Source organism: Oratosquilla oratoria, chromosome 8, assembly GCF_046742065.1.
Source record: "Oratosquilla oratoria isolate Oo_2021 chromosome 8, ASM4674206v1, whole genome shotgun sequence".
In the NCBI taxonomy this organism is placed as follows: Eukaryota; Metazoa; Arthropoda; class Malacostraca; order Stomatopoda; family Squillidae; genus Oratosquilla; species Oratosquilla oratoria.
This window is the reverse complement of record NC_134784.1, coordinates 52,791,902-52,850,755: the sequence shown is the minus strand read 5'-3', so window position 1 is coordinate 52,850,755 and position 58,854 is coordinate 52,791,902. Positions and strand designations below refer to the sequence as shown.

At 42.6% G+C, this 58,854-nt stretch overlaps 2 protein-coding genes across 3 annotated transcripts; both read right to left on the bottom strand.

Annotated features, from left to right (window-relative positions):
• Nucleotides 1-7,838: 7,838 nt before the first annotated feature.
• Nucleotides 7,839-45,295, bottom strand: gwl (serine/threonine-protein kinase greatwall). 2 transcript variants are annotated; one of them, XM_076189216.1, is made up of 15 exons: nucleotides 44,947-45,295; nucleotides 40,064-40,119; nucleotides 37,362-37,462; nucleotides 35,622-35,713; nucleotides 34,064-34,185; nucleotides 23,578-23,684; nucleotides 23,140-23,249; nucleotides 21,132-21,438; nucleotides 14,346-15,576; nucleotides 14,121-14,163; nucleotides 13,875-14,036; nucleotides 13,621-13,777; nucleotides 12,679-12,792; nucleotides 11,516-11,728; nucleotides 7,839-9,175 (listed from the first exon to the last, which is right to left on the bottom strand). In XM_076189216.1, the coding sequence occupies exons 1-15, from the start codon at nucleotides 45,040-45,042 to the stop codon at nucleotides 9,129-9,131; spliced, it is 2,958 nt and encodes a 985-aa protein (XP_076045331.1). In that variant the 5' UTR covers nucleotides 45,043-45,295; the 3' UTR covers nucleotides 7,839-9,128. The 2 variants fall into 2 exon arrangements, with proteins under 2 accessions (XP_076045331.1, XP_076045330.1); XM_076189215.1 differs by having other exon boundaries at nucleotides 14,346-15,639; nucleotides 44,947-45,294.
• An 889-nt stretch (nucleotides 45,296-46,184) lies between these two features.
• On the bottom strand, nucleotides 46,185-46,967 carry LOC143027382 (uncharacterized). Its single transcript, XM_076188665.1, has one exon. It carries the CDS (start codon nucleotides 46,965-46,967, stop codon nucleotides 46,185-46,187), a length of 783 nt encoding a protein of 260 aa, XP_076044780.1.
• Nucleotides 46,968-58,854: the final 11,887 nt, after the last annotated feature.

Here is a 58,854-nt window from a genome sequence, read left to right as displayed (position 1 = left end):
TTAGCAATTTCTTATGTGGCACCTTATCAAAAGCTTTTTTCAGGCCTAGAAAGGTACAATCAGCCCATCTATCTCTTTCCTGCATTATATCTATTAGTCTTGAATAGAAACACATTAAGTTTGTGACGCATGATCTTCCTCGTCTAAATCTAAACTGCATCGGATTTAGTACATTGTTTTTTGTTTTTCCAAATGCTTTACCCATCTAATTTTGACCATTCTTTCACAAAACTTAGCTACCGTACTTGTAAGAGACCGGTCTATAGTTTGTAGGGTCTTCTTTGTTTCCCTTTTTATATATTGGTACTATATTTGCTCTTTTCCAATCTTCTGGAACTTTTCCTTCCTTCAATGAACTGCTTATTAGACTATGTATTTTGTCTGTTAGTTCGTCCCTGAATTCTCTCAAAATCCAGTTTGCCATTTCATCTGGACCATGCGATTTTCTAACGTCGAGATTACTCAAATGATTCATTATTTCTTTCCTTGTTACTTCTATCCCTTTCATAGGGGGGACTTTCCCTTCCCACTCGACATCTCTAAGTTGTATGTTCTCCCTCGTAAATACTGATTTAAGATGTTTGTTGATCATTTCTGCCATTTCTATTTCCTCTGTGTATTCTATTTCTCCCTGTCGTAGTTTCACTAATTCTTGTTTGTTTTTCAGTTTGTTGTTTACAAATCTATAAAGTAGTTTTGGTTGATCTTTACATTTTTCTATGACATCCTTTTCGTATTTTCTCTGCTCACTTGTACATATTCATTTCTATATCATGAATGAGGGAGGGGAGAAAATTTTCAAATTCAAATTTATGTTCGTTTTCAACTTTTACTTACAAAACAAAACACTTTAACAACCACAATTGATCACAGACAGTAATTTAATTTTAATACAACTTAAAATCAGAGGACAAGAATCACATGAGATAAAATTAACCCTAAAAACACTGTTGTGTAAAAACTCGGTGGGAGAAAACAAAAGATCACGCTCGGGAATCTAAGCCTATATGACATACCAGCATAAAAAGGAAACCCAGAAGGTGACCTACAAATCTAAATCCAAACTCCGTAACAATACACGGAATGAGAAATAAAAAAGTGGAGGAAACAGAATTAAGAAGAAAAAAAATCACCCACGAGAATACAGAATTGACAAAAGCCCGAAGACACGCCAATTCAAGAATAACCAATCCCAAAAGGATAAAACCACGGACTAAGAACAGAATTGACAAAAGCCCGACGACACGCCAATTCAAGAATAACCAATCCCAAAAGGATGAAACCACGGGACTAAGAACAGAATCGACAAAAGCCCGAAGACACGACGCCAATTCAAGAATAACCAATCCCAAAAGGATGAAACCACAGGAATAGAAATTTGGCAAAAGCCTAATTTGACACACCAGATTCAAATAAATCTTAAAAGGGGATCCTACAATCCTACCAAAAACCTCGTACCAAACAGAGAATGTATTTCCTATAAAACCACACTTACGTGTTTTTAAAACCCCAGGTGATATTACATACCTTTATGGGCAAAACGTCTCTGCAAGGAGACAGAACGGCCGGGTCTCCACTCGTCGAGGTAAGGAAGAACCAAACGAGGGGGGGTCGACCCTCTCTTTTAAAGGGCTCGCCAATTGACCTGATAGGTCACTAGAGCCATTAAGGCCGAAAGGACAAATAGGTAGTTTTTTTCCTATCCCACTTTGAAAAATAGCATAGAAGCCTAACCCACTTACACAACCTTAACTTACACACACAAGAATATTATGCGCGTAATAATAAAAACCTTAATACTAACACAAAGAAAGTAAAAAGGACAATAAACCGGTAACTCGACATACGCGAGCACATGTCCAGCCAGTCCGCAGGCGATTGGAAATGTTACCACATGAAATACATTTTTCTACAATTACAATATTTTTTTAAAATACAAAGATTTGAGTACGACGTAGCGTACTGAAAAATTGTAACAGAGATACACAACAACCAGTTGTAAAACATCTGGTTACATTACATCAAACTAAAAAGAAACATAACCAAAACAACTTGGCAAATCTGCGCCCAGATGCTAACGTTCACGGCTACTTGACCTGAGGGCAAGGCATTAACAAAAGACGCCGCTGATCTGACCATATTTGACCTACTGGGTCTGTCAAACTTGTCCACAGCTGGGCGATAAAGTGTGTGGGGAGGGGGGGTGAAAAATGCGTGCTGATGTGATTATTAGGTTCTGATGTGATTATTAGGTCTAGTCTCAATGGCTCTTCCTCATTTCTATTCCTAGTATTCTCTTCTATCTATTGTAGCATTGTATGTTCTATAATCATATCAAGTAATACATTTCCCCATAGGTCGTCTACACCCTTCATTGTCATCTCTTCCCACCAGATTTCTTTACAATGAAAGTCACCCATTATAACTATATCTCCCATTATCTTATTTAGTGTTATCCTTGTGTCTTCTAACATAGTTTTGTGTTCTCTCTCTTCCCATGGAGCCGTTTTAGGAGACACATAATTTACCATAAACTTCCTGCTCTTCTTGCCCCTGGCCTCTATTTCCATCATAATCATCTCCACTCTATTCTTTCCATATGTAACATTCCTCACATTTATATCCTTCTTAGTCAGGAACAACTCCACCACCTTGTTTTACTTCTCTGTTTCTAATCTAATAATTATTTGCACCATGTCCTACACCGTTGGGTGGTAATGGACCTTTCAATTTTGTCTCTACAATCCCCATTATGTCCGGTTGTTTTTCCTTCAGGTAATCATTCAGTTCATTCAAGCCTGTTATTAAGTCATCTATATTTGTGTAAGACACTTAATTTTCTGTTACCTCCATCCCATTTTCTGTTTCCCTTCTGTTTTTTTCTGCTATGAACCATTTCCTCACATTCATATCCACTACTCTCCAATAGAATTTCTCTTTGACTCTGTTCTGTTCTCGTTTTTTTTTCTTAGCTTCTATTCTTTTTGTTTTCTCTTCCTCTTTCCTCTTTATTCATCTCTCTTTTTATCCATATCTGTTTATACTGATCACTATTTGCCAGTTTCCCTGTTTTTGATAAGACATTCTCTGTTGTTGTTTGTGACCTGAATTTAACCTTAATTGGTCTGATCTTTTCTACATTATATTTTCTCAATCTATACAGTATATCTCTTCAATTTCTTGTTCATCTTCTTGAACTATTTTCAATACCTTGTTTACTTTTTCTTTCTCCTCTACTCTTGTAGTCCTACTTGGATTATGCTTCTCTTCCATTCCTAATATAATTATACATTTCTTTTTATCTGCTAAGTCTCTTATTATATTTTCCTTCTCTCTCATCACTTTAATAACTGTGTCCTTAGTTTGTTCTTTCATCTGTTGTTTCACTATTTCTCTAAATTCAAATTTGTTATTCTCTTGGATTTTTTCCAATTACTTGCCTCTTTTGCTATGGACTCTTTATTCTCTTTATTGTTCCTCTTTAATTCTTCATTCTCATCTTTTACTTCCCTTAACTGTGTTTTTAATTCTTCTATTTGTTTAGTTAGGTTTTGGTTCTCCTTCTTTAGTTTGTCCAGTTTATCATCTCTTTGTATAACTAATGTTAGTTGGCTAAACCTAACCTTCATGCTTTGTTCATTTTTTTTAGTTTCTCCTCTAGACTTACTAGTCAGGGGAGGCTGTCATCTCCTCCCTCATTAAATCCATAGAAGTAATTATCACCTATTTCCATTGAGCTGCTTTTATCTATATTTCTACTTTTAATACCTCTGCTCACCTGTTCGACCTCGTCTGTCATCTGCACACCTTTTCTTGACACCCCTTCTGATGTCCAAGGCCCATTTGTCCCCTAAGAGGTCCAGATTTTCAGCAGCTGGATTTTAGATGTGTGTGTGTGTGTATACACACACACACATCTAAAATCCAGTTGCTGAAAATCTGGACCTCTTCCTGGCCAGCATTCAAGGTCAAAGGTAAGGGGGAGGGAAGGAGGGAAAGAAGATAGAAAACAAATACATTATTAAGTTAAAAGTAAGAAAAATGGAGACTAGTCCAGCCTTTCAGTTTATACTGTATATGCATGTATATGAATATATATATATATATATATATATATATATATATATATATATATATATATATATATATATATATATATATATATATATATATAAAGCGACCTTGGGTCACCCACTGAACGAGACTGAACACTTCAAACATTTTGTTCAAAAAGCTCACATCTGTGGCCAAAACTATCACCTTTGACCTGTGTTTGGATTGTTAGTGAAATCAGGTTATTCAGTCAGCTGCAACTCCAGCTCTTCCAATGACGTTATTGGCTGTCATAGTACGTATTCCTAATCACTTTGGTCTCTGGGAATCAATAAACAAATGATTCATTCCACTAAAATATATTTAACTTTCCGATCTCATTAAATATACAATTTTTTCTTCATAACAATGTATTTCAATGGAAAAAATTTTTTTTATAAAAATTGTAAATTCATTATCTGAATCGAATTTGAGTCACAGCATCACCTTTGATGACGAGGAAACTTTCAGAACCAAAGTTGGAGCAATTTGTCAAGGTCAAAGATTTACATAAATCTTCCACGCGGGTGTAAACGACACTAAATGAAGAAATATTAGGTAACATTTAATAGTTTTTCAGGTGTTGATGACAGCAGTTTCTTGTTCCTTTTAAATAAGGCCAGACAATTCTATCCAATTTTACTTCTTGGGACAAGTCACTATATAACAGATGCTTCTTTTATCTTATGTCATCCATTTGTTTCCCTCTCATCTTAGCTCCTTCTAGTGGATGAAGGTCATCCCTGTCTCCTGACCCACTGCCAAGATCATAAGCAAATCCACATCAAGGCCCTACCACATTTACATGGACAAGTAATCACCGATATACAGTAGATAGTTTTATTCTATACACGTAATTGGTCCATAAATAAAATCCATATAATGCCACCATATTCTTACTCATAAAACTACACTGAAAGCAACATCAACCAAAAAATTTGCCTAAAACACTGACTTAGCTACAGTACTACCTCTCATTAACGGACGTTAATTAGCTGTCTTTGTGGTGTTTTCGCTGTGTTTTCGGTGTTTTTGGTACTGTTGTTTAGTGCTGTACAATCACTATGCCACCCAAAAACCACTCCAAATCAATATTCACATCAACGGACACCGTTACCCCCCTTTTAGTCCGTTAATGAGAGGTAGTACTGTACAATTATCTAAACATATCTTATCTAATTATACCAGTTTTCATAGATGTGTTAATATAATGCTCTATATATGTACATATAGATATAGATACCCCAAAGTATACAGTATTATTTGGCACCACTGAAAATATAAAATAATTTGTTACTTTGGTAAAAATAAAATTTTATAAAATGGACTGAACATGAATACGAAATACCAAGCATTAAAGGAAAATTATATATCAAATTACTTCAGTGATAACAAATCAGTTTCACCAAAAGATAAACATGAAGGAGCTGCATGACTAAATACATGGTTCATTGCCTCTGAATCCAACTATGTTTAGGTTAGGAAGTTGTTTTAATGTTTAATCTTCTCTTTGGTCAGACATTTTTGTGTTTAGGCAAACTGAGTGGTGTGTGTTCATGTCACCCATCAATATGTGTCTTGTAAGCTTAGTGGTGGGATGTAGCCCTGGTTGGCTGATGTGGTGGGTGGTATACAAATGTGATACTGTATAAGTTGTTTTCATTATCTGTGTTTGTATTGTCATTATTTCATTTGTAGTGTCTGCTAGTACTTGTTTTTTTATTTACTTATTTATTCATTTTATTTTATTCATTTATTTATTATTTTATTTTATTTTATTTTTTTATCTTATTTTTTTAGAAGGGTATGCCGCTGCATATTAGCGTTATGAGCACACCTTGTGTTGAGTGTGGACTTCCCAATTTTTGTGTATTCAGTGAATATGGATAGAGTGGGTTGGGGCATTAGCTTTGTTTCAAGTATTAGTGTCATGTGTATGTTGTGTTTGTGCAGGAACTGAAGTACCTCCATCTGTTTGTCATACTGTTGATAATTATTTGTTGTACATTTTGAGTGCTTTTTGTGTTGGATTGCTTTTGGTTTTGTTGTGTGTTGGCTTCAAATCCAACTCTTAGTGTAATGATTTGTGTTAGCATATGTGATGCATGAGATGCATCCATGTGTAGCATATGTTGCCCTTGATAGACATGTGAGGTATGTACAGGTTTTGTGCGCATAGGACATGTGCATAAGCCTAAGTTAGTTTCTATGTCTCCAGCTAGAAGCAGGTGTGGCAAGGCAGGTGGCAGAGTATTGACCTTATATATAAAAAAAAAGAGAGAGAGAGAGAGAGAGAGAGAGAGAGAGAGAGAGAGAGAGAGAGAGAGAGAGAGAGAGAGAGAGAGAGAGAGAGAGAGAGAGAGAGAGAGAGAGAGAGAGAGAGAGAGAGAGAGAGAGAGAGAGAGAGAGAGAGAGAGAGAGAGAGAGAGAGAGAGAGAGAGAGAGAGAGAGAGAGAGAGAGAGAGAGAGAGAGAGAGAGAGAGAGAGAGAGAGAGAGAGAGAGAGAGAGATTCACCATTGTCTGGAGACAAAGAGCCAGCCCCTTCAAAGCCTCATCTCTTTGTGAAGGTGAGATTTCACAACACTTTGCAGATCAATGTCATTGGATCCTCTCCAAGGATACACTCCATGGATTCTTCATCTTCTCCCAGTAGGTAGTACATCCTCTTCCAGGCATGTTGTATTAGTTAGTAGGAATAACTTATGGATTAAAATTTTTCTAATAAAAACATTGGCCCAATAACAGGTACCTACACAAGATGGTCCTAAGATATGGGCATAATAAGGAATTGTCTTCTCACTGCTCACCTTCAAAACCCATGAACACCCTCACTTCTAGCCAGAGGTGCAGCCCCTAAAGGCTGACACTCAGTCTCAGGACCAAGAATTCTCTCTACCAGCTCTTGACTGTATTTCTTCCACTTCTTCACACATGGAGAGCTGACAACCAACAACTGCTCCCCTCCTCCTCCTACTTCTATATGCCAGTGACACAGAACCTGTATCATGGTAATAAAACATAAACCAGTTTTCTCACAGAGACATTTGTTGGAAGGCCTGAGGACCACTGCCAGCCACTGGAAGGCTACAGGTTTCCAGTCAGCGAAACTCGAGGCAACATTTATTATTATCTATTAAACCCGTTCAATCAAATTTGTATGGAGGGCTCCTTTTCCCCAAACCAGGGGACAGAACTTCCTCAAAACAATAATTTCCTTATTTCTCTCACAAACTACCACTACAAACTTGCATAAAAGATGGTATCATTCAGACACTCCTTGCTGAATACCATTCCCTTCTATCATCTCTCTAATCTGGCTTCTGTGCTGGTCATAGCACTATAGATACCCTTGTGCTAACATAAACAACAATTTATACCACCTTGACAGCCAACCAACACACACCATATTTTACTTAGAAAGGGCACATGACAACCTACAAATGATCAATTCAACACAAACTCTTCTCTCTATGCATCCCTGGAGCTTTACCCATTGTTATATCTCAATTCCTATTCCATTAAATTTTCTAAATACTAGTAGGAACATCCTTTTTCTCCTGCAAAGAACATCTTCAGCATCCTTCTCTTTACCATAGCCATGGACAGTATAACTAAACATATTCTGCTTGAAATGATCAAACATCTAAAAACACTCTTCCTGTAACACATTCATGTCCAGAACTCTTCCAATCACCCCTCTGGATACCACTACATAACCAGTATCTGCCCTTTCAAATATCCTCCCATCAACCACCCTGACTCATGCATACTTATGATTACCTTTCTTTGCAAACACTGCTCACAACCATTTCTCTTTCATTACACATCTCTGAAATTTTCTCTTTTTCATTCCTTCCTGACAAACAATATTTCTCTATTACTACATCATCTTGCTCATCTCCTACTCTAGTTTTTAGATCCCCAACATTGCTATACTCACATTCCTACTCTCCACACATTCATTATATACATACATATACCAAAGGCTTTTTTCCCCCTTACAAGGAAAGTAGCCAAAAAACAAAGGCATAAAAACCACTCCCACCCATTCTATCTCTATCACACTCCACTCCCCTCCACCCTCTTATCTTGGCACCTCCTGGATGATGGGTCATCCCTGCATCTTGTCCACTACCCTGTGTCAGAAGTAGTACCACAAAACAGCACATCCACAGCAAGGCCACTTCATTAATTCGGTGAGTCCCCCCTCTCCGTCCCCTCATACAGAAATGGAGATGGGGAGAAATCCCTTTGGGCTGCATCAAATTTTCCCACACATACTCCCTCACCCCCCATCCCCCACCCATTCCACCTCATGGATCACATCATCCATATACAACCATTCTCCATTCACCCGTCTTCTGTCCTCTCCTGTCCTTCCTCAACAGACATTCCCCTCTTCCCCAAAGCCCCTTTTACCCCATCCATGTGACATTAAACCATATAATCATATCATCCATCTCATCCTAGGTCGCTCCCTCATGTTTACTCCTTCCACATCTGGCTTCCACACCTCTTTTACTAGTCTTTCTTCACTCATTCTCTCCATGTGTCCAAACCATCCCAATACTCTTTCATCCACCCTATCTCCCAGCTCCCTTTCCATCCCCATTTTCCTCCTCACCTCCTCATTTTTCACTCTATCCAGCCTAGTAACCCTTATCATACTTCTTAGACACCATCTCAAAACACATTCAAACTCCTCTCTTCCTCTCTTATGTTCCATGTTTCTGCCCCATACAGTGCTGTCGGCACAATCACTCCTTCATACATTTATTACATAGGGTAAAAAATAAAATAAAACAATAAAATCATCTTTAATTGTGATGAATGAAATAATTTAAGTCTCCACTCTTTGCAGAGTAAATCTATCTGTGCAAATAAATATACAAATACATTCCTCCAGGAAAAATCTTACAAAATGAAGAAACAACTGCAGTCACACTGTCAGCTGTTCAAACAAATCATCTTCATAAGTATGAATTTTTTTTTTTCTAATATACAGTATAAACCAGTTGTAGCCCCTGCCATTCCATCAAAGATCGAAGTTCGATACAGTGAGGTGCTGTACATTGTTTCTCGCTGTTGAAAAAATAAAATAAAATAAAAATTCAGTTTAATCCAAGTTGCTGAAAAGAGGCTAAAATTAAGGAGACTTAAATTTGTCCCTAATGATTAAAAACAATAATAATAATAAAATAAAAGTTGTACTGCATCGTTTATTTTCAGTCCCATTTTGCAAACAAAAAGATCACCTGTCAAGGCCCAATGATATCCAGTGACTAATATTTGTGTAGATTGGCAAAGTGCATAGGGCAAGGGTGGTAGCTTTAGACAAATTTAGCCTTTTCATTTGTGCTCCTAACTTTTCACTATTTTGAGTCTTTACTCTAAAACCAAGGCACAATGTATCTGCTCCAAAATCAATGCAAGGAAATAAATGGAATTATAGTATCCTTTCTCTCCTTTGATGGATGGGGTGGTGCGAGAAGTAAATGCAAGCATAGTGAGTTGGGGATTGGAGACGGTTAAAGAAAATGGAGAAAAGTGGGAAATAAGCCAGTTGTTGTTTGCTGACGATGCTGCGCTTGTAGCAGGATCAGAGGAAGGACTGAGGAAATTAGTGATAGAGTTTGGAAAGGTGTGCAGAAGAAAGTTGAAGACAAATGTGGGTAAAAAGTAAGGTAATGAGATGTACAAGGGGAGAAAGTGGCAGCAGACTGGAAGTGAGTATTAAGGGAGAGAGACTGAAGAAAGTGGATAGTTCTAGATATTTGGGTATAAATGTGGTGGGAAAGGGAGTGGAGGTGGAGATAGAATGTAGATTGAGAGAAGCAAGTAAATGCCTTGGGGTTAAAATGTGTAATGAGAAATAGACATATAGGAATGGATGCTAAGGGGAGATTGTATGAGGGAGTGATTGTGCCAACAGCACTGTATGGGGCAGAAACATGGAACATAAGTGAGGAAGAGAGGAGTTTGAATGTGTTTGAGATGGGGTTACTAAGCTGGATAAAGTGAGAAATGAGGATATGAGGAAGAGAATGAGGGTGGAAAGGGAGTTGGGAGATAGGGTTGATGAAAGAGTATTAGGATGGTTTGGACACATGGAAAGAATGAGTGAAGAAAGATTAGTAAGATAGGTGTGGAAGGCAGAGGTAGGAAGAGTGAACATGAGGGGGCAACCAAGGATGAGATGGATGGATGGGGTAAAAGGGGCATTGGGAAAGAGGGGAATGTCTGTTGAGGAAGGATGGGAGAAAACAGAAGATGGGGGTGAATGGAAAATGGTTGTATATGGATGATGCTGTGATGCATGAAAGGGAGTGAGTGAGGGATGGGGGGGTGAGGGAGTATGTGTGAAAAAATAAACTGACGCAGCCCAAAGGGATTTTTCTCCGTCTTCTCCATTTCTGTATGAGGGGACAGAGAGTGGGGTTTGCCGATTTAATGAAGTAGCCTTGCTGTGGATGTGCTGTGTCTTGCAACACTGCTTTTGACCCAGGGCAGTGGGCGAGATGCAGGGATTACCTGTCATCCAGGAGGAGTCAAGATAAGAGGTCATAAGAGTACCAAAAGTGAGGAACTGAATTCCAGGGTTCTTTTCCAATGGGAGGTGTATGTATGTTTAATTTTACTATCTCAAACTTATTCGTGCTACCCACCTCTGCCTCCTTCAAGTTCCATGTCTCCACTCCAGAGCCATGAGCACACTCCATCATAAAATCTCCTCCCTGCATTCACCCCAAGATATCTACTTCTCATACAACTTTTTATCTCCTCAACTTACTTCCTCTTATGTGGGGATTAACCAAGTCAAACTACAGACTCACATCATACATGAACTTCATTAAATCATCTGTTTTGGTGATTCAGGAATTTGTGATGTCTGCAAAATTGGGTGTCTTGCCTAAGATGAGTACCTTCTCACATGTGTGTGGATCACGTGCATGGTTGGTGATAGGGTTACACCATCTCAGCACTTTGGGGATGAAGGGTTGCCCTCCATCACACTGCTCTTCTGCAGTAGGAACTCAGCAGCTTGAGCTGCTTTACCCTTACTAATTTATCATGGCCTTGCTGTGGATGTGCTGTGTCCTGCGACACTGCTTCTGACCCAGGGCGGTGGGCAGGGTGCAGGGATGACCCGTCATCCAGGAGGTGCTCAGATGAGAGGAAGGGTGGGAGGGGTGTGGAGTGTATTTAGGGATGAAATGGGTGGGAGTGTTTTTATGCCTTCCCCTTTTTGGCTACCTCCCTTGGAAGGGGGAAAAAGCCTTGGTATATGTATGTATGTATGTAATTTATCATATAGCTACAACCTCCCCTCATCAACTACTCAAAATAATTTTGAAACAAAACAGAAGAGAAAAAAGTTTGTCATTGTGAAAAAAGTACAATAATAATTTCACATTCACCTACCCTCAAAATATGTCGTGTCCATGGCATCCTCAGGCTGAGGAACAAAAGGGGCCTCCATTTCCAGCAGACACGACCAATCTATGTCTTTGAAGAGTTCCATTTTACGAAGGTCTTCTGCACTGGCTCGTATTTTGGGATCATATGCTAAAAGGCAATCAATGGTATGGGTGGCTTCAGCAGACAGGGCTTCAACTTCTTCTGGCCATGGAATATCTAATGTAAGAAAAAAAATATTATATACTTTTTAATAGTTTATGAAAGGACAGGTACAGATGGGTTTGGGAGACGGGAGCAGGCCAATCTGTGGTGGTTTGGTCATACTATAAGAATATATGATGGAGTGAGAGTAACAGGTCTACCAAGGAAAGGATGGTTGGATGAGATAAACAATAATATACACACTAAAGGCTCTTTCCCCCCAGTAAGGGGGGTAACTGAGGCACATCCACCTTGTCTTCTGTCACACTGCCTGGGTTGAAGACAAGACAGTTAGACACAGCACTTCCACAGAAGGGTCCAACAGCTGTAGATGGTTTACCCACACCGATTCATTATATGACAACTCCCACCTCCTCCTCATCAACTCAAAAATTGAATCCAGCACATGAGATGAAAATCCCTCTAGGCTACATCATTTTTCAGTCTTTCTCCAATCACTCTTATTCTCCATACCCTCTCTACTTTGTTTCATAGATATTCTTCACGCATCTAAGGCCCCTTAACCCAGCCCATTTACTTCATTCTTTGTCTTCCTCTCAAGTTCCCTCCACCCCATCTGCTTTCTACATTCTTTAGCCACTCTTCCCTCATTCATTCTTTCCATATACCCAAACCACCTCTGCATTATTTGATCTATCCTATCCGACAAGATATAGGTGTGAGTAGAAAGTGGCTGTAAATAAACGAGAAATTGCAGCCCAAAGAGTTCTTGTCTGCTCTGTAATTTCTCAAGTGAATAAAAGTGAAGGATATGTGTCTCGCCTCTGACCCAAGCAGTGAGTGAGGTCCTAAGATGACCCTTCATCCACAAGGAGCTATGGTAAAAGGGACAACAAATGGGTCTTGTATGGGTGAAGGTTGGGTGCATCCTCAGACTCAGTCACCCCTTTATATGGAGGAAAGAGTTTTTGATATATTTATGTACACACATGCAAAATTATTACCTCTTTGTAAGATATTCTGAAAGACTTTTTCTGGTGTCTCATCATTAAAAGGTGGAACTCCAGTCATAAATTCAAACAGGCAAACACCCAGTGCCCACCAATCAACTGATGGCCCTGAAAAAAAATGAAGATGGAAAAATAAAACAACAAATTTAACCAATTAATTGCATACATACATACATACATACATATACAGGCTTTTCCCCCTTACAAAGGAGGTAGCCAAAAAACAAAGGCATAAAAACCAAATCCCACCCATTCCATCCCCACATACTCCACTCCCATCCACCCCCTTCCCTCCCTCTTATCTTGGTTCCTCCTAGATGACAGGTCATCCCTGCATCTTGCCCACTGCCCTGAGTCAGAGGCACCATCACAAGACACAGCACATCCACAGCAAGGCTGCTTCATTAAATCAGCAACCCCCCTCTCCGTCCCCTTATGCATGAAAAAAATAAAGATGGAAAAATAAAACAACAATAAAATTAACCAATAAACTAATATACATATATACATGTGTGCATGCATATATATTGATGGTAATTTGGTTCAACATCATGAACTCCTCCCTATCAAGAGGACAGGACAATGCCCCATTACAGAGGACTTTGTAGCATGGAACTTAATGAACCATGCCCTTGGTCCCATTCATTGCGGTAGGGTTCAAACCGCTGTCACCTCAACTTCCATTGCAAGTAGTGACATTGACCTGCTTGGCCGCAAGTAGTGAACATGCACATATTAAAAAATAATAATAATAAAAATAAAAAAATAAAATAATAATAATAAAAAAAATCCTTTTTACAGAGTATAACTAAGTCCAATTTTACATTTTCTCATCCAAAAATCCTTTCTTTGTCCTTCCCATCTTAGCTCCTTATGTATCAAGGGTCATCCCTGTTCCCCGCCACATCCAATGTGAAAAGTAATAATGAAATATACCATGTCCAAGTCTAAGAAGCAACTCTGGAGCCAAGTAGTCTGGTGTTCCCAAGATGCGAGAATTGGATTTGTCTTTTTGTCTTCCTCTTCGCACGCTTTTTGGGGCTCGCAAAGGGGTCTGACCTTGCAACCTCTGAATTGGAGTACTCGGTACACTCTGTAGAAAGTAAAATGGGGGTAAATGTAGACCCAAGAAGTTCCAATAACAATGTGGACATGTTCACTCATAATAACTTCAAAATCGAGCAACTCACTGGTTTACGAGCTGGTGTGTGAAAGCTGAGAAAGTTGTGGGGCAAATGGTTTGATGCTGATATGTCGGAATGGGTGACAGCCACCTGTCCTGTACAATCTGGTGTGCAGTCAACTTTGCTGTCCCCTTCCAATACATCGCTCTCACTATACCACCGGACAAGCTGCAAAAGCAAAACCAGAAGTTTATCTATTATTATTTTTTATCATATACAGTGTAAAGAATGAGAAATTAAATTACAAATTACCTTCAATTTTCCATTAGGGTCTTCATTTGCATTACAGGCTTCTCTGAAAGGAAAAAAATGGTACTATTAAGTCTGCATCTGATATATATGTAAATCTGCTCAATTTTATGAGTAAGACAGAAACACTTAACAGCTAAGATAGCACTGAACTGAACTGCTATTAAAGACTGCAGTATTACTTGAGCAATGAAAGTGAAAAAAATGAAAACAAAGAATATGACTAACCTTTGAAATGCTGATCCAACATCTTCTCCCCTTGGTTGCAAAGGAAGCTGGGGGCTTTGAGCTACATTCCTTCGCTTTACATCTTGTTCGTGAATACAAAATTGTAAAACCTCTCCAGTCAAACCTGTGCTTTCCACTCTATGCCTTATAGGACTATGGTCCATTTGACCATGAGAACGTTTGATAGGTCTCGCTTTTGAGGCACTACCAGTACAACAGGCAAGCTTCAAAGGAGCTTTAAACCTTTCACCATGAAGGTCTTGGCTTTCCATGCATGCATTTTCCTTGTGGGGAACTGAAGCAGCACACAAACTCTTTGATGAAATGGAACAGTCCCTATCCTGCTGTGGCTTTCCAAGTTCCGATGTGATGAAACTTCCACTCATGTTCACTGGAGTCTCGCAGTCAGCAAGGAATATCGGTTTGGATGCTGGAAGCTGAATGCTCTCACCTGTGCTGTTGAGTTCAAATGACAAGGAAGGAGCCTTGCTACTTGCCAGTGCTTTGTTTTCGCATGCTTCTGGAATAGGCGAGCTTGTGGCAAATTCACTAGTTATGTGCAATGGCAATGAAGGATGTCCTGGGTTTAGCACAGGTGACACATTATGTGGGAGGGAAGACAGAGCCAAGATCCTATGAATTGCCTTCGGCACACATCTGAAGTGTACAGCATTACCTTCCTTGACAGTTTCGATGCTCATTTCTTCAGACTCACAGGTGACATCATCCATGAAAACATCTTCGTTACTGCATTCCAACAAATTTCCAGTATCTTCAGTACTCTGAGGATCAGTACTTTGCCGAGTCATTTCTTTATCTAAAGCTTCTGTAAGAGCCTTTTCATTAATTTTGGGAGTAGACACTAGGTCACTCTTGACTACCATCTTTTCAGGTAATAGTTGCTGTAACTGCAAAGGTTTAGCCATCTCTGGCAATGACACTGGAACATCATCTTCAAATACACTTTCCAAGCTGGTATCTTGCAATGGTGCTGCCAGGGGATGAATCCCACTCTCTGTACCACCATCACTCAAAACAGACAATTCTAATTCACTGGAAATGTCTCCTCTTGAAATAGGAGAGTGAGCCATAGGAGATTTTGGTGACATCAACAAGGCCTGTGTGGATGTAGAATGGTTTTCATCAGCTGACGAAAACATTGGCTGATCATGTGCAGGACTATTTCCGACAGGTTCTGCTTTGGTGTGCTGATCTTTTGTTGGCGTGTCATCTGCCGAGAACAAAAACTGTCGCTTGAGGTCTTCTAGACTGTTAGTATAATTGGGGGGTCTACCTGAAATTAGATAATATATATAGCTATCCATATTTATTTATGTTCAGCCACTAAAACAAATTATCTATGCACCAAATCTAAATCCTTCTTCAAGAGCACCACATGAGAATGATAAGCATAGTTCTCATAGTTCTATGGAAGAGCTTTTGGTCTCTCTCACCCCTCACACTATGTCACACAATCATATCTCATCGAAAGCAATATAAAAACAATCCCAGCTACTCAAACATCTACAATAATTTCCTATCAATATTCCATAATATACCTGCACAAAAACACACTTGCACAAAATAAAAACACAAAAACACATGTGTTCTGAGTGACCACAAAAAAAAAACACTCTACATAGACCACCAAATTCTATATTCAACCAAACTTCTCCAAAAATTACTCACAAGACAAGAGAGAATTACACTAACCCATCACCACCAAGCAGTAAAACAGTACTAGTAGAGAAGAAAAGGTAAAAGGTGCAGATGGAGAGACGATAATGGAAGAGAAGGCAGTAAGGGGATGATGGGCAGAATATTTTAGGGAGTTGCTAAATGTGAAGGAGGATAGGGAGGGAAAGATAGTTGCAGTGGGAAATGCTAAGAAAATGACCGTGATGAGTGAGGAAAATGGAGGAGAAATAGGGAAAGATGAAGTGAAGGCAGTTGTTAAGATGATGAAAGCAGGTAAGGCACCTGGTCTGGATGGATGCCATGCAGAATGTATAAAAAAAAGGAGGTACAGTGATGGTGGACTGGCTGGTGAGGTTATTTAATGTTTGCTGGAGAGAGGGTAGAGTGCCGGAGGACTGGAGGAGTGCCTGTATAGTTCCACTTTACAAGGGAAAAGGAGACAAGTGTGAATGTAGTAGTTTCAGAGGGATTAGCTTGTAAGTGTAGTTGGGAAGGCTTATGGGAGGATCTTGATTGAGAGGATTAGGAGAGGAACAGAGGGAGTAATTGGTGAGGAACAGTGTGGATTTAGGACGGGTAGAGGTTGTGTAGATAAGATCTTTGTGGTAAGACAAATATGTGAGAAAGCTATAAGAAAGGGGAAGGATGTTTTTTGGGCTTTTATGGATCTGGAAAAGGCTTACGACTGGGTAGACAGAAAGGCACTGTGGGAGGTTATGCAGATATATGGGATAGGAGGAAAGCTTCTAGGAGCTGTCACGAGTTTTTATGAGAGTAGTAGAGCTTGTGTCAGGATTAGAAATGGAGAGAGTGAATGGTTCGTGGTAAAGGTGGGACTTCGTCAAGGATGCATTATGTCGCCCTGGCTGTTCAACTTATACATGGATGGGGTAGTGCAAGAGGTAAATGCAAGGGTAGTGGGTCAGGGATTGGAGATGGTTAAAGAAAATGGAGAAAAGTGGGAGGTGAGCCAGCTGTTCTTTGCGGACGACACTGCACTTGTGGCAGGATCGGAGGAGGGATTGAGGAAGTTAGTGACAGAGTTTGGGAGAGTATGTGATAGAAGAAAACTGAAGATAAATGTGGGTAAAAGTAAAGTGATGAGATGTACAAGGGGTGAAAGTGGCAGTAGACTGGAAGTGAGCATTAAGGGAGAGTGACTGGAGGAAGTGGATAGTTTTAGATATTTGGGTGCAAATGTGGCAGGAAAAGGTGGAGTGAAGGTGGAGGTAGAATGTAGATTGAGAGAAGCGAGTAAATGCCTTGGTGGATTGAAGAGTGTAATGAGGAATAGACATTTGGTAATGGATGCTAAGAGGATACTGTATGAAGGAGTGATTGTGCCAACAGCACTGTATGGGGCAGAAACAAGGAACAGAAGAGAGGAAGAGAGAAGGAGTTTGAATGTGTTTGAGATGAGGTGTCTGAGAAGTATGATGGGGGTCACTAGGCTGGATAGAGTGAGAAATGAGGAGGTGAGGAGGAGAACAGGGGTGGAAAGGGGGTTGGGAGATAGGGTTGATGAAAGAGTATTAGGATGGTTTGGACACATGGAAAGAATGAGTGAAGAAAGACTAGTAAAAGAGGTATGGAAGGCAGATGTGGAGGGAGTGAACATGAGGGGACATCCTAAGATGAGGTAGATGGATGGGGTGAAGGGGGTTTTGGGGAAGAGGGGAATGTCTGTTGAGGAAGGATGGGAGAGAACAGAAGACAGGGGTGAATGAAGAATGGTTGTATATGGATGAGTTTGTGGTGCATGAGGTGGAATGGGCGGGGAGATGGGGGGTGAGGTAGTATGTGTGAGCAAAATTTGACGCAGCCTGAAGGGATTTCTCCCCGTCTTCTCCTTTTATGCATGGGGGGACGGAGAGGGGGGGTCGCCAATTTAAGGAAGCAGCCTTGCTGCGGATGTGCTGTGTCTTGCGACACTGCTTCTGACTCAGGGCAGTGGACAAGGTGCAGGGATGACCCGTCATCCGGGAGGTGCTAAGGTAAGAGGGAGGGTGGAGGGGTGTGGAGTGTATTCAGGGATGGAATGGGTGGGAATGATTTTATGCCTTTTCCTTTTTGGCTACCTCCCTTGTAAGGGGGAAAAACCCTTGGTATATGTATGTTCAGGTAGTTCTCGTTTTGTGCGAGATATGGGTTCCTACAGGCTTCGCACAAACTGAAATTGCACAAAAAAAACATATTTTCCCCATAAGAAACAATGGATAATAGGGGGGATGCGGGTTTTGGCCCAAAAAACTTCCATTTTTTGAGCGAAAAAAACATTTATTTGACTAATAAAGTGAACATGTTCTAAAAATGTATCGTTCTAAACCTATAAGTAACACTAATGTGTAAATAAAGTGTAAATAAAGCACCCATTAACACTCAACACGATGCTCCCTCACTTCTCACAGTCCCTCACAGTCACTCGCCATCTTCGTCTGTGCTGTCCACCTCCTCTGGCACATCCACTTCCACTTCCACTTCCTCTCCTATAGCTTCAGGGTCATCCACTTCCTCTTCCTCTTCTGTCACTGGTTGCACAGGCGGTTTATTGAAAAACTCCAGCATGGTGGTCTGGCGGTTTTTCTTTTGAAATTCAGTCTGCATTTGAGTGTAGCAGAAAAGTGTGTCCATACACTTTCTTGTGATTGTGGTGCTTCGTTCAACATTGGGGTCGTGTTCTTCCAGCATGGCAAAACCTTCTTTTATTTTTCCTAATGCTTCACTGATAACAGTGGCAGTGAGCGTTCGTCCTCCCTCAGCCTTGTCTGCCGCTGCCGTCGCTTCTGCTTCTTCTCTTTCCCTCTTGTTCTCTTCTTCGATGTCCAGCAGGTCTTCATTGCTCAATTCTTGTCTGTGTGACTGAAGCAGTTGATCAATGTCCTCTTCCTCCACTTCATCAAGGCCTAAATCCTGGGCATAGCTGATTGTGTCCTTGTTTGCCTTCGAAACGATGTCGTCCACATTGAAGTCTTCGAAGGAATGAACAAACTGAGGACACAGTTTTTTCCAAACACCATTCAGACATTTCGTTGGCACTTCATCCCAGGACTGCTTGATAAAGGTTACAGCATCTTTTATTGTAAAATTCTTCCAGAAATCTCGCAGCGTCTTGTTCATCTCGTTCGTTTTCTTTACTGCAGCAGCCATCGTAGACCTCAGGTAGTAGGACTTGAAGGTTTGAATCAGCCCCTGGTCACAGGGCTGCAGCGGAGAAGTCGTGTTGGGAGGCAGAAAGGCCAGCTTGATGTTGTTGCTGAGATTTTCAAGACTGGCTGGATGACTGGGAGCATTGTCTACCAGCAACAAGATCTTGAAGGGGATACCTTCCTTGTTGCAGTAGGCTTTCAGCTCGCTGTGCAACTTGTTCTTGTAGTAGTCACTGAATATTTTCCCAGTCATCCAGCCCTTCTTGTTGGCGTACCAATGGACTGGCAGGAAAGCCCGGTCATATCCCTGAAACACACAAATTATCCGAGAATTAAGGTGTGGCCACGCTCCTTTTTCTTAACAAAGAAAACGTATAAGCCAGTCGCTTGCATCACAAACCTAAGTATTTTTAATGTCACTTGTGTACACTTCACAAACCCTGATTAATTAACGGTATTAAATATTTTATTATTTAACACAATCAATAACAATAACAACATAAGAACTGTAGAATAAATAAATAAATATTAAATAAACCAATCTTACCTTAAGGGCTCTGGGGTTCTGAGAGTGATAGATGAGGACAGGCTTCAGCCTGCAGTCCCCCTCAGCGTTGGCCCCCAGCATCAGCGTCAGGCGGTCCTTGGACGCCTTAAAACCAGGCGCCGTCTTCTCCTCCTGTGCGATGTACGTCCTCGCTGGCATCTTCTTCCAGTAAAGGCCGGTCTCGTCTACATTGAACACTTGCTTGGATGAGTATTGTCCTTCTTCCAGGGTCTTCTTAAGCATCTCTGGGAATTTCCTGGCCGATTCTGTGTCTGCTGATGTTGCTTCCGGTCATTTTGATGTTATGAAACCCGTGTCTTAGCTTAAATTTTGCAAACCAACCAGAACTTGCTTGGAAGGATGTATTTGGCCCGTCATTTCCTTCGATGTCGTTAATGAGGCTTTTAGCTTTTTCCTGAATGATGGCCAAACTAACAGGAATGCTGTTCTTGTTCTGGTGTTGAATCCAATTCGCCAGCATTTTTTCCATCCTCTCCATGGCCGACGATCTGCTGTAGGCTACCCTCTGCAATATCCTAGACGAACCTGCTTCCACAGTTGCTCGTATTTTTGCACCATTGTCTCGGACGCGCCGCAGTGTGCTCTCCCCCAATCCCAAGGCATGGGATATGATCGAAGTTTTTTGTCCTTGGTCATACCGGCTCAAAATTTCCATTTTCTTAGCCAGAGTGAGTGACTTGCGCTGTATTTTCTTAGCTGGAGGGCCGCTGCTGGTTCCAGGAGAAGATGAAGGACGTTTTGGGGCCATTTTGACGAATGAGTAAACTGGCTGGACTGGCTGTGACTGCAAACACACGAGAGGGCTGTAAACATTGAACTGGGAGCGGGAGCGGCCGCCTGTCGGCAGGCAGCGGAACTACGTATCTGGCGCACTGTTTGAAATGCGGTTGGGGCAAATCGCATCTTAGCGAACAGATCGCACAATTTTAATTAATTATAATATTTTTAATGTCGCATCTTAGCGAATTCGCACAAACAGAACACGCACAAAACGAGAACTACCTGTATGTATGTATGTATGTATGTATGTATGTTGTTGTTGTTGTTCCCTAGACTGAGCAGTCCCGTCTCCCCAAGGAATGCCACGGCCGAAACGGGGTTTTCCCACAAATCGTATGTGGAGTGCCGCAGCATCTTCGCCGTGGGACCACCCCCCCAACCCCAAGAGTTGGGGCCAAACAGTGGCAAACATCCCTGGCCACAAGCACTATGTAGGTGGCACCTATACCCAGGAGGGGCTTTGGTCGCTTGGGCGAGTACCACAATCCTTTTACAACATGGACTGAATTGGTAGCCAGGACTGGCTTCCTGAGAGCTGTAGGTATCTTGTAAGAGAGAATTAGGAAAATGGATAAATAAAAAAAGGTACAATACCTCTAATCTTGGAAGAGTCCTTGATGGTTGGAGTATGGACCAAGGAATGACTCAACATGCTTCTTTTCTTATCACTATGCGATGGACTGATGTAGGAGCCGTATACATAGCAGGCCTGACTCGAACGGGCAGATCTGTCGGCATTCTGTCTCGAGGGCCTTTGTTCCAAATCTGCCTTCACACCCAACAACCTCTGGTTTCCACTGTTACAAGACTGTAGTGGAGCTCTCTGAACACTTGAAATACTGCTACTGCTGTGCTCAGAAGAAGTCTGGCTCCCTAGGGTCATGCTCCCTTCATCTGAACACTGACAAAAATTGAAAAGAAAAACCATAATGAATCTAATTTATCATGCTATGTATACATGGGTAATGGGCAAGATGCCAGGATGACCTGTCATTCAGGAGGAGCCAAGATGAGAGGGAGGGAGGGGTGGTGAATGGAAATGGAATGGGTGGGATAGAAATGAACAGGAATGGAATTATACCTTTTGACTTTGGCTACCTCCCTTGTATGGGGGAAAAAGCCCTTGGTATGTACAGGCATGATAGTGGGTAACCAAAAAAAAATCTACATTGTCTGGGGATCCAGGGGCAGAGCCCCTGGTGGGGGTCAGGGGGCTGCGGGCCTAGGCTGAGTCCCTGGGCTGAATTGCTAGTAAACAAATGCATGCAAGCCATTCCGTTGATGTTGCTATCAATATAATTCAGCCAAAATAAAATCTACCCCAGTCATCACCTTGCTATGCATACATGTGCGCACCACACCATGCAATGCTACACAAAACAAATCACTTGCAGGCAAGCACAAAATAAACCACTTACACACAGGTACAGCCAACATACAAATCGCCCAAAACTTCACATCAACCAAAAATTATTCAACCACATTTTTTTTTTTTTTTTTTTCTAACAGGATCATTTATTACAATCAGGAATTAAGGACAATCGGGAATTAATGACAAAAAATTGAGATCATTGTCAGGAAAAGAAAAATATCAGAATTATGATTTAAATCAGAAGAATACCATGCCTGTATGTATATGTACATATGTATACACCATGGTCTCTTAATCTGACACTCACCAACCGCCACTTGTGCAGACGCTTGGGCCCAGGACATGAACCCACTTTGGGAATCGGTGGTGTTTTATGTCCTGGGCCAATTCCTGAAGTGGGTTTATGTCCTGGGGCTAAACATCCACACACTTGGCATTCAGTGATTGTTGGATTAAGACACCTATATGTACTACTTCTGAGGAGACCTATGAAGTACAATACCAATTGCTTTTTCCCCCTTACTAATGAGGTAGCCAAAGTCAAAGGCATAAATCCACTCCCATCCCTTTCATCCCCACATACTCCACCCCTATTCACCACCCCTTCCTCCCTCTTTTCTTGGCTCCTCCTGACTGCCCAGGATCAGAAGCAAAGTAGCATGACACAGCACATTCACAGCAAGGCCGATTCATGCTACTTTCAGTATAGTTTATTACAGCAGCCTCACCCCTTTCTATCATTCTGTGATTGATTATAATATCTAAAGATAACATATCTATATGAAAACAAAAAAATCATGATATTTTGGTTATGGCCATATGTAAGTGCAACAGATCAATCTCCTTCAATACTGAAGTAATCATACATAACTGAATAAAATACCATGGCAATTAATCAATACCCAGTCCCCTTGTCCTGCCATATCATATACCAACACCTACTATATAAAACAACATAAGTGGTTTATGGGACCAGCATGAAATTTAATGTGTGCATGCATGAAACTGAACCTAGAAATTATCTAAAAAATCCCAGAAAATTCTATCATCAAAACTTGGGCCCTATATTCTGACAATGAGAGCCAAACATGCTCCTGATGGCTCTCAACAATTTTATCTATGTTGCAGAGTACTTATGAAGACAACTCTGAAACTACGAATGAATGCATGAAAAAGAAGATGAGGTTTCTGTACAAATAATAATGCTTGAGATATAAATAGTCTTCTTACAAAGGAGAGATGAGATATCAGAGACAGGATCTGTCCTGGGGTCCTCACAAACCGCAGACCTGTTCTTGACACAGTGGGCGTTCCTGTTATGATATCAGACAGATTCATCTCTGTGAGAGAGATAAAAAAAAAAAAAAAAAAAAAAAATCAATTAATATCCGTTACTGGATAATTGCTGCTTCAAGTAACATAACTGGGAGCCCATGGCCCAACAGTGGCTGGGAATAGTCTTTGGGCCCTCAAACATGAAGTAACCACTGATTCGCTCCAACCATATGTACACAGACTATAACAGTGGCTAATCTACAAGTTAACAAAATAAGCTATAACATGTAAATCCCAGATTTCCCTCAGCTGAATAAAATCACCTATCAGTAGCCAGAAAAAAATACTATCTCCATCATCAACATGTTAATGATATTCAACAGCTGTATATACCTTGATGTAATGTTATCTTGCTGAGACCAAAGTCTGTAAGTTTAACATGCCCTTTATTGTCAAGGAGAAGATTGTCTGGCTTAACATCCCGATGAACAATACCATGTCTGAAAAGTATAGCACACCATTAGAAGAAAACATAGATTTAGAAATGTGTGTGTATTTCCCTAGTGTACCATATATATATATATATATATATATATATATATATATATATAATATATATATATATATATATATATATATATATATTGTGTATATTAATAATTAATGCCCTATCTACCACCCTTCCATCCACTACCCTCTCCCATGTGTACTTATGTTTGACTTCCTAAACACTGAGAGAGGAAGAGAGGAGAGAAGTTTGAATGTGTTTGAGATGAGGTGCCTGAGAAATATGATAGGGCTGGATAGAGTGAGAAATGAGGAGGTGAGGAGGAGAACAGGGATGGAAAGGGAGTTGGGAGATGTGGTTGATGAAAGAGTATTGGGATGGTTTGGACACATGGAAAGAATGAGTGAAGAATGATTACTAAAAGAGGTGTGAAAGGCAGAGGTAGGAGTGAAATTGAGGGGGCAACCAAGGATGAGATGGATGGATGGGGTAAAAGGGGCACTGGAAAAGAGGGGAATGTCTGTTGAGGAAGGATGGGAGAAGACAGAAGATAGGGGTGAATGGAGAATGGTTGTGTCTGGATGAAGCTATGATGCATAAGGGGGAGTGGATGTGGGATGGTGGGTGAGGGAGTATGTGTGAAAAATAAATTGATGCAGCCCAAAGACATATCTCTACATTTTCTCTATTTCTGCATGATAGGAGGGGGGGGGGGGTGTCGCCAATTTAATGAAGTGGCCTTGCTGTGAATGTGTTGTCTTGCAACACTGCTTCTGACCCAGGGCATTAGGTGCGAAGCAGGGATGACCTGTCAACCAGGAGGAGCCAAGATAAGAGGGAGGGAGGGGGTGGATGGAAGTGGAGTATTTGGGGATGGATTGGGTAGGAGTGAATCTTATGCCTTTTTTTTTAGGGGGGGAGCTATCTCCCTTGTAAGGGAGAAAAGCCTTTGGTATATATATATACCTTTACTTTTTTTTAGGAATGTCCCCTGTGGGGCTACACGTAGCAGGATTCCTAGTCCTAATCCCTGTCCCATTTTTTGTCACCTTTTACGACTCAAGTGGGAAGACTTGGAGGCAGCATTCTATCCCACACCACTGGGTAGGCAAAAAAAGGAAATGAATATTCAGAGAAATGGTATAGGACAGTACAGCATAACGGAGGGACAGTTGTACATACATATATACATATACCAAAGGCTTTTTTCCTCCTTACAAGGAAGGTAGCCACTCCACTCCACCCTCTTCCCTCCCTCACATCTTGGCACCTCCTGGATGACGGGTCATCCCTGCATCCTGTCCACTGCCCTGGGTCAGAAACAGTGTCACAAGACACAGCTCATCCACAGCAAGGCTGCTTCATTAATTAGGCAACACCCTCTCTCCGTCCCCTCATGCAGAAAAGGAGAAAATGGGGAGAAATCCCTTCGGGCTGCATCAATTTATTTCTCATACATACTCCATCACCCCCACCCCCTCATGCATCACAGCATCATCCATACACAACCATTCCCCATTCACCCAATCTTCCGTCCTCTCCCGTCCTTCCTCAACAGACATTCCTCTCTTTTGTAATGCCCCTTTTATCACATCCATACATCTCATCCTAGGATGCCCCCTCATATTCACTCCTTCCACCTCTGCCTTCCACACCTCTTTTACTAGTCTTTCTTCACTCATTCTTTACATGTGTCCAAATCATCCCAATACTCTTTCATCGACCCTATCTCCCAGCTCCCTTTCCACCCTTGTTCTCCTCCTCACCTCCTCATTTCTCACTCTATCTAGCCTAGTAACCCCTATCATACTTCTCAGACATTTCATCTCAAACACATTCAAACTCCTCTCTTCCTCTCTTATGTTCCATGTTTCTGCCCCATACAGTGCTGTCAGCACAATCACTCCTTCATATAACCTCCTCTTAGTATCCATTCCCAATTATCTATTTCTTATTACACTTTTTAATCCATCAAGACATTTACTCGCTTCTCTCAATCTACATTCTACCTCCACCTCCACCTCCATTCCTCCCTTTCCTCCCACATTTGCACCCATGTATCTAAAACTATCCACTTCCTCCAGTCTCTCTCCCTTAATACTCACTTCCAGCCTGCTGCCACTCTTTCCCCTTGTACATCTCATCACCTTACTTTTGCCCACATTTATCTTCAGCTTCCTTCTTTCACACACCTTCTCAAACTCTGTCACTAAATTCCTCAATCCCTCCACTGATCCTGCTACAAGTGCAGTGTCATCAGTAAACAACAACTGGCTTATTTCCCACTTTTTTCCATTTTCTTTAACCATCTCCAACCCCTGACTCACTACCCTTGCATTCACCTCTCACACCACCCCATCCATGTATAGATTGAACAGCCAGGGCGACATAACACATCCCTGATGAAGTCCCACCTTTACCTCAAACCATTCACTCTTTCCATTTCTAATCCTAACACAAGCTCTACTACTCTCGTAAAAACTTTTCACTGCTCTTAACAGCTTTCTTCCTATCCCATATATCTGCAATACCTCCCACAGTGCCTTCCTGTCTACCCAGTCATAAGCCTTTTCCAAATCCATAAAAGCCCAAAATATCCTTATCTTTTCCTATAGCTTTCTCACATATCTGCCTTACCACAACAATCTGATCTACACAACCCCTACCTGTCCTAAAACCACACTGTTCCTCACCAATTTCTCCCTTTGTTCCTCTCCTAATCCCCTCAATCAAGACCCTCCCATAAGCCTTCCCAACCTCCCCCGACTAGTAAGTCTAGAAGAGAAACTAATTAAAATGAACAAAGCATGGGAGGTTAGGTTTAGCCAATTAGCACTAGTTACTCAAAGAGCTGATAAACTGGAAGAACTAAAGGAGGAGAATCAAAACCTAACTAAAGAAATAGAAGATTTAAAAAGACAGTTAAGAGAAGTAAAGGATGAGAATGAGGAATTAAAGAATAACAAAGTGAATAAAGAGTCCATAGCAAAAGAGGTGCTTGAGTAGAGAAAAGTCCAAGAGAATAACAAAATTGAATTAGGTGCGTGAGTAGAGAAAAGTCCAAGAGAATAACAAAATTGAATTTAGAGATATAGTGAAACAACAGATGAAAGAACAAACTAAGGACACAGTTATCAAAGTGATGAGGAGAATATAGTAAAAGACTTAGCAGATGAAAAGAAATGTAAAATTATATTAGGAATGGAAGAGAAACATAATCCAAATAGGACCACAGGAGTAAAGGAGGAGAAAGAAAAAGTAAACGTGGTATTAAAAATAGTTCAAGAAGATGAACAAGAAATAGGGAAAGAAATAGAAGAAATATATAGATTGGGGGAAATACATTATAGACAAGACCAGACCAATTTAGGTTAAATTCAGGTCACAAACAACATCAGAGAATATCTTATCAAAAACAGGGAAAATAGCAAAAAATGATCAGCATAAACAGGTATGGATAAAAAGAGAGATGAATAAAGAGGAAAGAGAGGAAAAGAAAACAAAAAGAATAGAAGCTAAAGAAAAAAATGAGAGCAGAAAAGAGTCAGACAGAGAAATTCTATTGGAGAGTAGTGGATATGAGATTGAGGAAATGGTTCATAGCAGAGAAAAATGGAAGGGAACCAGAAAACAGGATGGAGGTAACAAAAAAATTAAAAGTGTCTTACACAAATATAGGTGGCTTAATAACAGGCTTGAATGAACTGAATGATTACCTGAAGGAAAAAGAACCAGACATAATGGAAATTGTAGAGACAAAATTGAAAGGTCCACTACAACCCAACAGTGTAGGACATGGTGTATATAATTATTGGATTATAAACAGAAGTAAAACAAGGGGTGGAGTTATGTTCCTAACTAAGAAGGATATAAATGTGAGGAATGTTACATATTGAAAGAATAGAGTAGAGATGATTATGATGGAAATAGAGGACAGGGACAAGAAGAGCAGGAAGTTTGTGTTAAATTATGTCTCCTAAAACGGCTTCATGGGAAGGGAGAGAACACAAAAATATGTTAGAAGACACAAAGATAACACTAAATAAGATAATGGAAGATGGAGGAAGAAAAGTTATAATGGGACTTTAATTGTAAAGAAATCTGCTGGGAAGAGATGACAGCGAAAGGGGGAGACGACCTATGGGGAAATGTACTACTTGATATGATTATAGAACATACAATGATGCAATGGATACAAGAGGATACTACATATAGAAATGAACAAAAACCATCAAGACTGGACCTAATAATCACATCAGAACCTGAAATAGTGGACAAGATTGAATATACGACACCAATAGGTAAAAGTGACCACATATTAGTTGAACTGGAACTAATTGAGGAAAAATACATGGAAAAAAACGAACAATATAGAAAGGGAAGATTGATGTATGGAATTCTTTTTTTTATATTAAATAAGATAATTCTTTCAAAAAGCAGACTGGGAAAGGATACACAAGGAGGAAACAACAGTAGAAGAGAAATGGAATATTTTGACAACAATTTATAAAGAAGGAATGGAAAAGTATGTTCCAAGAGAAAAAGGATATGTAAAGTTTTGGTACAACAAAAGATGTAGCGAGTTAAAAGACAAAAGGGATAAAGCTTGATAAAATTGAAGAATGACAAAAGACCTGAAAAATGTAAAATATATACTAGTTATAGAAATGAATATGTACAAGTGCGCAGAGAAGAAAAGAGAAAATACGAAAAGGATGTCATAGAAAAATGTAAAGATCAACCAAAACTATTTTATAGATTTGTAAACAACAAACTGAAAAACAAACAAGAACTAGTGAAACTATTATGAGGAGTTGAATACACAGAGGAAATAGAAATGGCAGAAATTATGAACAAGCATTTTAAATCAGTGTTTACGAGAAAGAAAATACAATTTAGAGATGTCAAGTGGGAGGAGAAAGTCCCCCTATGGAAGAGATAAAAGTAACAAGGAAAGAAATAATGAATCACTTGAGTAATCTTGATGTCAGAAAATTGCATGGACCAGATGAAATGACAAATTGGATTTTGAGAGAATGCAGGAATGAACTAACAGACAAAATACATAGTCTAATAAGTAGTTCATTGAAAGACAGAAAAGTTCCAGAAGATTGGAAAAGAGCAAATATGATGCCAATATAAAAATGGGGGAAACAAGGAAGACCCTACTAACTACAGACCAGTCTCTCTCACAAATACAGTAGCTAAAATGTGTGAAAGAATGATCAAAATTAGATGGGTAAAGCATTTGGAAAAAACAATGTACTAAATCCAAGACAATTTGGATTTAGACAAGGAAGATCATGTGTCACAAACTTGATGTGTTTCTATTTAAGGCTAATAGATGTAATACAAGAAAGAGATGGATGGGCTGATTGTGCATTTCTAGACCTGAAAAAAGCTTTTGATAAGGTGCTACATAAGAAATTGCTAAAAGAAATTTGAAACTGTAGGAGGAATACAGGGCAAACTACTAAGTGGATGGATGACTTCTTCCATGAAAGGAAATTGAGAGTGGTGATAAGAGACAAACATTCCAATTGGGATGAGGTGATTAGTGGAGTTCCACAAGGAACAGTACTGGCCCCAATAATGTTTGCTATATATAGAGAAGAAAGGGATGGGGATTGGGACTAGGCATCCTTCTCCTCGTAGCCCCACAGGGGACATTCCTAAAAGAAAAAGCAAAGGCATAAGAGGGTCTGGGAGTTTTCCGACCAGCACCCTAAGGTTTGGGTCTTTTAATGTGCGTGGATGTGGTGCAGATGAGAGTAAAAGGGAAGAGATAGGTAGTATGTTCATGAGAAGAAAGAGGGATGTGTTGGCTTTGAGTGAAACTAAGCTGAAAGGGAAGGGCAAGTGTAAGTTTGGGAGTGTAAGTGGGAGGTTATCAGGAGTGAAGAGAGGGCAAGGGAAGGAAGGGGTGGCTATACCAGTAAGTGAAGAGATAGGTAAGCGTGTAGTGGAGTGGAAGGAGGTTTCCTCAAGGATAATGTGGATGAAGGTGAAACTGGGAAAGGAGATGTGGGTTTTTGTAAGTGCATATGGACCTGGCAGTGAGAAGAGCGTGGAAGAAAGGGAGGCTTTTTGGATAGATTTAAATGAGTGCATAGAGCATTTAGGGAGAAATGTCAATGTAATAGTACTGGGAGACCTTAATGCTAGGGTAGGAAATGATCCAATTGATGGAGTGGTTGCGAAATGTGGAGTTCCAGGAAAGAATCATAGTGGAGAGTTGATGGTGGAAATGTGTCTAGAAAGAAAGTTGATGATAGCAAATACAGTGTTTCGGAAGAAATTCAAGCATAAGTACACATGGGAGAGGGTGGTGGAGGAAAGGGTGGTAGATAGAGCGTTAATGGACTATGTAGTGGTAAATAGGATTATGATAGGAAGAGTTAAGGATGTACATGTGCTAAGGGGAGAGGGTGGGGGAATATCAGATCATTTTTTGGTGGAAGGTAAGTTGAGAGTGGAGGATAGATGGAGGAAGAGGAAAGGGACAAAAGGTAGGGAGGTGCTTAGAGTGAACTCTTTAAATGAAAAGGAAAAGGAGAAGGAGTACAAGAAGAAGCTGAAGGAGAAGTGGGAGGGAGTGAAGGATAGAGTAGAGCTAGGTGTGGAGGAGGAATGGGGATGGTTCAAGGAGGGAGTCACAAAGTGTGCAAAGATGGTGTGTGGAACAAGAAGGACAGGAGGAAATAGAAGAAAGGGTAGTGAATGGTGGGATGAGGAAACAAAGAAGGTTGTAGAAGAGAAGACGCGAGCTTTCACAGATTGGTTACAAAATAGGATGAGGGAGTCATATGAGAGGTACAAAGAAAAGAAAAGAGTAGTAAAGCAAAAGATAAAGGAAACAAAGAGGAGAGCAGATGTGAAATAGGGTAAGAGTATGACAGAAAATTTTGAAAGTAATAAAAAGATGTTTGGGAAAGAAATTAAGAGAGGAAGAGGAGATGAATCAAGTAGAGAAGAAAAGGTAAAAGGTGCAGATGGAGAGATGATAATGGAAGAGAAGGCAGTAAGGGGAAGATGGGCAGAATATTTTAGGGAGTTGCTAAATGTGAAGGAGGATAGGGAGGGAAAGATATCTGCAGTGGGAAATGCTAAGAAAATGACCGTGATGAGTGAGGAAAATGGAGGAGAAATAAGGAAGGATGAAGTGAAGACAGTTGTTAAGATGATGAAAGCAGGTAAGGCACCTGGTCTGGATGGATGCCATGCAGAATGTATAAAAAAAAAAGGAGGTACAGTGATGGTGGACTGGCTGGTGAGGTTATTTAATGTTTGCTGGAGAGAGGGTAGAGTGCCAGAGGACTGGAGGAGTGCCTGTATAGTTCCACTTTACAAGGGAAAAGGGGACAAGTGTGAATGTAGTAGTTTCAGAGGGATTAGCTTGTTAAGTGTAGTTGTAAAGGCTTATGGGAGGATCTTGATTGAGAGGATTAGGAGAGGAACAGAGGGAGTAATTGGTGAGGAACAGTGTGGATTTAGGACGGGTAGAGTTTGTGTAGATCAGATTTTTGTGGTAAGACAAATATGTGAGAAAGCTATAGGAATGGGGAAGGATGTTTTTTGGGCTTTTATGGATCTGGAAAAGGCTTAAGACTGGGTAGACAGAAAGGCACTGTGGGAGGTTTTGCAGATATACGGGATAGGAGGAAAGCTTCTAGGAGCTGTCAAGAGCTATTATGAGAGTAGTAGAGCTTGTGTCAGGATTAGAAATGGAGAGTGAGTGGTTTGAGGTAAAGGTGGGACTTCATGAAGGATGCATTATGTCGTCCTGGCTGTTCAACTTATACATGGATGGGGTAGTGCGAGAGGTAAATGCAAGGGTAGTGGGTCAGGGATTGGAGATGGTTAAAGAAAATGGAGAAAAGTGGGAGGTGAGCCAGCTGTTCTTTGCTGATGACACTGTGCTTGTGGCAGGATCGGAGGAGGGATTGAGGAGAGTTTGGGAGAGTGTGTGATAGAAGAAAACTGAAGATAAATGTGGGTAAAAGTAAGGTGATGAGATGTACAAGGGGTGAAAGTGGCAGTAGTCTGGAAGTGAGCATTAAGGGAGAGCGACTGGAGGAAGTGGATAGTTTTAGATACTTGGGTGCAAATGTGGCAGGAAAAGGTGGAGTGAAGGTGGAGGTAGAGTGTAGATTGAGAGAAGCGAGTAAATGGCTTGGTGGATTAAAAAGTGTAATGAGGAATAGACATTTGGGAATGGATGCTAAGAGGAGACTATATGAAGGAGTGATTGAGAGTAGTAGAGGTTGCGTCAGGATTAGAAATGGAGAGAGTGAGTGGTTCGAGGTAAAGGTGGGACTTCGTCAAGGATGCGTTATGTCGCCCTGGCTGTTCAACTTATACATGGATGGGGGTAGTGCGAGAGGTAAATGCAAGGGTAGTGGGTCAGGGATTGGAGATGGTTAAAGAAAATGGAGAAAAGTGGAAAGTGAGCCAGCTGGTGTTTGCCGACGACACTGCGCTTGTGGCAGGATCGGAGGAGGGATTGAGGAAGTTGGTGACAGTTTGGGAGTGTGTGTGATAGAAGAAAACTGAAGATAAATGTGGGTAAAATTAAGGTGATGAGATGTACAAGGGGTGAAAGTGGCAATAGACTGGAAGTGAGCATTAAGGGAGAGTGACTGGAGGAAGTGGATAGTTTTAGATACTTGGGTGCAAATGTGGCAGGAAAAGGTGGAGTGGAGGTAGAATATAGATTGAAAGAAGCGAGTAAATGCCTTGGTGGATTAAAAAGTGTAATGAGGAATAGACATTTGGGAATGGATGCTAAGAGAAGACTGTATGAAGGAGTGATTGTGCCAACAGCACTGTATGGGGCAGAAACATGGAACATAAGAGAGGAGGAGAGAAGGAGTTTGTATGTGTTTGAGATGAGGTGTCTGAGAAGTATGATGGGGGTTACCAGGCTGGATAGAGTGAGAAATGAGGAGGTGAGGAGGAGAACAGGGGTGGTAAGGGAGTTGGGAGATAGGGTTGATGAAAGAGTATTAGGATGGTTTGGACACATGGAAAGAATGAGTGAAGAAAGACTAGTAAAAGAGGTATGGAAGGCAGATGTGGAGGGAGTGAACATGAGGGGACATCCTAGGATGAGGTGGATGGATGGGGTGAAGGGGGCTTTGGGGAAGAGAGGAATGTCTGTTGAGGAAGGACGGGAGAGGACAGAAGACGGGTTAATGGAGAATGGTTGTATATGGATGATGTTGTGATGCATGAGGTGGAATGGGTGGGGGGATGGGGGGTGAGGTAGTATGTGTGAGCAAAATTTGACGCAGCCCAAAGGGATTTCTCCCCATCTTCTCCTTTACACATGGGGGGACAGAGAGGGGGGTCGCCGATTTAATGAGGCGGCCTTGCTGTGGATGTGCTGTGTCTTGTAACACTGCTTCTGACCCAGGGCAGTGGACAAGGTGCAGGGATGACCCCTCATCCAGGAGGTGCTAAGATAAGAGGGAGGGTGGAGGGGTGTGGAGTGTATTCAGGGATGGAATGGGTGGGAATGATTTTATGCCTTTTCCTTTTTGGCTACCTCCCTTGTAAGGGGGAAAAAGCCTTGGTATATGTGTGTATATATATATATATATATATATATATATATATATATATATATATATATATATATATATATATATATATATATATATATACACACATATATATAGGGAAAGAAATATTGTATGTAGTGTTGGTCTGTTCCTATGTCAGCAGCCAGAAGGGGAAGGAGGAAAAGAAGATGAATTCAAGGAGTGGGACGGTACCACAAAGGAGGAGGAGGAGGAGGAGGAGGAGGAGGAGGAGGAGGAGCAGAAGAAGAAGAAGAAGAAGAAGAAGAAGAAGAAGAAGAAGAAGAAGAAGAAGAAGAAGAAGAAGAAGAAGAAGAAGAAGAAGAAGAAGAAGAAGAAGAAGAAGAAGAAGAAGAAGTTATACAAAGTCCTCTGTAAAGGGCACTGTCCTAGCCTTCTGATTGGGGGAGTTTGCAACATTGAACCAAAGCATCTATCATCATCACCAATCTCCTCCCCATACCAACAGAAATAGGTTAATCAAACAATTTTAATACATTCCCCTTCTGATTGCTGGCTACACTTACAACACTAGAGCACTACCTTTTAATCTAGAAATAAAATAGAATACAACTAAAAATCCTTTCCTAAACAACTCCTATTTCTCTAAATACTCAGCTACCTCGCAACAAGATACTATGAACACTTAAGTGTATAATGAGTAGTCAACAACCACTGCAAAAATATATTAAAAGTCTAATTTGAATTTCTGAAATTCAACATCTTCTTACCTAGCTGTATTACCTACCACAGCATAGTCTACAATTACATTCTATTTATTCTTACTTACCTGTGCAAGTATTTCAAAGCAAGAGCAATTTCTGCAGCATAGAAGATGGCCATGGGCTCATCAAAGTACCCATATATTGTTAACAGCGACTTGAGATCACCTCCTATAAGATACTCCATCACCTGAAAAATGCAAGAAGGAAGTCAACATCCAGTAATACTAACTGTTGTTGAGTTTCACTAACTGGAAACCCACAGCATCAAAGCTAATTTCAACAGTCTTCAGGGTTGTATGAAAGAGTGACTGTGCCCATAGTGCTGTGTAAATCAGAGGCCTGGAATGGTGAAGCATATATAAGAGGTGCCAAAATTATGTCCTGTAGTACCCTAGCCACCTCTCTCCAGTCCGACACCTCATTTCTCCCACCTATTCACATGTGGATGTGCTGTGGATGTGCTGTGTCCTGCGACACTGCTTCTGACCCAGGGCAGTGGACAGGGTGCAGGGATGACCCGTCATCTAGGAGGTGCTAAGATGGGAGGGAGGGTGGAGGGGTGTGGAGTGTTTTCGGGGATGAAATGGGTGGGAATGTTTTTGTGCCTTGTCCTTTTTGGCTACCCCCCTTGTAAGGGGGAAAGAAGCCTTGGTATATGTATGTATGTATGTATTCACATATGTCTGTTACTTATAAAATCTTTTACCCATTCCCATGTATTCCCTTTAATGGTTCCTACATTTTCCAACTTCCAATCTAAAAGTTTGTGTGGCACCTTATCAAAAGTGTTCTCCAAATCCAGGTATACACAATCCATCCAACCCTCTTTATCATGCAGCACATCGACATACGTACATACATATACCAAAGGCTTTTTCCCCCTTACAAGGAAGGTAGCCAAAAAGAAAAAGGCATAAAAACCATTCCCACCCAAACACACTCTACTCCCCTCCACCCTCTACCCTCCCTCTTATTTTGGCACCTCCTGGATGACAGGTCATCCCTGCATCTTGTCCACTGTCCTGGGTCAGAGGCAGTGTTGCAAGACACAGCACATCCACAGCAAGGCCACTTCATTAAATCGGCAACCCCCCCTCTCCATCCCCCTCATGCAGAAAAGGAGAGGACAGGGAGAAATCCCTTAGGGCTGCATCAAATTTTTCTCACACATACTACCTCACCCCCCATCCATTCCACCTCATGCATCACAACATCATCCATATATAACCATTCTCCATTCACCCGTCTTCTGTCCTTTCCCATCCTTCCTCAACAGACATTCCCCTCTTCCCCAAAGCCCCTTTCACCCCATCCATCCATCTCATCCTAGGTCACCCCCTTGTGTTCACTCCCTCCACATCTGCCTTCCATAACTCTTTTACTATCCTTTCTTCACTCATTCTTTCCAGTGTCCAAACCATCCCAATACTCTTTCATCCACCCTATCTCCCAACTCCCTCACCATCCCTGCTTTATATACAATAAAAAATTTAATTATCATAAATCATTTCAACAAAAATGCACACTATTTGTTACCATTCATTGATTGACATGGAGTGAACAACTCCAACAACTTTCAAAATATCTACCCTCTTGAAATAGTAGCAATTCTTCTTCACTTACCAAATATAAGTTGCTTGTTGTCTGCAATGAATAGAAGAGCTGAACACAAAATGGACTCTTGGTTCTTGCCAAAGCATCTCGTTCTGTGATGACTTTAAAGGGATATTGATGTTATAAACAAAACTTACTCACTGAATTTGTACACATACATATACATATACCAAGGCTTTTTCCCCCTTCCAAGGGAGGTAGCCAAAAAGGGAAAGGCATAAAAACACTCCCACCCATTTCATCCCTAAATACACTCCACACCCCTCCCACCCTTCCTCTCATCTGAGCACCTCCTGGATGACGGGTCATCCCTGCACACTGCCCACCGCCTTGGGTCAGAAGCAGTGTCGCAAGACACAGTACATCCACAGCAAGGCCGCTTCATTTAATCGGCGACCCCCCCTCTCCGTCCCCCTTTGCATATAAGGAGAGGACGGGGAGAAATCCCTTCGGGCTGCGTCAAAATTTACTCACACATACTACCTCACCCCCCACCCCCCCGCCCATTCCTCCTCATGCAGTCACAACATCATCCATTTACAACCATTCTCCACTCACCTCTGTCTTCCGTCCTCTCCCTTCCTTCCTCAACAGACATTCCCCTCTTCCCCAAAGCCCCCTTCACCCCATCCATCCACCTCATCCTAGGACGTCCCCTCATGTTCACTCCCTCCACATCTGCCTTCCATACCTCTTTTACTAGTCTTTCTTCACTCACTCCTTCCATGTGTCCAAACCATCCCAATATTCTTTCATCACTGAATTTGTAATACTAAAAAATAACTATCAAGATGGATTCATAATTTCATACGAATTTATTCAATATATTCATATGGAATATACACTCAGTGACGACTAAAGTACTATTATATAATAAGAATTAAGTAATTGAATTCATTATTTATATATGTTTAGACTGTAAACAGAATTCACATTGATTTGGCTTTATTCAATGAATACCTTATACAGAAGTCCTCGTTATACGGTACATATGGGTTCCTGAAATTACAATATACTGAACCCATTATAACATGTAATAATAGGATATGGCAGACATACCTTCTCCCTGCGCTTTCCTCTTCAAAATATCTAGCGGATACCATATCTGTGAATTTTTCTTACCATAAATAGAATCGAGGGTAGTAATTACCAAATATCGTAACTGTGAATTTACTGGATAAAGAATTACCTTATAAGGAGGACTCACTGTATAGTTTAAAATACACTCTTGCAACACTACAAATATCTAATTCACCTCCTTTCCTATCCATCACTTGACCCCAAATTCTTTGTTCTCTGATTTTCAATATAGTACCAACCAGTTAGGGCAAAGGTGCCAACAGACCCTTAAAGAAATTGTATCAAACACCATCTGCTACTGTGTACAAATGATTTTGGGTAACGTTAAAAGAGTGCACTTCCAGATAGATGTAAAAAGTTGAAAAACAAGAAGACATGGGTCTAATTTCAAGTTTATTCCTGACCACTTTCACTCTAAGCTTCTTCAGAAGAATGTGAAAGCTTAGAATAAAACCAGTCAGGAATAAATTCAGAACTAGACCTGCGTCTTCTCCTTTCCACTTTTTTCATCTTGTCACAATATCTCAACAGAGGTGAGGATATTGATGGGATTTGAAGAAAAACAGCAGGGAGGAGGATTCCCCCTCACATCCATCTCACAAAGCCCCCAATGTTCAAGTTCCCATCATCAGTCCCACCAATCAAGACTATATTAATCAAAACACTGACCTTGTTCTACCATATTTTTGTTTACAATCTCTGATTTCTTGACAACCTTGATGGCATACAGTTGAGTAGGGTTATCTCTCTTGCAGCCCAAAAAAACCTTCCTGTTTATTTGTAAAAAAAAAAAGCAATAAATGAAAAACAGAATAAAAACTAAAAGTTCAGTGCACACAGTACTTATACAGTAAGATCTATATCTATTAATTAATTATTTCTTGTAATGAACAGAAAGCAACTGTAGCCTCCAGCTTCATTAATTGAAACCCTGCAACCCCATGGTAAACAAAAACAGTCCTCCAACCCTTCGACAGATCTCCCAAACAAGGATCTTTAGACTTGTCTGTCTTGTACAGGGTGGGGCAGAGCAACTTGCTTATTTGGAAAATCAATTAAAACAAAATTAATGCAGATGTGCGTTTAATTCTTTAAACAACATCAAGTACAACATTTAAAATTTATGTTTTCCCAGTTTTAAAGATAATATCAGGCAGATGGCATCCATTATTCTCAATACACTGCGTTAATCGAACTCGGAAGTTTTGTTCAACTCTGTCCAGCACATCGACGGGTATGTTGGCGACTGCTTGACGAATGTTGTTCTTCAGGTGAACCAGGGTTCTAGGACAATCGTTGTAAACAAATGATTTTAGATAGCCCCATAAAAATAGTTGCAGGGTGCTAAATCAGGTGACCGTGCTGGTCACTGCAGATCGTCCCTCAAGGAGATGAGGCATCCTGGGAAGTGTTGCCGCAAAACAGACATTGACACACGCACTGTGTGTGTGCCATGAAATTTTAGTTCCTCATGAAGGATTCACCTCACAGAATGAGCAGACAACCCAACAGCAGCTGCATGTTTGCGGGCAGAGCGTTGAAGGGATCGCAAAACAGAAAGCCTTACTGCGTCAATGTTTTGGGGCGACCATGCTGTTCGTGGAAGCCCTTTTTTTTTTTATATATATATATATATATATCACCAGTTTCCTTGAAGATATTTACTCATGAAACAATCGACTGTTGGCCAGGAACATGACCACAGGGCGCAATATTGAAATGTGTACAGAATGCACGTTGCTTGGCGATGATTGAGCGACTGCTGGAAAAGTATGCCTCGACAGCAAACGCGCGCTCCACCTTCATCCACTTCATGATGCTAACTGAACAAAGCAACGCAGCACAACTTTACACTCCACCCTCTCGAATGTGCCTAACCCCACCCTCCTTGGAGCAACCATCACTTCAGGGCACCAAATTAAAAAAAGCAAGTTGCTCTGCCCCACCCTGTATTAGCATGGATCTGCTTCTGTCACCAGCTAATATGAGAAGGGAAGCAGTTACAAGTTGTCAGTTCTCCTTATGTGAGAAAAAGGAGGAAAAGTCATCAAAGTTGATGGAGAAAGATCTTGCACCTGGTCTAGAGAACTTGTACCAGGCTCTTGAGGTTACATTTTCTGATGAATGTGAGGATGTTGATAGTTTTTGAAGATGGATGGCAAGGAGACAAACCTCACAGATGTCTTGTTTTATAGGACCATCAAGATACAGCAAATTACAATGGTACAGCATCAAAGCCAACTCCTTTAATAGCATGGTACATTTTCTTGGTACATTATATAGTACATTATATGAAGGGCTGATTGTGCTGACAGCATCGTATGGAGCGGAGACTTAGAATTTAAGAGAAACAGAGAGGAAAATCTTAAATGCGTTAGAGATGAAATGTCTGAGAAGTATGGTAAGGGTTACAAGGCTTGATAGAGTGAGAAACAAGGATGTGAGGAGGAAAGTGGAGGTGGAAAAGGAGATGGCAGATAGGGTTGATGAAAGAGTATTGGGATGGTCTGGACACATGGAAAGAATGAATGAAGAAAGGTTAGTAAGAGAGGTGTGGAAGGCAGAGGAGGGTGGAGTGAACTTGAGAGTGGAGGTGGAAAAGAAGATGGCAGATAGGGTTGATGAAAGAGTATTGGGATGGGATGGACACATGGAAAGAATGAATGAAGAAAGATTAGTAAGAGAGGTGTGGAAGGCAGAGGAGGGTGAAGTGAACTTGAGAGGATGACTGAGGATGAGATGGATGGATGAGGTGAAGGACTTTGAGCAAGAGGGGAATGTCTGTTGAGCAAGGAAGGGAGAAGGCAAGAGATAGGGCTGAGTAAAGAATGGCTGTGTATAGATGATACTGTGATGCAAGGATGGGAAGGGGCTGAGGATGGGGGGAGTAGGGAGTGGTTATGTGTGAATGTTATTTTCAAGCAGCCCGAAGGAGTTTCTCCCTGTCTTCTCTTGTTCTGCATGAGGGGACAGAGGGGGGAATTGGCAATTAAGTGAAGCAGCCTTGCTGTGCATGTACTGTGTCTTGCTGCATTGCTTCTGACCTGGGGATGACCCGTCATCCACAAGGAGCTAAGATGAGAGGGAAGAAAGGGTGGTGGATGGGAGTGGAATGGATGGTAGTAGGTATATGCCTTTTGACTTGGCTACCTCCCTGGGGTAAAAAGCCTCCAGTATATAGACAGATATATATTTTTTTTATTCTGCCATATAAAAAGTAATAAAATATATTCTCAATGTGATAATATCACTGTGTAATAAAAAAGGAAAACCAGAATATCTATATCTGACAAAAAATGACATATAAAGAATTTTTTAACATATAACACCCCTGAAAGTAATGCTTAACAACAGATATGAAACATACATACCCAAAAGCTCCTCTACTAATTGGTTTGAGGAATTGGAAATCCCCAATCTCTGGCATCTGAAACAATAAGTATATGTTAGTGGACAATTGAATCTCTTTTTACTTATAAGTAGTTCCTGTTATCAACTAATTTTGGGGGTTTACACTGTTATATACTACCAACTATAGTTTGTGTGCTCCAAGAAATCCATTGAAGGAGCCATACATTGTGATTTATTACTAGCCATTCTGCCAAATCAACCTTAGTACATGCCTCTCCCTCTTAATTACCATTTATGTGCTACTTGATGTTTTCAATATTCTGTATATAGTAAAGGAAGCTGTATAGTACAATGAGTAATCACTCTTTAGGATTATAACAATGATTATTTCCAACCCCCATCCCACCTGTCTCACCTGTGACACCTCCTCGGCGTGGCAACATGGGGGAGAAAAAGCACTGCTATATGTCATAAAATTTATCCAAATTATTGTTATAATCTTAAAAAAGCAATACTCATTGCATTATACAGCTTCCTTTGTTGTATACAAAATATAGAAAAAACTCAAATAGCACACAGAGGGAGGGAGGCACGTACTAATTTGATTTGGAAATATTATTTCTTTTTTGCATTTTTGTATATTTTTTTTTGTCTTATTTCTTAAGGGACGTCAATGGAATTCTTTTGAATACAATGACACCTATGTATGCATCATGAGTCACAAATGGGGTTTATGAGGATGCCGTGTCAGCTTCCCAATTATATTCTTACAGATGTGGCTCAATGACCCACATATTCTCTGAGCAAGCATGATCACATTTTTTGTGACATCATATTTATTCAGGGTGAAAGAGAACAAATATAACAGCAATAACTTTATATTTTGTAATGTGTGTACTATGATGCATCATTATACATCAGGCAACCTGATGTGCACATGAATATCTGACCCGTATTGATGAGGCTGAGCCCCTTGTTGGGCTTTTTTGAGTTATCCCTAATACATTATTATATTCTTACCTATGACTTTACTTTTTAGAAAGGTAGTTGCAATGGGAAGCGCTAAGAAAATGAGAGTGATGAGTGAGGAAAATGGAGGAGAAATAGGGAAGGATGAAATGAATGCAGCTGTTAAGATGATGAGAGCAGGTAAGGCACTTGGGTTGGATGGATGCCATGCAGAATGTCTGAAGAAATGAGGTACAGTTATGGTGGACTGGCTGGTGAGGTTATTTAATGTTTGTTTAAGAGAAGGTAGAGTGCCGGAGGACTGGAGGAGTGCCTGTATAGTTCCGCTTTACAAGGGAAAGGGGGACAAGTGTGAATGTAGTAGTTTCAGAGGGATCAGCTTGATGAGTGTAGTTGGGAAGGCTTATGAGAGGGTCTTGATTGAGAGGATTAGGAGAGGAACAGAGGGAGTAATTGGTGAGGAACAGTGTGGGTTTAGGACAGGTAGGAGTTGTGTAGATCAGATTTTTGTGGTAAGACAGATATGTGAGAAAGCTATAGGAAAAGTGAAGGATTTTTGGGGGCTTTTATGGATCTGGAAAAGGCTTATTATAGGGTAGACAGGAGGGCACTGTGGGAGGTACTGCAGATATATGGCATAGGAGGAAAGCTGTTACAAGAAGTCAAGAGTTTTTACAAGAGAAGTAGAGCTTGTGTTAGGATTAGAAATGGAGAGAGTGAATGGTTTGAGGTAAAGGTGGGACTTCGTCAGGGATGTGTTATGTCGCCCTGGCTGTTCAATCTTTACATGGATGGGGTGGTGTGAGAGGTGAATGCAAGGGTAGTGGGTCAGGGGTTGGAGATGATTAACCCCTTCAATACGGGCCACATTGCACGTCTGGCAGCATTAGTGGGTCAGGGGTTGGAGATGATTAACCCCTTCAATACGGGCCACATCGCACGTCTGGCAGCATTAGCTGCCAGACGTGCGATGTTGCGTCATAATACTCGCATTATAAAAAATAAAGTCACTGCTCTATCGCTCGTTCTCTTTCACCCGTGAATTTTGATAACCATAGAAAATATGATGAAGCCAGTTTACAGAGTATGTGGGTCACGCAGGGACGACTACAATAAATATAATCAAGACGCCGACGTCGGCATCCTCGTATACCCACTTGCTCCTCATAACGCCTACGTAGGCGTCACCGTATGGAAGGGGTTAAAGAAAATGGAGAAAAGTGGGAGGTGACCCAGTTGTTGTTTGCTGATGACACTGCGCTTGTAGCAGGATCAGAGGAGGGAATGAGGAAGTTAGTGACATAGTTTGAGAAGGTGTGTGAAAGAAGGAAGCTGAAGATAAATGTGGGTAAAAGTAAGGTGATGAGATGTACAAGGGGAGAGAGTGACAGTAGGCTGGAAGTGAGCATTAAGGGAGAGAGACTGGAGGAAGTGGATAGTTTTAGATACTTGGGTGCAAATGTGGCAGGAAAGGGAGGAGTGGGGGTGGAGGTAGAATATAGATTGAGAAGTGAGTAAATGCCTTGGTGGATTAAACAGTGTTATGAGAAATAGACATCTGGGAATGGATGCTAAGAGGAGGTTATATGAAGAGGAGATTGAGCCAACAGCACTGTATGGGGCAGGAACATGGAACATGAGAGAGGAAGAGAGAAAAAGTTTGAATGTGTTTGAGATGAAATGTCTGAGAAGTATGAGGTGAGAAGGAGAACAGGGGTGGAAAGGGAGCTGGAAGATAGGGTTGATGAAAGAGTATTGGGATGGTTTGGACACATGGAAAGAATGAGTGAAAAGAAAGATTAGTAAAAGCGGTGTGGAAGGCAGAGGTGGAAGGAGTGAATATGAGGGGGCGTCGTAGGATGAGATGGATGGATGGGGTGAAAGGGGCATTACAAAAGAGAGTAATGTCTGTGGAGGAAGGACAGGAAAGGACACAAGATAGAGGTGAATGGAAAGGGGTTGTGTATAGATGATGCTGTGATGCATGAGGAGGAGTGGTTCGGGGATGGGGGTGAGGAAGTATGAGAAAAAATTTGATGCAGCCCGAAGGGATTTCTCCACATCTTCTTTTCTACTTGGGGGGACGGAGAGGGGGGTCGCCGAATTTATGAAGCAGCCTTGCTTTGGATGTGTCTTGCGACACTGCTTCTGACCCAGGGCAGTGGACAGGATGCAGGGATGACCCGTCATCGAGGAGGTGCCAAGTTAAGAGGAAGGGAGGAGGGTGAGGGGAGTGAAATATATAGGAATTTTAAATGGGTGGGAGTGGTTTCTATGCCTTTTTCTTTTTGGCTACCCTCCGTGTATGGGGGGGGGGGTACATGTATATATGTATGTACCATGACTTGGTCTATATTCTTTACATTTGCATTGTGGTTTGGCTTGAATTGCTTGGGAAATTATTTTGTACTGAAATAAATAAATCTGAGAAAAAGTGTTTATAAAAAAATAGAAGACACCCATTTTAGACATAGGCTACATGTTACTGAGCACTTCATCATATAAACAGACCCTCAAATAATGTGCTATTCCACCCATCTTATAAACTGAATTTTCTGATAAACCGTCAAGCATCTACCCCCAATTAGTTTGGTTTAGCAAAGGTTTACTGTAGTAAATCATGTATACCACACCCTAAACAAACTCCTTGGAGCACACAGACTATAGGATACTTGCACTTAGGTCACTATCCAGCATTACTCACAGATGAATCCCTGGTAGAGGCCTAGGGGGCCTGTGGCTTCAATATGGCAGCATGAGCACTATTTCCTGGCTGTGTGTAGCATTAATTTGTGTTTTAGGATTATATTTCACTACCGGCATAAACCAAGCCTGGCTATAGAAAAAAAAATATCCTAGATGCAACCATCATACAGAGGATAGCAAACACCTCATCTTATGTTGCCATACTCTAGCCATATGATATATCCAGAAAACAACACAATATATCATCCTTTCATGATGTCTACACTAAAGACTCTTAGTCTTATGGGCCAATTCTGTGGCTGCTGTGAGTTACCTGGAACCCATGGGTCTCCTGCATGAGACACCCGATTGATTGGTTGTACAAGATTATGAACTAGAAATATGACTCTGAAACCAATGTAAAGTTTCATATAAGATAATAAGGGACAGGCAATTGAAGATGTCTAAGTGAAGGTATGATCAAAGCTTTCTGGCAATACTTATGTAGAACAATCTTGCCAGATATGATAAAATAATTGGAGGAGGGTTTTGCATAAGCAAGAATACAGGAATCTGGCCTGTCAGAGGGTAATACTGACATTGATGATTGTGGTCTTCTTCAAGATCTTAAGTGGAAGATATGATGAAGAATGTAGTGAGGGAGTATTACAATGTCGACAAGAAAACACTACCAGGGGACACTCTAGCAACCTGTTCAAGACACGGTCAAGACTGGATATCAGGAAATACTCTTTCCCATGTAGAGTGGTTAATAACTGGAATAGCTTGCCGGAGTCAGTAGTCTCAGCATCCTCTGTGCACCAATTTGAAGCTCAGCTGGGCAAGTTATGGGCAACTCAGGAGTTGCTATTTAACTATAGACTAGCTCCAATAGTCCAATACACACCACCACCAAACGATAGTATTATTTACGTAGATCTGGAGTCACAGGCGTAAGCCTCTTCCAGGGGATCATCTGTGAGTATCTGTGAGTATCATGTATGAGTAGACATCTCCAAGTAAATCCAAGTAAGTAAATGATCGTCCAATAGTGGAAATGATCTCAACATAGAGGTCTTACCGATCTGCGTCCATGATTCTGAATAATAATAATAATAATAATGATAATAAATTTATTTGGCAAAGAATCAACGAATATACATGAAGTGCAGATAATCATGACAAGAACACAGTTCGAAATAAAAATTGCAATTGCCGCGGATAACACAAAAATTCATGGATTTCATACCTTCTTAGTTTCTGTCTTAACATCCTTTTGTGGCCTTTTTATTGGTAGCCCTTCCTCTCCACCCAAATTTTCCTTATTGTCTTCAATGCTTTCCATTGTAAATGAAGATTCTAAGATGATAGTAATATGTCAGCCGTTTCACCATTTGAACAATATTTTACTAAGAAAAGCCCTGACAGGGACCAAATGTTACAACGCATATATGATGACTGTGTACGCAAAAACAATTCATATTAAAGGCAAGCGCATACGTCCTTCAGAAACTGTACTGAAACACAATCAGTTATTCTTCACTTCCGCTCGTCTTCAAATTGCACGCGATATTCCAACAGATGTAAACATGTTTATCAACGGCTATCAGGTTGCCAGCTTGTTTATTAGTAGAATAAATTACAAAGGTTCCTTGTAGAAATGTAACATATTTAGCATCCTAAAATATGTACACGTATTAGATGATACAAAACAGTATATCAAAAGATAATGTTTATTCGATTATCAATTTCAACATTTGTTTACAAAATAATATTAAGAGAGAACGCATACTGCGGAAGTAGTTTGGGTATGACATTAAATTTATTGCCAGCACGTGTACCCATCTATTCTCCATTTATTAAATATCGCATCAAATTATTTAAATTAATTTATATTGTCCGCCAAGAATGTTTATTTTTCTCTATCCTCTTTAAATGTTTCTCACATAACAATAGATCCCACAATTTTCACGGTTCTAACGGAAGTAGTAATCTAACCTATTTTTGTTTCGGTATGTGCAATAACATGTGATCTATTAACACACAAGAAACCCACAGTCGGAAAAAATAAACTTCGAATAAAAGAAGATTCTATATTTCGATTACCAACTGTAGCCCTCTTCAGGAAAGTACAGGACTACAGTTGGTAGACGAAATTTAGAATCTTCTTTTATTCGAAGTTTATTTTCTCCGACTGTGGGTTTCTTGTGTTATTTATAAATGTGCTACTACATTTCTGTTTAGACAATATGATCTAATATTTCCTCGTACGTTTTGCCTTATAAGGCTCTTTGTGGAACCGAGCCTTCGTCTTGGCTTGACCTGGGGGACATGTTATACCAAAAGCCACAACACCACGAAATAAATATCCCTAATCGCCCGGTGACAGAAGCCCTCCTTCATACACAACTATCTTTTCATTTTCATACAGACATCTCTTCCCCTCCCACAACTACCGATCCCGCGCGAGCGGGTGGTCTTACCTAGCTAGTCCACTTCATACCAAAAGACTGCTTCCATGGGTGGTATTAGTGCCCTCTTGGCGATGAAATTAATCGTGCAATGGTGTCGCTCTACTATTCCATTTCCGCTCGCCCGGTAAGCAGCCCGAAAGAAGCGTCTCATGCTCCACTTGCCCAACGTGTCTTTCAGTGCCCCCGACCGAAATGCGGTGCTATTATCCACCAGGACTTCACCTACTGGACCCTTTTCCAGAAATATCTCATTTACCATCCGTGCAATCTCCTCTCCAGTCTCCGTCTTCAGCTCCCGCCAGACGGCGAAGCGTCCCGGGCAGCAGTTAACCATTGATAAGTACATGCCCCGCCGATAGTGGGTTACATCAGCCGCCAGCCTCCTCCAGTTTTCTTCTACGCCAAGTACCTCCGCCGCGTGCATTCTGGGGGCAGGATCTATTGACTGACATCGGATGCACGCTCTGACCGCCCGCCGGACTTCTTCCCTCGATATATTTGGGTCAACTTTCCTTGCCAAGAACATTGACCTACCGACACCTAGGTGATGAGCTCCATGCAACTCTTTCTTACTGAGGAACCCTTCAGCGCATACTTCAAACTTCTCCTCGTCATGTTGTTCCGGCACTTTCAGCCAGCTTTTCTTCATTCTGGTTAGCGCATCTGCTTTGTTCATTCCCGACGGCACCTCGGTCACCATCATCTTCATGCCGAACTCACCTATTAACTCCCTCAGGATTCCAAGCTTCACAAGGATCTCTGCAACCCCTTTCGTGCGTACTCTCTTCTCAGCCATCAGCACTGATTTCATCCACCCCGATACTGTGGCTGAGTCAGTCCTGATTTCGATCTCACGCAGCCCCCATTTCAGCGCCAAATCTACTCATTTTTATATCTGCGTCTAACTCCGATACGTTGATGTGATTTTTTTTCTACCACGCTTCATCTACGACTACCACGCCTCCTATCTCTAAGACAACGCCGGTCACTATGCTGCTAGCATCGCACTACACTAGGCCTCGGCCCTGTTGTGGTGCGTTCCGCTGTCCTCTCACTTGATCGTCATGTTTCATCAGTTGTGCGACGTCACGTATCATCGTTAGCGTGCCCTCATCAACATTCTCTCTCCAGTCCTTCGACCCTAACCGCCTCTTAATATGAACTGCACGCTATACGAAGCCATTCAGCGATCGGGTAGTGACCCACTAATTTGCAACACAGGGAGATGAGCTCTCGTTTGCCTCTCCTGAACACCATGTGCCCGGTCCCGTCTCTTTCTAGTCGCAGTCCCAACATTGCTCCTTCAATCGGTTCCGGCTCCTTTGATACTAATCCGTACCGAGCCAAATGCTCCACTACGTCAGACGCCGATACCACAGTATCGTCCACCAATATGTCATCGAGGTAAGAGTCCGTGCCCTTCTTCAGCGTTACATTCTTCTCCAGCACAGTCTTCAGGATCCTCGTCATGATTCTCGGGGCTGAGCACAGCCCAAACCCCAGCCTAGTTAAGCAATACGTTTTACCTTTATATTTTACTAGTTGGTATTTTCATAGTTTCTTCGCCAGGTGAATTTGTAGATAGACCGCCTGCAGGTCTACAATCGTGGACGCCCCCCTCATTTGGCGCCATCTGCGTAGGGTGTCGTTACATATGTCTACAAAATCATCGCCAGTATGACTCCTCACGAACTGGTTCAGTTCTTGGAAGTCCAACACCGGTCGTACTTTGTTCTTGGTTGGCTGTACCACCGCTATCATGGGCAAGATTCCACCCTCCACCGGTTCCTCCCAAGGACTCAGAATTCCCTCATCAATCCACCGCTCTACTTCGAGGTCAAAGTCGCCCCTCACCCCCTCTCCGAGAGTCTGTTTGTATCAGTCAACCTTGTTCTTCAACAGAGGTGAGCCCTCTTTCAGGTACCAATCTACCTCTTACATCTGACCATCAAATTTCCCCCGGAAGTCTTCGTCCACAATCGTGCAGGGCGCCGCCCTTTCGTCAGGGTCGAGCTTCGCTGTGACACTGCCCTCCACGGCCTTCATTGCCATTCCTACGTCCATTTCCAACCTCAGACGGGTCCTCCCTCTCCATTCCGTACTCGAGCCACGTATCGCCCCAATCCTCACTTGTCTGGCGATAAACGTGACTTCTCCAAACTGAGCAATTGTGTTCATTCCCAGCACCACGTCAATTCCCTATTTAACCGTTCTAATGACAAGCACTCTTAGTCGTATCGGAATGTCCTCCACCGTCATTTCAATTTCCTGGTCACCTTCGCACTTTGTCTCCCTTCTGTCGACTATCATTAGGGCCATATCTCCTTGTCTGAATTCTTGAACCACGTCGGCCGTTACAATCGTGGTTGAACAGCCAGAATCTATTAGCGCCCTCGCGCGTCTTCCTCTCAGCAAGACACCTACAATCGACATAAGGCTGGACGGCGCCCTTACATTTCCTTGTCGGCTCCTTGCGTAGCAGCCGCCCGTCGCCTGTTTCCCAGGTTGCAGTGTCGAGCCATATGTCCCGCCTGATTGCATTCATAACAGACGAGGTCCGCCTCTTTGCAGTTCCTCGTGAAGTGACCTGGTCGCCGCCACACGTAACATCGGACCCTAGGTGGCCCCTGCCATCCGTTGTAGTCACCCTTGTTCTCTCTTCTCCATCGTCACCGGTTTGGCGTCTCGACTCAAGCGCCGCCGGCGGCTGCTCTCTTGCTGTGACCGCTAAAAGCCCGCCCTTCTTTGTCCTCGTGAGAAGCCTAGCGCGAGCTATCAACTTGTCCATACTCGCTGTCACCGCACTATTTATTTCTTGTAGTCCATCACACATGCGATCTGGAAAGTCATTCACGAACACCATCTTCACCAGTTGCTCCAAGTCTTTGCCCGCGAACGTAGACAGGCCAGCCAATCTCCTGACCTCCTTGATGAAAACATCAACTTCGCCCGCTCAGCGCATTATTTGCAACCGACTAAACGATTCGAACGGACTCTCGCCGGAAATCTCTTGTAATATTCTCTTTACCTTCCCCGCATTTACTTGATCACCAGTCGGCATTTCCAGGTAGATGGCCAACGCGTCGTTCTCTCGATTAAGGGCAATATAGCTGGCTACGTCCGTCAACCCCGTTAATTTAGCGACTAGTTCCGCCTTTTTGAGCCACCCGGCGACGTCCCCATTGCCGTCAAACGGCCTTAAAGGTCAACTGAGAAGGTTTTGGATTTCTTTATTTTTTATTTCATGTTTAGAACACTAAAATGCACGTATCTAGCATTTTATAGCCTTGATTTGATCAAATTAGCACAATCTTAAAAGGGACTGGTAGCAAACGAACTTTTCAATGACGTAGTTACATTTTCCACCGCTAGGGCAACCGATGACGTCAGGGTTGCCAGCGAGCAACACGATGGGGATTTCACATCGAATGAAAAAGATTTGTCGGATGTGAATCCTCTCTCGAGATCCAATGTGGGTACGGTACAAGGACACATGTACGAACCAATTCGGATATCCAAACAAGACTCAAATGACGAAGAACATGTCGAGAGCGAGAAATCTTCAGAGGATGAACACCCAGAACGAGCAGGAAATAAGGACTGGCGAGTTCGTCGGATTGCATTACTGCATGCACGCTTTACATACATAAATGCACACCACCAACCACACCAGACCAGCAACATGATTTTATTGGTTTGTCATCAGACGTGCGGATGAATGTCTGAAGGCATGAAATAGTAGATCTAATACCTAGTAGACGTTTATGGGCCTGGCTCTATCTACCAGGCCCCAGCATGCTCAGAAGGGCTGGTTTTTATTTTATTTTGTTGGGAAAACATCCACACGACCACCAAGATGACCCCGTCCACAGTGCATGGATAGTTCATCTGTTCATGCAAGGAGGTTAGCATGGTTAGGTCTATGACATGAATGCCATAGGCCTAAGAACAAGCAGAAGAAATTTTTGTTAAATTTTCTAACATTTACTCAGCTTCTTACTTTATTCCAGGTAGCCTGTAGCTTGCAGAAGAAGTAGCTACCCCGGCCCCCATTTCCCATTGCATGGCCTTGCTAAAATTCATTAATTTGACTATTTCATTTGCAGCTGTGGACATTGTGTTCCACAACGAAAGGGTAGAAAGAGCTTTATGTTGCTCTTATTACAGCGCAATACAATAAAAGAAGGAAAACTTTGAGCCAACTGGATGCCAGTGCATCATCCAGCACCCAGGATTTTCAGTGATGTGCCTGAATTCATATGTTCTTGAATTGACAATGTAAATATTTACCAATGACGAGGGGCCGGTTGGGAATGACCAACCTCCACACAAGTGAGTAGGCCTATATATGTGCATGTAGCATTGCAGTATTTCAGTTACATCCATACTGCCCATTGTTGAGTCACTTGCATTTAAGTCCAGAACTTTTAATTTGAATAATATTGCTGAAATTGTGGTAGCAGTTGTTTTGAAGTAAACACTACTAATCTTATACAAAATTGTATTCATTCTTAAAATATGTATAAAAATAACAATATATATATATATATATATATATATATATATATATATATATAGACTATGTAAAAATGGAAATTTTTATGAATTTACATCAAAATGAATTATCATAAATTGGTACTTTTATTTTTCTTCAGGCTGTACAGGTATCTTGCCTAAAGAAATCGCCTGCCCCTGCCAGTGTGTGTGCCAATGACCTAATTGGGAAAAAAAATTATCTGCGCCAGATGGACATTACACATGGTTTAAATACCCTTCGGCAATGAATTTGGTTCAGATTCTTGGAATTATATTCGGAGTACTATTTGTCCTTGGTATATGAAAAAAAATAATTGTGTTGGACGATTAAACTTGGACCTTTGTTTCTGGATGTTGTCAGACCAGCGGCGGCGCCAGGAATTTTTAGTTGGGGAGGCTAAGGGGGGGGCTGAGCAAAATTTTTTGGGGGGCTAATAGTAATATGATAATACACATATATTATCCTCATTTCAGAAGGGGAGGGGGTTATGGTTGGGCTAGCACTGATGGCTGACAAATCTTTAGCCCTGGCAATTAAAAATTCCACTTAATAAAATTATTTCAATGAGTGTTTTAAATTTTCAATTTGCTCATTTCAGTTGGGGGGGGCTGGCCACTTGGGGGGGGGGGGGCTAAAGCCCTCCTCTCTGGCGCCGCCACTGTGTCAGACTACTTTGTTTTTATACTTTGAACAGACGGATACACGACTTTCATAGCGGACTTAAGTTTGGCATCTCTGGCAAATTTGTATGATGAATATTCAGAACGCAACCTCAGTAATTCACCAAGTAAAATTTGTACATATTCTGTCAATAAAAACTGGGGATTTATGGTTTGTATATCTTACTGTTTGGTTTGTCATATTATCAGAACAATACCAAATTGTTAGGTAAGTATTTTGTATTTATCCCATTACTCCAGTACGAAGTCCTGTGCAGCTTCACAGTTTGGTTGCAATATGTAGCACAATAATGCTTCATATACTCACCATATGTTAGATCAAACTTCTCTTTCGCCACTCCAACACCTGCTTTGGCTATTAGATAAGGTAAAGCCCAGTGAGCCTCTCTTTTTTTTCTGCTTTCTACATGAATTTTCATTGAAATGAAAGGCAGCAAGCAGTAGTTTGAAAGTGGAAAATAAATAATGATAATTTTCAGTCACCATGCATACAATTTACCACTCAATATGAATTCAGCCTCCTTGACCTTGTGCCTTAATTACCGTAGTGAAATTACATCAATAGATGTTTGAAGTTACATATGTACGTCCCTTCCTTTCATTGCTTCCTAAAAAATTGCTGGGAACTTGTGATACACACATGGCATACATCAGAATGTAAACAGCAAGCTTGACGTCACAGCCTTACAAGAACAGCCGAAGGTCGGCGAAGAAAAAGTTCGTGTTACCGATATTTTTATAGGCCTTTTTATCATATTGCGTAATAATTAGGATTTATTTTTGCATTATTTTATCAAAAAGTGACTAAGCTATACATCTAGCAAATATTCATCACCTTTTTGAAAATCTTCTCAGTTGACCTAATATGATTGGCGACATCCCCGCATAGGACCGGGGCAACCAGCCAATTCTGAAGAAGGCCCCACCTCAGTACAGGTGGGGGAGGAGGTATGGATGAGGCCAATGGATGATAAGTGCACGTCACAGTGGACGAGAGGGATCGTAAAGGAGGTGAATTCACGAAATAACATCTCTGTCGAGGAAATGCCCCGACATGTCTTGGATCTTCGTCGTGTGGTGAGTGACGGAGAAAATGAGACTCACAATAACATTAACACTAAGATTTAATGGTTAATAGGCTCGGAGGTCACGGACGAGGGCTCGTAGAGAGAAAGTTCGGAGTGAGGGCTTCATCAAGCGTCGTGGTCGAGAGCGAAGGGCCACAGGAGGGAACGAAGCGATTTGCTGGAGAGAACTGGTCCCGAGGCGTCTTGCTTTTTTTTTTTTTTTTTTTTTTTTTTTTTTTTTTTTTTTTTTTTTTTTTTTTTTTTTTTTTTTTTTTTTTTTTTTTTTTTTTTTTTTTTTTTTTTTTTAGCTTGTATTGAGTCCCAGCGGCCTCCGCTGATTAAGGGACTGTCTTTTAATTAAAATGTGTATTGTAGCTTGCCTGTGTTAATGATTAGAGCATGATGTAGGTGGGTGTAGCATGAATTCCATTGAAAGGGGTTTCTTAGAGGCGGGGGTGCTTTGTAGCAGTTACAACAGGGACCCTACTGAGGAGGAGCAGGTGAGTTTTGCTGCAAGGGCTAGGTGCCCCTGTCCGGCGTCCGTATTGCTACCTGCCCGGAGACGGTACAGGGCTGTAGTTGGATCCCCCAGGAGGTCCCTGAGGTGCTGGAAGTGGTGCCCCAGGGCGGGGCAGATGAAGAGGCAGTGGTTGAAAGAGGCTAGCTCCTTGCCGCATGTGCATGTTGTATCCGTGTGTTGGGTTCGCCAGTGGTTTACCCGGATTCTGGATGCCATGGCCAAGGTATGCGGAGGCAGTGCAGGTAGAATTTTGTGGCTGGGTTCAGTGCCGGTTGTGCTGGGCCATCCTCGGCTAGCTATTCACACACTCCTCTCTCCATAGTTCCCATGCAGCGGCATCGATCCTCTTATAGGCATCATCAGTCGAGGGTGGGACAAGCATGGCGCTATCCTCATGACCTAATGCACCCCGTTTCGCCGCTTTGTCGGCTTTCTCATGTCCATCGAGTCCTACGTGGGCGGGTACCCATTGGAACAGGAGGCTAGTGCCAAGTTTCGCTATTTCGGTCGAGAGTCGAAGGATTTCTTCACTAAGCTCTGGTCTGGAGGCGCAGTAGCCACTCAGAAGCACTTCTAGGCTCGAGCGAGAGTCCGCCAGGATTGTGACTCTTGGAGGTGGGTGGGTGAGGGCGATGATTTCCCGGAAGGCTTCTCGTATGGCGAGTATCTCGGCTGTAAGGATGGTGGTGGGCGTTATTTTCCTGGCGATGGTCTTTCCTATGGGTTCCAAGTAGACGCCTGCACCCGTACGGCCGTCTTCCATAACCGATCCATCGGTGTATACCCGGAAATCTTCCGCGAATTCCTTCGCTAGGAGTTCCCTGGTGTGAGCGATCAGCAGGTGGGGGTTTGCTTTTTTTTTTTTTTTTCCTAGTCCTCGTATGTCCTCTGGCGGGAGGAGGTCCCAGGGGGGGAAAGGGGTCTACTTGGCACTGGGCGATGAGGCGGCGATCACTGGGTTGAAGTCTAGCTCGGAGACACAGGTCTTTAACAGAACCTGGCAGGCCCTGGGTGGGCTCGCTGTGCGGTGCCGAGATCCATCCTTCACAGAGTTCCTCGTCCGTGGAATTGGGTACCCTTGCTGAACCGAAGAGGTACCGGCAGGTATCCCTTCTGAACCGACCGGGCCCAGGGAGGTAGTATGCCAGCTTGGTTGTATACTTGTTCGTGTGGTACTGACTTCGGAAGGCCGAGTGCCACACGTAGGGCTTGGCATTCTACCCTTACCATGCAGAGCAGCTTCTGTCTGGGTAGGTCGTGTAGTACTGGGGCCGCGAAGAGGAGCCTTGTGCGAACGAGGCTTTGGACGATGGGAATAAGAGTTTCCCGGTGTTGCCCCCAGGGTTCCTTTCGGATCGCTCGAACTAGGTTTAAAGCTCTCTGAGCATTGAGGGTGGCTTGCTGGATGTGGAAAGTCCATTGGCCGTGTCTCTGGAGCGTTACTCCTAAGTAGCGGACGGATTTCGCTGGTTCAACTGGCGTACCGCATATATTTATCCGGTTCCAGCCCTGATATGTGCCGCTGTTGTAACCTGCCAGGTGTACTGGCATGTAGACAGTCTTCTTTGCCGAGAGTGTGAACCCTAGTCTATTGAGTTGGGCCACCACGATGTCTACTTGCTCTTGAAACCTTCGGAGTTCCGTCTTGTGCTGAACAGAGTTCTTTTTGGGCCGCCGGTGCCTGGACTTCCTCCAGAGGGTTATGTCGTCTGCGTATGCGGTGACGACCGTATCACCCCGTACTCCTTTGCCCACGTCCGCTAGGATGAGCGTGAATAGAAGGGTGGACACGACTGAGCCTTGGGAGACACCCATGTCGACTTGCGTCCTTCTACTCAGGACACCCTCTCTCCTCACCTCGATAGACCGGTTGGAGAGGAAGGACCAGATGAAGTTGTACATAGCTGGAGACACGCCTATGGTCTTCATCTTGAAGAGGAGCTTCGCGTGCCAGACTGTGTCGAAAGCCTTGGCTGTATCCAAAAAACAGGTGTGTAGAATCCTCTTTTGTCTCTGGGCTCTTCTGATATGCCCAGAGAGTCGCACGACGTGATCCACAACGCTTCTTCCTTTCCTAAACCCCGCCTGGAGTTTGGGGAGGGCTCCCTTGGAATCCACGTGCTTTTTTAGTCTGGTAAGGAAGATTCTCTCGTAGACTTTACCTATATGTAAGGTAAGGACTACTGGCCTGTGGTTTTCGATCTTGGTGCTGGCTTTGCCTCCTTTGGGGATGGGGACTACGACAGCGTGCCTCCATGCCGTGGGGAGAGTACCTTCTTTCCAGCACTTGTTGAAGAGGGCGAGGGGGTGTTCTTCCATGTAGGGAGGATGGTTTCTTTGGAGTGGGTATGTAACCTGGTCGGCGCCGGGGGACTTCTTGTTTCCGCTGGTTGCCCTCAGGGCCCACCGTAGCTCGTGTAGGGTGAGATCGGTGCCCATGCCCTTAGGGGTGGAGAGGTCCATGTGGGCTTCCTTTTCCATGCGAACCCTTCTCTGGTTTTCGGGGAGACTTCTTGTTGAGCTGGCTCTGGCGAAGTGTTTTAAGAAACTCTCCGCCTTTTCTTCTGGTGTGCGTAATATCCCTCCGTCAGGATCAGTGAGGTTCCTGCTAGGGGGGTTGTAACGCATTTTAAGTGTTTTAAGTCTATTCCAAGCAGCCGTAAGGTCCGTCCTGTCCTCCTCACTCTTTCTCCAGAAGTCCAGCTTTGCTCCGGCAATGGTCCTCTTGCACTCTGCGTTGGCTTTCTTCATGGAGACGAAGGCATCTTTTGTCCCTTCTTTCAGGTACCGATGGTAGGTCCTTCTCTTTTCTTGTACGGCTTTTAGGCATGCATCCGTCCACCATGGGTGGCCCCTTCTTCCGTTTCCTGGTTTGACCAGGGGGATGGAGTGTCGTGCTGCTGCGAGGATCGTGGTGGTGAAAGCTTCATTTATCCCGTCGATGGAGTTATCCTCGTCGTGGTGGTAAGACGTACTGGTTAGGAAGGCCTGGTACGCGTTCCAATCCGCTCTTTTAAGGTCGAGCTTGCCCTGCGTCTGGGGAAGGTGAAGGATGGGGGAGATGTGGAGGGTGATGGCTATGGGGAGGTGATCTGAGGACATGGGGTCATCGAGGGTACACCAGTCTGCCGTACCAGCGATGTTGGAAGAGACGAAGGAGAGGTCATTGACCGACTTGCTGTGTCCTGTAATGTCCGGTATTCTGGTGTGGCTACCGTCGTTAAGTAGGACCACGTCGGCATCAGCGATTTGGGAGGTAATGTTGGAGGAGGTGTGGGCGTAATTTTCGTCCCAGAGGGCGTCCCGGTGGTTGAAGTCCCTTACCACTATGCAGTTATCGGGGATGTCTCCAAGCCATGCGAAATGCCGGGTCTTCACGGGTTTGTATATGCTGAGGACGTGCAAGGTCCTGTCTCCTTCCACAGAAAGGGAGGTGACCGTCCTATATCCTTCGTCGCGTCGAGGTCGAAGCCCGGCAGGCCTCCCTCTTGAGCAGTTAAACCTTGGGAGACGTATGTGGCCACACGCGCCATACCTGCTTCATCCGTCGTATAGAAGGCGGGGTAGTGGTACCCAGGTAGGGGCGGAAGTTTTCCTGGCCTCTTGAGGAGGGATTGAAGTGCAACTACTTCGTAGCGGTGCTCACTGAGATGCTGCACGAGGAGGTCCCAGGCGGTGCCAATGGCCCTGCAGTTCCATTGCATTAGTCTAAGCACTGCCATGATGGGTGAATTCGGCAATGGAATGCAGGATCACGAAGATTCCTTCTAGTAGGCGTGCTGCTTGGGGGTTCGAGCGAGCCAAGTCCTCTTGTAGAGCCTTAACTGTCGTGGATATGCACCCGATGGAGTTTTGAAGGGTCTGCCGGGTTGTTGATGGTGTGGTTGGATGGGTGGTCTCTAAGGGGGCTGCTAGGTGCTGCTGCTTCTTCCTCTTGTGACTGTTACATGCCTGAGGCGGTTTCCATGGTTTCAGTGGTGGGGGTGATCCTACGGCCTTTCTTCTTCGTTTTTTCTTGAGTTCGTCTTCGTTGGTTACGATTGGTTGTGGGGGGGAGGGGGGAGGCGCTGGTAGAGGGCATTCCTTTGGCATCGTGGTTTGATACTTTGGTAGGATCGTGAGTAGACAGGGAGTTTGGTGCGGTCTCGCTGGGGGGCACTTCGTCTGGGCGTGAAGTCTTTTTCCCTGGGGTCTTCCGAATCCTTGAGAGGGTGTCGAAGTCTCTGTCCCTGGATTTTTCCCCTTTGAGGTAGCTGTTCCATCGTTCCCTGGCAATAGACAGGGCTTCTGAGAACGGAATGAAGCTTTCATTCCTCGCCTCATGCGCTACTCTTCTTATGGAGAATTCCGGACAATCGGGGTTTGCGGCAGAGTGGTTTCCGCAGCAGTTGATGCAGAAAAGCCTCTGCTCCTGGCAGTCCTGGGTGGGGTGATTTTTCCCGCATCGGGCACATCTGGGGGTCTTGTGCCGGCATTCTCCTTTTGAATGCCCCAGTAGTTGGCACTTGGTGCACTTTTTGACTGGGGCGATGTATGGGGCCACTTGGTGGAGTGTGTATCCCAACTTGACGGCTGAAGGGAGGGAGGCCATAAGGAAGGCCACGCGTACAGACCCGGTCGGGGTGCCGTCCCGGGTTGTAAATCTTTTGATTGAGTCAACCCGGAGGTCTTGGGCCTCCAGGTCTGTTTTGAGGAGCTGCTCGGCGTGTTCTTCGAGGGGAAAACCCTTGATAACTCCTACCACAACTGTCTTCGAGATCCTTGTCAGGATCCGTAGAGGTTTGTCGCGGTCGGCCGTTAAGTTTGGGGTGCGAAGCAGTTTGCCTTGCTGGACCTCCGTGGTGCAGCTAACCAACCACTCGCCAGAGGGCGTTTGTCGGATGGCTTCAACTGGTCCCACTGCGTTCTTGATCGTTTGGGCCTGTCCCCACGAGCCCAGTTTTGCAAAGCGGGTGGGGTCATCGGCTGGTTTGACGATGACCGGGAAGCGAGAGGGGCCTGTCTCTGGGCGTGGCCTCAAAGGATTACAAAGGAGGAGCATACCGACAGGAGACCTTTTGGTCCATATCTAGGTCGGATATTCGTTTGGCGTTTCATCCTATTGGAAACTACCATCCATTCCCCTCCTGATGGCTCGGGAGGGGAGGCTGCTGCTACAGCGTATGATTGTCGTGGTGGCGGTGTTCTCTCCTCTACGGCGGCGCTGGTAGCATCCGCGGCTGATGGGGAGGTGGGGGTGCTGGTTGGCTATCGGGCCTTCTTGTTGCGGGCAGGGTTCCGTCGGCGAGGAGAGGGGTCTTCGTTCATCTCCTGCGGGAAATCCCACAGGGTTTGGGCGCATGAGACAGGGGCAGCGCCCCGTAGGCGCTTATGGCGGTGGAGAGTCCTAGGAATGTCGTCTTCATCTTCGCTGGAAGAGAAGATGCTCTTTGAGCCGACCTTTTAAAGGAGGCTGGTGGGAAGCCCGGACAGCTTTCCGAGTTCCTAATTAGCTGGCCAGTCTGGTTTTGACCAGCGGCGCGTCACTACAATCCACACCTGAGCAAGATGCTGTAGTGCCTGTCATTTATTTTATATTATTTGTTTATTTGTTTGTTATTATATGTCTGTTTATCATTATTTGCTTGATTATCATCTACTATTTACCTGTTTATTATTCAACTTTACCTATTTATTCATTTATTTTATCTATTATCATTTATATTACTGTAATTTATATTTATTTATTTATTTATTTATTTATTTATTTATTTATTTATTTATTTATTTATTTATTTATTCATTATTATTATTATTATAATTGTTCGCATCCGACCTAGTTAAGGACCCAAAGGTCTCCTGTCGGCATGCTCCTCCTTTGTAATCCTTTCAAGATTTTG

Coding starts and splice junctions, on each gene's coding strand:
- gwl (XM_076189215.1), bottom strand. CDS start 45,042: ATGGAAAGCATTGAAGACAATAAGGAAAATTTGGGTGGAGAGGAAGGG. Junction 37,463..40,063: donor ATTAGTAGAGGAGCTTTTGG/GTATGTATGTTT, acceptor ACAAATAAACAG/GAAGGTTTTTTTGGGCTGCA. Junction 35,714..37,361: donor CAAAAATATGGTAGAACAAG/GTCAGTGTTTTG, acceptor ATCCCTTTAAAG/TCATCACAGAACGAGATGCT.
- LOC143027382 (XM_076188665.1), bottom strand. CDS start 46,967: ATGGCTGAGAAGAGAGTACGCACGAAAGGGGTTGCAGAGATCCTTGTG.